At 34.6% G+C, this 72,089-nt stretch overlaps 3 protein-coding genes and 2 pseudogenes across 4 annotated transcripts; 3 read left to right on the top strand and 2 right to left on the bottom strand.

Moving 5' to 3' along the window:
• Positions 1-6,965: 6,965 nt before the first annotated feature.
• Positions 6,966-8,632, top strand: LOC148562981 (uncharacterized; annotated as a pseudogene).
• Positions 8,633-22,488: 13,856 nt separating this feature from the next.
• On the top strand, positions 22,489-23,929 carry LOC107647578 (uncharacterized; annotated as a pseudogene).
• A 20,884-nt stretch (positions 23,930-44,813) lies between these two features.
• Positions 44,814-48,803, top strand: LOC107605258 (RNA-binding (RRM/RBD/RNP motifs) family protein). Its single transcript, XM_016307068.3, has 9 exons — positions 44,814-45,044; positions 46,584-46,703; positions 46,789-46,903; positions 46,997-47,052; positions 47,288-47,335; positions 47,429-47,526; positions 48,043-48,112; positions 48,211-48,321; positions 48,440-48,803. Exons 2-9 carry the CDS (start codon positions 46,599-46,601, stop codon positions 48,485-48,487), a joined length of 651 nt encoding a protein of 216 aa, XP_016162554.1. The 5' UTR covers positions 44,814-45,044; positions 46,584-46,598; the 3' UTR covers positions 48,488-48,803.
• Positions 48,804-54,502: 5,699 nt separating this feature from the next.
• LOC107605259 (Got1/Sft2-like vescicle transport protein family) lies at positions 54,503-58,790 on the bottom strand. 2 transcript variants are annotated; one of them, XM_088492120.1, is made up of 8 exons: positions 58,548-58,790; positions 57,374-57,532; positions 56,960-57,086; positions 56,809-56,862; positions 56,097-56,170; positions 55,871-55,988; positions 55,466-55,524; positions 54,503-54,851 (listed from the first exon to the last, which is right to left on the bottom strand). In XM_088492120.1, the coding sequence occupies exons 3-8, from the start codon at positions 57,050-57,052 to the stop codon at positions 54,773-54,775; spliced, it is 477 nt and encodes a 158-aa protein (XP_088348246.1). In that variant the 5' UTR covers positions 57,053-57,086; positions 57,374-57,532; positions 58,548-58,790; the 3' UTR covers positions 54,503-54,772. The 2 variants fall into 2 exon arrangements, with proteins under 2 accessions (XP_088348246.1, XP_016162557.1); XM_016307071.3 differs by having other exon boundaries at positions 57,458-57,532; positions 58,548-58,776.
• Positions 58,791-60,222: 1,432 nt separating this feature from the next.
• Positions 60,223-69,103, bottom strand: LOC107647579 (histone-lysine N-methyltransferase ATX5-like). Its single transcript, XM_088490219.1, has 23 exons — positions 67,565-69,103; positions 67,410-67,465; positions 67,070-67,283; positions 66,597-66,725; positions 66,400-66,468; positions 66,236-66,304; positions 66,038-66,129; positions 65,762-65,854; positions 64,779-64,914; positions 64,183-64,285; positions 63,979-64,078; positions 63,514-63,638; positions 63,138-63,283; positions 62,891-62,995; positions 62,635-62,699; positions 62,244-62,457; positions 61,862-61,948; positions 61,673-61,729; positions 61,502-61,591; positions 61,296-61,382; positions 61,115-61,189; positions 60,779-60,879; positions 60,223-60,628 (listed from the first exon to the last, which is right to left on the bottom strand). The coding sequence occupies exons 1-23, from the start codon at positions 68,504-68,506 to the stop codon at positions 60,538-60,540; spliced, it is 3,246 nt and encodes a 1,081-aa protein (XP_088346345.1). The 5' UTR covers positions 68,507-69,103; the 3' UTR covers positions 60,223-60,537.
• Positions 69,104-72,089: the final 2,986 nt, after the last annotated feature.

Genomic DNA, 72,089 nt, shown 5'->3' with positions numbered 1-72,089 from the left:
TTTCAACCAAGTGCTCCAAATGATAACAATGAAACCAAACTCAACAATATTCTATTAATTTGACTGCACGATTGACCCCCTGAATCATGTAAACTTACGATCATTCAGCTCTATATCTACCAGTTCGATAAAGCTGTTAACACACTAGCACATTTTCTTTCTTCCAACTGCACAACCTCATTGAAGACACCCATGTAGCAAAGAGGAACCTGACATATTTCCGATAAAAAACTCAACTCTTCCCACACAGCAAGCTTCTCTTCCCTTGTATGCGCACCATACACCAAGCAAACAGCACAAATAAAATTATTGTTTGTCAATTCCCGTTCTATACACAACCATCTCTCCCTTTTGTAACAATTACTCAACCTAAATATCATAACATCCCACATTATTAATAAACCTCCAGAAGCACCTTCCGATCCCACAAATTCCAAACTCACCGCATCATTACCCCAAAATTGTACTACATCAAACCTAGAAATCACCTCCTTCTTTGCCTTTATCAATCCTAATATATTCACATTATTTTTACTCTTAAATTTTTTACCATTTTTCACTTTCCAACACCCCTTAAACCCCTCATATTCCACAAACTAAAATCATTTAAAAGCTTTATTACACACCTTGTTTCGGTTTTTAGGGCAGCACCTTCTTGCTTTCTCTTTCTGTTTTGCTTGCCTTCTTTTTTGTGCCAATACTTCATTCTGAGCTTGAAGAATAGCCATAATGTCCTCATCCTCGTCATATAAAACAGCTCCTGATTCGACAGTCAAGTCCCAAGCAGCCCTATTTTCAGCTATATCTTTATCCCAACTTCCTCCGTGTTCATCTTGATTAGTTTCACCGTCTGCATCCTGCTCTGAGTCCTCCGAATCTTCCAAGTTCCTTACAGCCCTTTCATCATCCAACCCAATTTCCTGCACCACTGTATTCTCATCCTCTAAATCTGAATTTTGCACTGCATCACCCCTCATCAGACCCATATGCCAACATGCTGCTTACCACTCTCGTCCAAACTAGCGTGGATCTCATTAACTACACCTGGTGGAATATTTTTCTCTGCTGTGCTGTTCGAACACTTCTCCGCACCTCTGCCAATCTCTTTTCCGGCTTGATTATGCTCGTCGGGTGTATAAGGGGCTTCACACTCCTCCCTGCCCTCCACGCCATCAAGTTCAGCGCGGACATTATCACCTTCGCTACTAGCAGCTGACTTCCACACTGCTCCCAAATCTTCCTCGTCGGCGCTGTTCACCGTGGCATCAACCCCGCGAACTCTATGACTAGCCATGCCCCTCTCGTCACCATCGCCTGCAGCAGCTAGCAAGGAGGCCATTTTAAAACGTACAATGATGTACTCTCCGTCGCACCACACAGCCACTTCGCTGCCACACCCCACTAACGTATTAGGCCTTATATGCTTCAACTCAGCCCCAACTGAACTTTTGTTCAACACCAGATCAACCCCTTCTTTCCGTTTATCCCCGTATTCCCAAGTCTCTGTTCTTTTAGAGATTGCTTCATTGCTGATTGTTTGAGATCCCATAGATTCTGCACTCACCATAACTGCCGGATACATCAAAGGATTATCCGTTTGCGTTTTCAAAAAACCATCATGCCACTCATCCAACTCCTCAACAGCAAATACCTTTCTATCCTTGTCATGCTCTGGCTCCCGTAGAGTGGCATCATTACCACCGCATCCCATCCCACCTCCAACGGTTCCCTCTGAATTTCTAGTTCTTCACTTCTATGGTGTTCCAAGACAACTCTCTCTTTCTCGTTCACCTAAATATTCTTTTCTTTGATTTTTCTTGTTTTCCATCAGGAGACTCCATGACATCTTCATCGTGTGTAGTGGTTTTTCTCCGGACATCAATCCTCCTCCTGTACTTAGCCTCACCCACAAATATCTCTTTGCTCCTTAATTGCATTCCATTCATCTCATTGATGGCCTTTAATATACCTCCTTTTGTAGTATACCTGATAAAAGCAAACAGATGGATCCGACCATACTTCTCCTTACGTGCCAAATAGATGTCATTTATCCTTCCTATCCACTTGAACATATGAAACAATTCATTCTTCGAAACATTGCCAGGTAAATTATCCACAAAAATTGTGAATGATTCACTCTCCAATCGGAGATACGCTTCCCAATTCCAAATCTGTGGATCTTTTTTCACCATGAAGCTGTCTAACTTTATCCCACCTTACATTAGACATAGATAGATTATAGAGTACCAGGAGTACTTACTCTCATACTTTTATTGAAGCACCATTCTGCCAGTCTTTTTCTCTGATTGTGTCGAGGACGGGGTTGTGTGGTGCGAATGTAGTGACTCTCGGTGGCTGGGACGGCTTTAGGGTTTTCAAAGGTGTTTCCCTTAAATGTTCCTATTGTTGTTGTGTTTTTGCTGTAATTTAAATGTTCTTTTGATTTTTTTTTTCAAATGTCCAATGAGTACTTGATTGATTGATTTTGTTCACTGAATGTATTTGATGATAAATTTTCAATTGATAACTCTATTACGGTTTTATTGTCTGTTTCTATAGTTAAATTTTATTAAAGTTTTTTGAATTTGCAATGTCTATGTTATTGATTCACCGTTACTTCATTGTTTTTTTTTTTTGTTATTAATCATTGTGATGAGCTTTATTAAAGTTGGATTGAAAACTACCAATTTTTCTTCATTTTTCACTATTCTAACTTCTGTTTTTATTAAAAGATTTGCAATTGGTGATCTTTTGATTTATTATATGCTTCATGTTTTTATTATTCTATTTGCATTGTAATTCAATCCATCTATTTTTAATGGAAGTATAATATGTTAATTGTCAATAAATTTGCAGCAAGTTATTGCATATTTTGATGATTAATTACATTTAATTGGTAATATTTTATATAGGATTTTAAATTTGTAAAATATTTATGATGTTTATTTATTATTTTATTATGAAATAATTTTTTCGGTTGAACTACGAATAGATCGATTAGACCAATAAACTAATGAATCAATGACTAAAACGGTTTGATAATCGATCCGATTTTCAGGACTTTGCTAGTTTGCTTCGATCTTTGTTTTTGTTTTAAAAAAAAAAAACAAAAAAGAGTTTTTGTTTTTCTCAAAAAAGGTTTTTCTCTTCCAGAAAAAGAAAAAAAAAATTGCTTTTTTGAATCCAAGGTGAGTAGTACTACTATTAGTATCTTTCTTTTTCAATACATTGAATCATCAATGCTCATCAAGTGAATGTGATACGAACAAATTTTCTCATGTGAATCATCAATGCTCTTAAATCGTTTAACTTTTGTCTGGTTAGTATATGGCGCAATTAATAACCAATTTGAAGTTGATGGACGGTTTTTTAACAGCTATGATAGACTATTAACAATCAATGATATTTGACAAATAAATTTAAAGATAAAAAAATACAGATTAAAAATTTAAATTTAAATTTTTAATCATATTTAAATATTAAAAAATAAATAAATAACTATTTTTAATCAGCAATAACATTTAATTACTTGGAATATACCCAGCACAAACATCCAATTCCATTAGCGGGTTATATAATACAATATATATATATAGCAATAAACATTTTTGAGGTACTTGAATAATAATTATGTAAGCACTGGATGGAAAAGTAAATTCCTTTTTTTAATTACTATATATATAATATATAATAATAGTAATATCTCTCGTACTCATAGGGGATTTTTTAGTTTAATAAATAAATTAAATATAATAATTATTAAAATAAATAATTTAAAAAATATTTACCGAAATAAATATCCTTCTCTCATCTCGTTTATACGGTAAATGAGATATATATAGTTTTTCAATTTTCGTATATCTCGTTTACAGTATAAACGAGATAGATATTATCTCGTTTGCACTGTAAACGAAATATATGTATTTATGAATAATTAAATGTAATTTTTAAAAATAATAAAAAGTATTAATACTTTTAATTTGACCAAACTCTTACAAATGGAATGATAAACTGTCCATTTTAAATAGGAAAGATAAACTATCCATTTAACACGTTTACTTTGAAAGCACATAAGTGCACCATTAAATTGCCCACTATTATTTTTGTCCCAACGTTTGGGATAAGTCTTAAGTTGTCCCTAACGTTTTAAAATTAACTCAATATTGTTCTGTTAGGGATCCGTTAACAGAATTGACGACGAGACAAAATTGAGACGATTTTAAAACGTTAGGGACTTGAATAGGATGAAAACGTTGAGGACAAAAACCATAGATAGAAATAAATTTTAGTTTTATCCTTTAATAATATCAATTTTCTACTGTACATAGTATTCAATTACTTTTTAATCACATCTAAAAAAATTACACTTAGTGCTTGTTTGGGCGCCATTATTTTGATAAAAAAAGATCTTTTTTCAATAAAAAAGATCTTTTTTTATTTTTTAGCGTGTTTGGTAAATTTCTAGTAGTAAAAGTAAAAGCACTAGAAAAATAAAAAAAAATCTTTTTTGAGAAGCTGTAATTTACATCTTTTTTTTAAAAGATATTTTTTTCTTAAAAAAAATATGTTTTTCATTTAATAAATAAACAAAAAAGTACTTTTATATTGTTATACCCAAACATAATTGATAGATAAAAAGATCTTTTTGCATGAGATATCCAAACATAAAATTACTTTTACTTTTCCATAAGATCTTTTAAAAAAAGATAACTCAAAAAAAGATCTTTTCTTAGAAGTTCACCCAAACAAGCTCTTAATCACATTACTTTCATTCTAAATAAGTTTTTTTAGATTTTTATATTAACTTATAACTTAGTGTAAAATTATAAAAATATAAATAAATTTATTTAGAATGAAAGTAACGTGATTAAGTGTAATTTAATTAGATGTGATTAAAAAATTATTGAATATTATGTACGGTAAAAAATTAATATTATTGAAGGATAAAATTAAATTTTATTTTTATGTATCATTTTTGTTCGGTAGGTCGGGTACCGGACGGTTCGGGTTAAGACCCTGAGGTCAGCGTTTCGGATGGTGGAGGGGCTCGTCTGGTCGTGGTTTCCTGGTCCCGAGTGGGCGAGATCCCGAGCACTTTGTACGAAGAAGGGGGTGCCACCTGCAAAGACACTCCGACGCTCTTGTCAGAATATGTGCAGGCGGAAAGGAGGTGGTGTAAGAATGTGACGTACCTTGGGGGGAGAGCCAGTCTCCCCCTTATATACATGTCAGTAGTGGGCCCCTTCAATGGTCAGGCCCATACCCTCAAGGGCGCTGTCCTTCGGCTGTGTGCAAGCCGTACGAGACGCGTGTCCGGGTCGGGTGGAGGGCGCATTACTGGGCCGGCGAGAACTCGGGTCGGGTCGACCCGCGTGAGTTTGGGCCAGGCCGTAACAATTTTCATACCCAACGTGTTCGTTCTATTTAATTCCCTAACGTTTCAAAATCGTCTCGATTTTGTCCCGCCCGTTAATTCTGTTAACGGATCCCTAACGGCAGGGCAACATTGAGCCAATTTTGAAACGTTAGGGACACTTTGGGACTTACTCCAAACATTGGGAACAAACACGATACTTTATTTTAATAGGAATCATCTAACCAATCAATCAATCTCCATTGAGTTCTGTGTTATTTAAATTATATTTCAAATTTTTATGTACTCTCATGTAACAAACGAAATTTTTATGTACTCTCATACAATAAATAAAATTTCAAATTTTTAAACGAAATAATTAAATATAATTTTTGAAATTTCAAATTTCAAATTTACAAAATTTTGTTTGTCGTATGGGAGTACATTAAAATTTCGTTTGTTGCATGAGAGTACATAAAAATTTGAAATATAATTTAGAAAGAACTCAATGGAGATGGATTGATTGGTTGGATTATTCCATTAAGAGTCAATCCAAAATAACCGTGTTAATAGTGGGCAGTTTAACGGTGCACTTATGAACGTGTTAACGTGCTTATTTTAAATGCACAGTCCATCTTCCATTTTATTTAAAATAAACAGCTTACTTTCCTATTATTTGAAACCTTCCATTTTTAAGAATTTGGTCCAATTAAAAGCATTAATATTTTTTATTATTTTTAAAAAGTGATACGTTACCACAAACCTCGGCCGCCCGAAAAGCTCGGCACGTGAGCAGATAAGATCGGCCTCACACCAGCTGCCCGAAAAGTTCGGCCCGAAAGCAGATAACAACGACCTCACCCGTTTGAAAATTAGAAACGTGCTCATCAAGCCTAATCACCAAAACAGAATATCATAACTAACCTACAAACTAGGACTTATCCCCAGTGAAGCGGATAAAACAACTCCTATAAAGCCGAGCTAATATCCTCGGCTAAGGTTCAGGTTTTCATTCTTAGTCTTCAAACTTACTTAATTACTCTCACTCGAGATTATCACTAACTTGAGTGTCGGAGTATCTTTTTGCAGGTATTCCCGCCGCGGTGTTCGATCCAGGCCGACGTATAGCTCTTCCTCTCCGACAGCCACTTGCTCGGAGTCGCTAAGCTCGGCCACCCCAGTGCCAGGACGAATCACTTGGCGCCCACCATGGGGCCCGAAATATATCTGACCTCACCATCCATTTTATTTAGTATCTTACCTTGTTTTGCAGGATTCCCTATCCTCGGACATGGCTGACAATGGAAACCCCCAACCCACACAAGCAGAGCTCTTGGCTCAGATCGCCGAACTCCAGGCGGAGGTGCGGAGGATAGCTGAACTATCCACACAGAACAATGGAAAGCAGGAAGGAGAAAGCTCTAAAAGCTTGGCGCAGGGCCACACAGATCTCCTAAATATCACTCTACCAAAGGAGAAGCTCACCCTCGAGAACCCCTTTTCTGACGAGATCATTAAGTTCCAGATGCCAAAAAATTTTGTATTGCCTACAGCGCTGGAACCGTACAAGGGGTTCAGTGACCCCCAAGCTCATATCAAAAAGTTTCAATCCATGATGTTCTTTAACGGCGCTAACAATGAGCCCGTCCTTTGCCGGGCTTTTCCTACTTATCTTGATGGTGCTGCATTACTGTGGTTTTCTAAATTGTCTGCAGGTTCGATTTCCTCCTTTGAGGAACTGGCGAGATCCTTTATTGACTATTTTGCTACATCAAGAATTTATGTCCATGGATCAGACTACCTAGGCACAATCAAACAAGGCCAACATGAGAGTTTAAAGAACTACATGACCAGGTTTTTCGAGGCTACTATGGAGATCCAAGACTTGGATCCGGCTGTCCACCTTCATGCCCTCAAGGCCGGCCTCCGACAGGCAAATTCCGAGAAACCATTGTGATAACAAAACCAAAAACACTCGAGGAGTTCCGAGAGAGGGCTGCAGGTCAAATGGAGATTGAAGAGCTCCGCGAGGCCCAAAAGTCGGATAGACAACCACAAAGGAGGGATGAGGAAAAAGCTTTCCGATCACCAGGCAACAAGGATACAAAGAAGCCCTTCAAGCTCACACCAAAATACAACACGTATACCAGATTCAATACCAAGAGAGAGAACATCATAAAAGAGATTTTGAATGCCAAAATCGTGAAGCCACCAACTCGGGCAGGAAACTACCAAGACCAAAGGTTCGTGGATAGGAGCAAGCATTGCGCCTTCCATCAGAAGTTCGGCCACACCACGGACGACTGCATTGTCGCGAAAGACCTCTTAGAAAGACTGGCGCGTCAAGGACTTCTCGACAAATACGTCGAGAGCCGGAAAGCCAGAAGAGCAAGCTCGGACAGGGAAGAGAGCAAACAAACAGTAATAGACAAGAACAAAAAAGAACAGACCACCCCTGATCCACCAAGAGGCATCATCAGCCACATATCGGGAGGATACGCAGGCGGAGGTGAAACAAGCTCGGCCAGAAAACGAAGTTATAGGGCGATGCTGGCAATCAAGGGAACACTGCAGCCAAAAAAGGAGGAGGACCTAGATGTCACAATATCTTTCAATCAATCAGACTTCAGATCAACAAGCCCTAACCTCGACGACCCAGTAGTGATCTCCATACAAGTTGGAGAACTGTTGGTAAGAAAAATACTACTGGACCCAGGTAGTAGTACTGATGTTTTGTTTTATTCTACCTTTAAAAAGATGAAACTATCAGAAAAGCTAATACAGCCTTCCTCGGGAGAGCTAATTGGGTTCTCCGGAGAAAGGGTCCCCATCATGGGACATATATGGCTAAGAACTACAATGGGAGAAATCCCTATGTCGAAATCCATTGATATTCAATACCTAATAGTAGATTGTTATAGCCCTTATAATATTATAATTGGGAGACCCGCTTTGAATATATTCAAAGCGGTAGTATCCACATTACACCTGTGTGTCAAGTTTCCAGTGCAGGAAAATAAGGTAGCTACGGTGTACGCCGATCACCAAAAAGCTCGGCAGTGCTACAATGCCTACCTAAAGCAAGCCCATGCAAAGGAGATAGCTCGGCCCCAGGTCCAAGCCATACATAGCTCGGCCGAAGCCACAATGTTAGCTGATCTCGACCCGAGAGAAGACCTCGGCGAAAGACCTCAGCCAATGGACAACCTTCACCAATTAACATTAACAACAAATGAAAAGCAATACACATACATCAGAGAAGCACTCGAAGGAAAATAACGAGCAAGACCCATACACATACTGCGACAGAACGCCGACCTATTCGCATGAACACCAGACGACATGCCGGGAATAAGCCCAGAAGTCATCTGCCATAAATTAGCAATCGACAAAACAGTCCGACCAGTGGCATAGAAGAAAAGAAACCTCGGAGAAGAGAAAAAACAAGCAGCACTTGAAGAAACCAAGAAGCTCCTTAATGCAGGTTTCATCAGAGAAATCCGCTTCACCACATGGCTATCAAACGTGGTAATGGTAAGGAAAAGTTTAGGTAAATGGCGCATGTGCGTCGACTTTACAAATCTAAACAAAGCTTGCCCTAAAGATGCATATCCATTACCTTGCATTGATAAGTTAGTTGATAACGCTTCTTGTTTCAAAGCCTTGAGTTTTATGGATGCATACTCTGGTTATAACCAGATTTTGATGCACCCAGAAGACCAAAGCAAAACAAGCAAAGGTAATAAAAAGTAACCCTGGTAGCCTAAACGGTTACAAAACCATTTGCATTCAATCCTGGTCGTCAAAAAAGAGAAGCATTAATGACCCCGAAATCCAACGGATAAGGGTGCCTGGGAATGCGGGGCATGTTTCACGTCAATCATATCAACTGGCGCGAAAGACAAAGCAACAATTAAACACACAAAACGTTTCAAAATCCACACAGAACCAAGCCGAGCTTGGGGGCTGTAAGGAATATACACGACAAACAACTCAGCGGCCGAGGCTTATGACATCATTTTTTCGAAAGCTCGCCTTAGTTCTGTCCAAACCAAAGCAAGCTTGGGGGCTATGATACGTTACCACAAACCTCGGCCGCCCGAAAAGCTCGGCATGTGAGCAGATAAGATCGGCCTCACACCAGCTGCCCGAAAAGTTCGGCCCGAAAGCAGATAACAACGGCCTCACCCGTTTGAAAATTAGAAATGTGCTCAGCAAGCCTAATCACCAAAACAGAATATCATAACTAACCTACAAACTAGGACTTATCCCCAGTGAAGCGGATAAAACAACTCCTATAAAGCCGAGCTAATATCCTCGGCTAAGGTTCAGGTTTTCATTCTCAGTCTTCATACTTACTTAATTACTCTCACTCGAGATTATCACTAACTTGAGCGTCGGAGTATCTTTTGCAGGTATTTCCGCCGCGGTGTTCGATCCAGGCCGACGTATAGCTCTTCCTCTCCGACAGCCACTTGCTCTGAGTCGCTAAGCTCGGCCACCCTAGTGCCAGGACGAATAAAAAAGTATATTAAATTATTTATAAATACATATATTTTGTTTACCGTCTCTCGTTTACAGTGTAAACGAAATAACATCTATTTCGTTTATACGGTAAATGAGATATACGGAAATTGAAAAATTACATATATCTCGTTTACAGTGTAAACGAGATAAGAGAAGTATATTTATTTCGGTAAATATTTTTTAAATTATTTATTTCGATAATTATTATATTTGATTTATTTATTAAAATAAAAAATTCCAATCATTTGTGTGCATAATTAATTTGCATATCTACATAAGCGTGCTATTGATGGTCTAATTTTTGTACTTTAAATTTGTGTACTCCAAATTTTTTACACAAATAGTAAAAGAAGCACGAGTGGTCAGTGGTAGAATAGTCACAAAAAAAAATAGTAATATCTTTCGCAACCATTTGTGTTACATAATTAATTTGTGTATTCTAAATTTGTTATACAAATAGAACGGTTTGATTTGTGTATTCTAAATTTTTTAAACACAAATTGGAGGATCCAATTTTTATACTTTTTGTAGTTTTAAAAAATATAAAAAAAATTATAATATTAAAATATATCATTCATTCTACTTCCATCTTTAAATTTTTTAATCCATAAAACAGAAGTGTTGCAAAAGCCTGAGACAAAAAAAATCGCTTTTTAAATCCATAGTACTACTATTAGAATTTTTTTTTGTCTTTTCAATACGATTTGTGAGTGAAATATTGAATCATCAATGCTCATAAAGTAACTGTGATACAAAAAAATTTTCTCATGTGATACACGAATGAGGCTAATTTTTTTTATATGGTTAAATATATGTGTAATACATTGTTATTGGAAAATTAAGTGTTTTTTTTCATATGATGTTTTATTCAAATCGGACAGTCCGATTTATTTGATGAAAAAAATAAATTACAATTCGGAAGGTCCGATTTGTTTAAAGAAAAAATTAAACTCTAAATCGGATGATACGATTTGTATTTTTTATTTTTTTTATTTGTTAAAATAAAAATCGGACAGTCCGATTTTAACATTAAATTTTTTTTTTATTTTCGAAATCACAAATCGGACGGTCCGATTTGTGATTGTTTGTTTAAAAAACAAAACAATGCAAACAAATCGGTACCTCCAATTTGTGTCATTCCATAGCCAAATAAAACACTTCTCTGTTCACACCATATTGATATACACCTTTCTCTCTCCCGCACCAAAAATCAAAAGGGCACGAATGACTTTGATGAATACTTTTGACTTTATTATTTGTCTGACTAATACTTTTGAAATGCAAATACATCAGCATCTGGTTGCGTCGTATACGACACACGTTTGTGACCAAAATTTTCTTGGGTGCAATGATCTACTGTGGCATCATTTTTTGAATCTTGATTTCCAAAATTTTGAGCGCTACCTTTTGTAACCGGCAAATGTATATCATTATCATCGCGATGTCCCATTTTGGTTTCTATTTGTTCTTTGTGCTTTTCCCATAGAATAGAGTATAAGCCTATTACAATCAAGATGAACCAATCACACTACATTCATAAAATAAATGTGCTTAATTTTTAAATTTTTAAATATATTTTTTTTAAATTATTAGATATTTAATTTTTAATATTATTGTGCTAATTTAAAGAATTATTTATAAATTATTTGCTTAAAAAGTTACTTTTAAATTTTTAAATTATAGTTATATTTTACTTTAATTATAATAATATTACTCTTTTATTTAAAGAAAAACTAATAAATTAATATTTTCAAAAAAATTAAGTTCACTTAATAACTAGTAGCAATAAATAAGTTCACGTAATTATTGTAGTTACTTTATATTCTTTTTTATATTCAAGTCAAACTTAAATTTATTTTTTAAATTTAAATTATACTTAAATTAAATGTTGATAAGTTAATGAAATTTAAATATAATATATTTTTTGTAACCATACTAAATTATAATTCTAATATCTATTTTCTCTAAAAGAATAATTAATTAATTAATATTTTAAAGTTTTAAAATTTAAAATAAAATTTGATATCAACACATCATTGTGAAATAATTAAGTAACTATCACATTTCAAAATATTTTTAATTATTAACATGGAGCTAATTTTTTAATTTTATTTGATATAATAAAATTAAATTTTAAATTCTACCTATATTTTTGTAAAATTTAAATAGATTTACCTATGTTTTTACAAAAATCTTCAAGTGTTCAAGTTGTAGCTATCTCCTTCAAAAGATTTTTTTTTTGTTTTCATAAAGTTGAAGTCTAATTTTATTTAAAAAATATTATTGAGTTAAAATAAAATATGAAAATGATGTCTTTTATTTAACGTAGTATTTTGTACAGAATTTATTACTTGAATTCTCCAATGAGATTGCGGACAATGGTGGATCTTAAGTGTTGAAAAATGCTATTACACCAACCAAGCAACTATTCTTGGAGTCCGAAGATTCGGGAGCGGAAGGAGATACCTCAACTTGCAAGATGATAAAGATTGAGAATAAAAATTGAGAATTTGAATGGCATATTTTAGAATCCCCTTTTTAAGCCTATCTAATAGAATAATGTCAAATATATATTTGTTTTGGTGAAAATATTATTTGTTCTTAAATTGTTTTTTTTTTTTTTGAATTTTTATGTTTGAAATTTAAAATTTTTTTAAATATAAATTAATGTTATTTGGTTATTACTTGTGATTTTTTTTTTCAATTCATACCGTTGATATTTTGTTAATTTCTAATTTAGTATTTGATATCATAAAGTTTTATATTTCTAATATGAAATATTGTTGATATAATTAAGTTAGTTATTAATTTTTAATGTATAATTATTTAAAAAAAATCTAATTCTAATTTATAATTGCTAATTAAAACACTTTGTTTAAACTTTTTAATTTAAAATATTTTTTTTAATTCTTAAGTAAGCAAATGTCTTTAAAAATATCTTTTTTATCTACATCATTTATAAGCAAATTTGCTAACTACAAAATATTAGATTAAATTGAATGAAATTACTTATTTTCTTAAAATGTGAGTTTATTTATACTATTTTAAAAAAAATTAATATATATTTTTTCCATACTTAATCTTTTTTTTATCGTTCCTAAAAAATTGAACTAATTTAGTAGTTCGAAAAAAATGGAGAATTTTTTGCTATGTGACACTAATACATTAAGTTTGGAAATTATTTGCTTAGGTGTCGTTATTAGAAATTTTTAAAATTTTATTTATAAATTATAAGTTATTTGCTTAGGTTGTTATCTTTTGAATTTTAAATTATTTGCTTAAATTGTTTTGCTTAAGTTGTTATTTTTTAAAATTTAAGTTATCTGCTTAGGTGGTTAGTTTTTAAATTTTTAAATATACTTTCTTAAGTTGTTAGCTTTAGATATTTACATAATTTATAAGGTTATTAATTTTTAAATTGTAATTAATTTTTTGTTTTTATTGACAAATAATAGAATAGATACAATTTATGATAAAACTAAAACAATTATTTTTAATTTCTATTTTTTATTAGATTAAAGGAGTTTTATATTTTAAAACAATATTAAATTTCAATTTTTCTCGTGCCATTATTTTGAAAAGAGCATAAAATAAAAATATTAATTAATTAATTTAATGATAAAATCAGGAGTGATATATACAAGGGTTTGGAATTCAAGATATAGATGTTAGGGATAAAATCCGTACTTTCAGAGCAGATAAATGTCTCATTCTAGCTATCCGCGTCTTTCACAGGTAGCATGAGATACATGTTTAATAATTATCAAGATACTCTAGCAATTTGTAAGAAATATATGGATATCTAGATATTTTCACCACAATGACATGTAACTCGAGTTGGCAAGAGATTGGTAGAGTTAATAATCCAAAGAACTTAAAGGTTGAAGACGGATCAAATATATTATGTAGAATGTTCAAAATTAAGCTTGACATGATAATCTCCGGTCTTAAGCAAGAAATTCCATTCGAAGTGCTAGATGCAGGTATTGCTCATCATTTAACCCTATTTTTAGGAAAAATTTCCATTAAATTATTTGCACAGTTATATATTTATCAAAGCATATATATAAAATAGATAGTTTATTTATAACATATTATTTTTTATCTTTTTATTATAATGATGTATATGGTAAAATTCTAAAAGAGAGGTCAACCACATATTCATATTCTTTTGTGGTTGAGTGGAGACCACAAGATAACAAACACAACTTAAATTGACCAGTTAATATTGTATGTTAGGATTGTCCGATCCTGTTCGATACCCAAAATTATTTAGAGCTGTGTCTACATATATGACTCATGGACCATTTAATTTGCTCAACATCTCCCTAAATGAAAAATGGATACTACACCAAATATTATCCTAAAACATTCAATAACACCACAGTTATTAATGATAGTGGATACCCATCATATAGAAGATAAGACACAAGAGTAGTTACTGAAAGGAAGGTATTTTATATGGATAATAGGAATGTAATTTCTTACAACGCATATCTGCTAATGTCTTATCAAGCGCATGTTAACGTAGAGTACTACAACTAGGGGTGTTCAAAATCGAGCCGGACCAACCTAAACCGACCAACCGAACCGAAAAACCGAAAATAAAAAAATCGAATACCGAATAAACCGAAAAAAATACATTTTTCTATTTTTGTTGCGGTTCGGTTTGGTTTTCGATTTTGATTATGAAAACCCCAACCAAACTGAACTAAACCAGTATATTAAAAACCTTAAAAAACCAAACCCCCCACCCCACCCCCAAAACGTGCGTGACCTAATCCCCCCACCCCCAAATCCCCAATCATCCCAAATGGCAAATGTAAAACCTAGCTCTATTCTCTCAGTCTCGCACTCTCGCACTCTCAGTCTCAAGCTCGAAGCCCTTCCTCCCACCACCTAGCAGCGCCGTAGAAGCCTTCTTCCCAGCGCCACCGAAGCCTTCTTCACAGCGCCGCCGAACCTTTCCTCCTCGCGGACACCACCATCGATCCCCAGCCAGCACCACCCTCGCGGAGTCACGGTCATCGACACACACCGGCGCTACCCCCAGCACCGTTTCTGGCCACCCGCAGCACCGAGTCACCCAGCACAGCACCACCGAGACATGGAGCCCGAGCCTCCGAGTTAGGTATGTAATTATTTAAATATTTATCATACCGCTCTCTAGTCTCTGAACTAACTTCATCTTTGTTAGATTCTTCTATTAACTAGAAAAGGAATTTAAAGGTTCAACATAAAAAAAAAGGGTAGAGAGCCAACAGAGGGTAGTTGTTTATGGTGAACAAGAACAAAGAAAAGTTATTGTCATCAACATAATAATCCTGTGATTTAGGTGTTATTTGATCCAAACTCATAATGCATAATTATAAGAACAAATAAGTAGTTGATATAGATTAGACAGTTATTGAGCACAACGGAACATCCATCCATCCTGTTCTAGTTTCAAAGATATTACAACAATAATACATGAATTAAGTAATTTGTTTGATTATTTTAGTTGTTATTGATTCATTGATTTCATTGTTGCTGGTTGTATTTTTATTGCTGGTTCAGTTCATTGTTTTATTTGTTTTTCATTATTTAGGAAAATTCATTGTTTTATTGCTTTACTTGTTATTGATTCATTGTTCTGATTGCTGGTTCACTGATCATTGTTCATTTTATTTGTTGTTCTATTTTTATTTTATTTGTTGTTGTGTTTTTGCTCTTGATTTTGTACTATTGCTATATTATTATTATTATTTGTTGCTCTTTATTTGTTGTTGTGTTTTTGCTCTTGATCATTGTTTAATTTATTTGTGGTTGGCTTGTTCTTGATTCTATGGTTGAGTTGTTGATTCTGATTTAGTTTTTTAATTTTGAAATTTTTGTTCTATTTTGATTTAGAAAAATTCTGGTTTAGGGTTGATTCTGAACTTTTTAGTTTAGAGGAAGACTTTGGAAGAGTTAAGGTAAAAATGGGGCTGACTTTCACGAAGTTGTTCACCATTATATGATTGATGAGAAGCTCCTGAAATTGAACAAGGATGGCCTAAGATTGATGAGAAGGTGTAAAAGATTCACCATTATATGATTCCGACCATTTATTTTATACTTTTTCATAACCTCTGTTGCATATAATATGTTTGAAACCATTTTATGTAATTCTTGGGTTTACTTGTGCTGCAGGCGGATATGTACAGCTTACGTGAAAGAGGAAGAATTTGTGGAATTGGTGCACCACATGAACATTTTTGGAATTAGTTTGATTGTATTTTTTACTTAGTTTGGTTCTATTTCTTGATTCAGTTTGGAATTGGTGCACCATTTTTGCAAAATTTTTGGAATTAATTTGGTTGTATTTCTTGATTTTCTTGATTCAGCTCAGGTTGATTATTGTTCTATCTGTTTCTGCTGTTTTTGTAACAAAATTGTTAATGATTTTAATTTATAGTACTTCTGCTAATTTGTTAGTGATTTATAAGTTGATCATTGTTCCATCTACATCTACTGATTTTGTAAAATTGTTAATTATTTTAGTACCCTAGATATGATTTGATGATTAGAATAGGAAGGGTTTTCAAAACAATTAAAAACCGAACAAACCGAACCGAACCAAACCAAATTTAATTGGTTTGATTTGGTTCGGATAGGCTTAATAAAAAAATGAACCAAACCGAACCGCACTATTAATATAACATTGGATCGGATGATTTTTCATTAAAAAACCGAACCAAACCGCATCGCGAACACCCCTAACTACAACAAGTCAAATACTATGAAATATTTGTTCAAGTACATGAATAAAGGTTAAAGACAATGTGGCAGTTGAGGTTTTAAAGGAAGCTTTCAATGGAGAGTGTTAAAAAGGGGAGAGGGAGCAATAGGAAAAATATTTGTGAGTATTCAAGTTGTTTGGAATGATACAATATAAAAGGGTATTTATGGGTACTAAGAGAATCGTAATAATAAATACGTAATTTTCTATAATAAATATTTAGATATACTATATAATACTAATTGATTCTAATTATATTCTAACATCTCCCATCAAACTCAAGTGACAACTTGAGTTTGAAACTTATTTAAAACAACGAAATAAAGAGAAAAACTGCATAAACTAATAAAACGGGTGCAGACAGAACTGCTGGAAAGAAGCGCAGATGGAACTGCCACTTGTCTGAAGGAAGCGCAGATGGAACTGCCGCTTGTCTGGAGGAAGCGCGGACGGAACTGCCGCTTGTCTGGAGGAAGCGCGGATGGAATTGCCGCTAGTCTGAAGGAAGCGCAGACGGAACTGCCGCTTGTCTGAAGGAAGCGCAGACGGAACTACCGTTGTCTGAAAGAAGTGTAGACGGAACTGCCGAAAAGAACCGCAGTCGGAACTGCCACAAGAGAACATAAACAGAACTGCCACGAGAGAACGCAGATGGAACTGCCACGAGAGAACGCAGACGGAACTGTCGAAAGAGAGCGAAAACTATATGATTTCTTCATGAGAATAAGTAAGCAGCGGATGACAATGGTGTTTGATCATTCGACTCAAAATAACACAAGACAGAGAAAATAGGCTAGTCGGTAAGGTGAAAAAGCATCAAAGGAGTGACAAAAGAGAAAGAAGAATGTCATAGAAAAAAGTGCAAAAACTACGGTGATTTCACCGCAAGAAAAACAACCTATCCTCTTCAAGAAGGATACCATGGCTCTAATACCATGTTAGAAAGGGGAGAGGGAGCAATAGGAAAAATATTTGTGAGTATTCAAGTTGTCTACTCAAGTTGTCTGGAATGATACAATATAAAAGGCTATTTATAGGTACTAAGAGAATCGTAATAATAAAGACGTAATCTCCTATACTAAATATTCAGATATACTAAATAATACTAATTGATCCTAATTATATTCTAACAGAGAGGATGCTCAGATTATTATGAGATCAAACAATTTTATAATTGTGCGTATTTATCTACACGTGAGGTTGTGTGGAGAACTTTGACTTATGATATTCATCAGAGATGGCCTTCAGTGATGAGATTAACCTTTCATTTGTCTGGAAAGCAAAATATCATCTTTAAAGACAATGACAATCTTGAGAAAATCATGGAATAAGAGAAAGGAAAAGGTATGATACTCTTAGCATGGATGGAGGCCAACAAAAAATTTAAAGCAAGTCAAACTTTAACGTATGTTGAGTTTCTAAATCAATTTGTTTATGATAGAGAAAAAAGGGAATGACATTCATGCAAGAGAGGGTATTCTATTGTGAGGTTAAACTATGTTTCATCGGGTACAAGTGATATCTATTATATGAGAATTTTGTTAACGGTTTAGAAAGGTTGCACAACATATGAGTTTATTAGGACAGTTAATAGAATTACATATCCTAACTTCTAAAATACTTTTAATTCATTGGGACTACTGTATAACGATAGAAATTTATTACAGCTATTAATGAGGTTTGGTCATCAATTGAGAAAACTATTTGTGATGTTATTGATATCTAATAATGTTAGCAAATCAAATTGTATTTAGAATGCAACTTGGCCATTATTAGCTAACAGGATACTATATAAGAGGAGAAATATATTAAAAAACCAAGGTATTTCATTATGTGGTAAATCATTATTACATATAGGACTTTGCTTGCCAAAATCAATATTCACCTATGGACAACTTTATGTTGTTTTGTCAAGAGTTAAGAGTCGCATGACTTGAACATTCTAATTTTAGGCTAAGATAGTAATCCAAAGTCATCAACAACAAATGTCGTGTTTAAAGAACTTTTTAATAATATTTAGGTAAAAAAATTAGTATTTTCATTTTAGTAACATGTTATGATTTATACTTTTGTACGAATATTTGTCGTAAATTTAACTAATTTATCTATAACTATACTTTCAAACTTGAAATGAAATGTGTAACATAGAGCATAACATCACATGGCAATTTTTTTTATCTAATGATGTTAGTAAAATATCATATTGTGGATAAACTTTTGTTAGTTTTTTTATATAAAGTTTAATGTAAAATTGATATGCTACCAATACAGGGTGTGTTTGTGAAACACGTTGGAGAGGATAAAAGTGTGTTTAAGTGCTTTGAACGCTGTTCTTTGATGTTTGGTAACTTTTCTTCCTTAAACGCCAACGTGATTTTGCATCCCAAAAGCTCGTTCACTAGAAGCAAGAAATTATAACTTCTGCGTTTACTCAACGTACGTTTAGTTTGTTGCTAGTTATTATTAGTTTTTTCCATAATTTTTTCTAAATAAAAAATACTGAGAGTGTTAAAATAATTATTCTAATTTTTGTGCACCATTTACTATTTTAATTTTTTATAATATGTATTATTGTTCCTATTAAAAATGATAAATTAAGTAAAAAATTAATTATAAATAATAATAAAAACATAACTAGCAAAAAATTAGAACTTAAAATAATAATAAAAATAAGATTATTAAAAGTACTTAAAAAGAGTACTAAAATATGTTATTTTATATATTATTTTTAATTTAATAAATAAATATTAATTTTTACTGTAAAAAAATACTTAAAAAGTTGGCAATTTTTATATGTTATTTTTAATTTCATAAATAAATATTAATTTTTATTATAATAATAAAAAATTATAATATACTAAAATAGAGTACTATAAAAAAATACTATATGAAAAATACTAAAAAAATATAAAAAAATTAAATATAAATAATATTATAATTTAATATTATATTTTTTAATAATTAATTAATTATTTATCTAGAAGTGATTTTATCTAATATTATCCAAACAATATTTATTTTATCAAAATCAATTTTAGTAAAAATTGCCAAACATAAATCATGTTGGCACAAACTCACTTCTAGCCAAAATCAATTCTACAAAATCATTTTCATTCAAACTCCAATTTGACCAATGTGAATCCAAACACACACAGTAGTTATATATATTCTTATCTTTTCAGGTCTCTTTTCTTATGATTCAAGAATATTATAGATTTCAAACTGTTCTATTCGCATTTTATTTTAAATAAATATAAAATAACATATTCAATACACTTATTATATAATGACGATGATAGTATTATACTAAAGTTAAAAAATTTATCGTTATAAAATACTATTTTTAATTTATCATGTCAAATTAAAATATAAGCTCGTGCATCGCACAGGTTTAACATTAGTAGTAATATAAATGGGGGGCTCTTATACTGACGTGGCGCTCATATATTGAGTTTGAAAATTTATTTGCTTAGGTATCGTCACTAAAAATTTTTTGAATTTTATTTATCTTTATCTTTATAGTAATACAAATGGGGAGCTCTTATGCTGACGTGACGCTCATACGTTGAGTTTGAAAATTTATTTGTTTAGATGTCATCACTATAAATTTTTAGAATTTTATTTATAAATTATAAATTATTATTTATTTAGGTTGTTACTTTTTAAATTTTAAATTATGCTTTCATAAGTTGTTAGGTATTTAGTTTTTAATATTGTTGAACTAATTATTTGCTTAAGTGTTGTCATTAGAAATTTTTAAAAATTATAAATAATTATTTGCTTAAGTTATTATTTTTTAAAATTTTAAGTTATTTGTTTAGGTTGTTATTTTTTAATTTTAAGTTATTTGCATATTAATCTTTTGAATTTTTAAAATTTTATTTATGAATTATAGATTATTATTTGCTTAGGTTGTATGTTACTTTTTTAATTTAAGTTATTTGCTTAAGTTGTTATTTTTTAAATTTTAAGTTGTTTTGTTTAAGGTGGTTGTTTTTTAAATTTAAAGTTATTTTACTTAGGTAGTTATTTTTTAAATTTTAAGTTATTTGTTTAGGTTGTTACTTTTTAAATTTTAAGTTATTTGCAGATTACTCTTTTAAATTATAAATTATTATTATTTGCTTAGGTTATTATTTTTTAATCTTAACTTATTTGCTCATAAATTAAAATTTTTGAAAAAACTAATTTAAATTTATTTTAATTCAAATTTATTCCTAAACTAATAAGTTCATGTAATTATTGTATGAGTCAACACGAATCAATTCAAATTTATTCCTAAGCTAATAACGATAATAATTAATAATTATTTAATTAGTGTACAATTTTTTAAAATTCTTACAAAGATATGATTATATATTATATTTTTGTATTTAAATATTGATTTATTGTAATTCTTATTATTTGATTACTGTGTATATAAAACTTAAACCTTGATCTTGGTACAATAAAATTGTATTATATGATCTCATCTTTTTAATCCATAGATTACAGCTATCGATAATTTTTTATAGGTATTATTTTTATACTTCACATGGTGAAAAAAAAAGTATTTTTTATATAAAGTATTTGTTGTAGATATAACTGAAACAGAATTTACTATCTTAGTGATTATTAGATGTGATAGACATCGGTGACTCAAATTTTTTTTGTCGACAATGCGATGCTATGATGTGGTATGAAGAGAGACAGAGTCCAAAACAAGATCCAATATTGAGTTCTCAATATGTTGTATGCGAGGGAAGGTACAATTGTCATTTTTGCAATGTCTACCTCAGCTCTTACAAGATTTAATATCTGGAGCAAACCAAAAAATACAAGAAAGAAAGTCGAGTATGCAACCATTGTCAATGGTGGAAGACTATTTCAACAGTTCTTAGTTGATTGTTTTTCCATGATTGAAGCATAAAGGCTGACCTACTATCGAAACAACCAAGTTAAGGTGAGGAGTAATATATACAAGGGAATTCAAGATGCTACTCGGGTCTTTCATTGGGGGCATGAGATACATGTTTAATAATTGTCAAGGTGCTATGGCAATTTTTAAGAAATATAAATATCCAGACCTCTTCATCACAATGACATGTAACTTGAGTTGGCAAGAGATTGGCAGAGTTAACAATCTAAAAAACTTAAAGGTTGAAGACCAACCAGATATATCGTATATTAGGACAGTTAATGGTACAGGTGATATCTACTATATGAGAATTTTGTTAACTTTTCAGGGAAGTTACACAACATACGAGTCTATTAGGACAGTTAATGGGATTACATATTCTAGGTTTCAAGATGTTTGCTATTCCATGGGACAACTGTGTGACGATAGAAAATTCATTGCAGCTAATGAGGTATGAACTTGCATTTAGTCATCAATTGAGAAAACTATTTGTGATGCTACTGATATCTAATAATGTTAGCAAACCAGATCGTGTTTAGAATGTAACTTGGACATTATTAGCTGACGGGATACTATATAAGAGAAGAAAAGCATTGAAAAATCAAGGTATTTTACTATGTCTTTTTTTATATCAAGATTGTATTCTCTTATTACTTTTACTTTTACTTTTATTAATAGTATTAATAAATTTTATTTTAGAATTACTTATTAAATATTCATAAAATCATCATGTGCTTTTGCTAGGACATGACTGATGACGAATTAAAAAATCTCTGTCTTATTGAGATTGAGAAGATACTCAATAGCAATGCGAGATTTTTAAGAGACTATCAATCAATACCATATCATGAGCTGTCTGATGTTCGCTTTTTTCAAAATAAGCTAATAGAGGAGGAGTTAGCATATGACACAAATTAGTTGACTCATATAAAGTTATATACGGAACAAAAGATGACTAATGAGCAAAGGTTAATATTCGATGAGATATTCAATGCTGTTATTACAGACTATGGTGGTTTTTACTTCATTTATGAGCATGGTGGGTATGGTAAGACATTTATTTGGAATGAACTTTCTTCTGCTATTTGGTCTAGAGAAAAGATTGTTTTAAATGTCGCATCCAATAGAATTGCATCTTTACTCATACCTGGTGGCAGAATGGTTCATTCTAGATTTTCAATACCCATTATAATTACTGATAAATATACTTACAACATCAAGAATGGCAGTTTGAAGGCTAAGCTGCTCATCCAAAGTAGTTTAATAATTTGGGGTAAAGTTCCAATGCTCAATAAAATATGTTTTGAAGCACTTGATCGGACGCTCAGGGATCTTATGTCAATTACTAATCAGCATAAGATACATCAACCATTTAGTGGTAAGGTTGTAGTTCTAGGAGGTGATTTCAAAAAGATACTTCTGGTGATTCCGAAAGGGAGTAGACATGATATATTATCATTAGCTATTAACTCATCCCATCTGTGATTGTTCTGTAAGGTTATTAAGTTGTATACGAACATGAGATTTCTAATGTCTTATTTGGGTCAACATGATGGTGAAATGAAGTGATTTTCTAATTGAATATTCGATGTTGGAAATGAAAATATTGGTTCTGCTATTGCTGATGAGTCAGAAATTGAAATTCTAGATAATCTACTGATTATAACTACTGATGACCCTCTCTCTCATTTGGTAAACTTTGCATATTCAAATTTGTTGCAAAATATGTCAGATTATAGATATTTTCAAAGTAGAGAAATTCTTGCACCCACGTTTGAGAGTGTCGAGAAGGTAAACGATTTCGTCTTGACAATCTTTTCAGAGATGGAAAATGAGTATTTAAGTTCTGACACAATATGTGAAGCTGATGGAAATGAAGATATACAACAAGAGTGGTTCATATTAGAGTTCATAAATGACATTAAATGTTCGGGACTACCCAACTATAAGTTTACTTTGAAGCCAGGAGGATGTAATGCTACTGCGAAACATAGACGATACTTCAAGTTTATGCAATGAGACAAGGTTAACATTTAACGAACTTGGCAACAACGTAATTGGAGCGACGGTAATGACCGGTAGAAATATTGGCGACAAAGTGTACATTTCAAGAATGAACTTGATCCCTTCAGGTTTAGGATTGCCATTTAAGTTCCAACGGAGATAATTTCCATTAACAGTGTACTTCGCAATGACCATCAACAAGAGTCAGGGTCAATCATTATCACATGTAGGGCTTTACTTGTCAAAATCAGTATTCACCCATAGACAACTTTACGTTGCTTTGTCAAGAGTTAAGAATGGCCTCAAGGTTCTAATTCTGGACAAAGATGGCAATCCAAAGTCATCAATAATAAATGTCATGTTTAAAGAAGTTTTTAATAATATTTAGGTAAGAAAAATAGTATTTTGATTTTAATAACATGTTATGATTACACTTTTGTACAAATATTTGCTGTAAATATAACTAATTTATCTATAACTCTACTTTCAAACTTGAAATGAAATGTGTAACAGGGAGCACAACATTATATGCCAATTGCTTTTCTAATGAGGTTAGTAAAATACTAAGTTGTCAATAAATTTTTATTAGCCTTTTAATATAAAGTTTAGTGTAAAACTGACATACTACTATTACAGTTATATACATTCTTATTTTTTCAGGTCTCTTTTCTTATGGTTCAAGAATATTATAGACTTCAAACTCTTCTATTTGCATTTTACTTTGAATAAAGATAAAATAACATATTCAGTACGTTTATTATATAATGACGATGATAGTGTTATACTAAACTGGAAAAATTTATGATTATAAAATATTATTTTTGATTTAACACTAATTTTTTAAATGTACTCCATATTAATTAATTGTGATTAATTAGTGATTATTAAATTTTATTTTTAAAAAAATACAAAATTAATAATTATTAATTGTAATTGTTTAAAATTGGCTTAATAAGAGTTGTTTATCATACTTTTTCTTTGTTAATCGGTGTTCGTGAATCGTCAATCGTCACCATTTCGGCTGCATGTTGCTATGTGCATACTATATTGTAAGGGAAAAAAAACGTTATATGATTAATAAAATTTACTATATTTTATTAATTTTTGTTATTTTAAAATTTAAATATTAAATTTTAAATTCTAATAGTATAAAAATATTAACGAATATTAATAAAATATTAACTTCTAATATTTCTTAAAAATAAATATTAAGGTAGTGTTTAAAAGAAAGACAGAGATTAGGAGATAGAAACTGAGAGATAGAAACAAAGAGATATAGACTAAATTAAGTCAGTATATTATATTCAATGTAAAATATATAAAACTTAATTATGTCTTAGTGTCTTGATTGATTTAAGATAAAAATAAAATTTTAAATAAATAAAATTACTAAAATACTCTCATTCAGCCACCTTTTATTTTCCTGATTTTCTCTCTCTCTCTCTCTCTCTCTCTCTTTCTCTCTCTCTCTCTTTCTCTCTCTCACACACACACACACACACACACACACACATCTCTGTCATTCTCTTTTTCTGGCAGCACCTAACAACAACATTGTGTCTACTGTCGTGTTCAAATTTTAGTCCAGCGACGATATTGTGCTGCCGAGTGTCGTCATGTTCGAGTGCCAATTCCGTGCCATGTCTGCCGTTGTGTTCAAATTTTAGTCCAACAACGATATTGTGCTACCGAGTGTCATCATGTTCGAGTGCCAATTCTATGCCGTGCCGCCTCTATTCGTGCCGCCTCTGTTTGTGCCGCCGTGTTCGGGTCTGTCGTGTCGCCTCTGTTTCCTGGAGTGTTTACCACGTTATCTCTATTCTTCTCTTTTATATTTTGATTTTAAAATTCTCTTGTGTTATGATATTGTCGAATCTAATTTTGACTATGTTTTGAGATTGTTGTTGTTTTTGGTAATATTATTATTATTGGTGGGGTGGAATTTGATGACTGTAGAGGTGTAGTGAGAGGTGGGGTGGGGTTGGGGTGAGAGGTGAGGACTATAAAAGTATTGGCAGTGTGAAGGATAAATTTAGAATATAAAATTTTTAATAACATTTAAAAAAAAGTTATTAAAATTTTAGTCCTTGTCTTCAAAAATTTCAGTCTCCTGTGTTCTAACTTTTTAGAAGTATTGAAAGACTGAAATTTTGTATCTCAAAATTAAAATTTTAGTTCTAGTCTCTAGCCACTAAATATAATACTGAATCACAATTTTTTTAGTCTCAAATCTAATATCTCGTACCATTATATCGGGCCTGCTACACATACAAGCAAATAAGGCTTACAAGCCTTACAAGTTGCCTAGCCCAGACTTCTATCCACGCGCACTCACTCCCTTTAAATGGGCGTCATTTACACGCGCGTCACTCAACGGTTACGCTTTGCAAAAAGCGCTCGTTATGGCGCACTCTTCAACTTCTCATTCGAAGAAAACACAAACCGTCAATTTTCGAGCAATATTCCAAACTGAAGAGATAGAACTCGTCGCGAAGATTAGCAGAAACTATCAACACAAGATAGAACTCTCCATCAACAATCTCCATAAAAAACGAAGATATATTACTCAAGGTACGTTACTATTTTACTCATCTTGTAGATTTTCCACATTTCAAAATTGAAGAACTAGGTTTTACTGTTCTTCTACGTTCTTATAGGTTTTACTGTTCTTCTTGTTCTAGCTCTCATTTTACTATTTTTAATATTCTTCTTGTTCTAGGTTTTACTATTCTTCTTGGTTCTAGGTTTTACTGTTCTTCTTGTCTAGTTCTTCTCGTAACTGATTTTTGGGAGTATATTGCGTAATTTGGTGGTGTATATGGAGTAATTTGTTGGGTGTATATGGCATAATTTGTTGGGTGTATATTTCTAAACTGATATACTGTAATATAATCAACCGTTGTAACTATTCTAATATTGCTTGTCCTTGGGTGTATATTGCTTGACCTTGTAATGTTGCTTGACCTTGTATATTTATGCATGTTTGAGTGAATTGAAACATCATTTTGAACTGATCTAATTAAATACTTATGAGAAACCGTATATGTGTATGTGGCTGATTGACAAACCCCATTTGTAGGGTTTATCTTGTATTGATTTTTGGGGATTTTATCACCTTTTACCCATATTTATTCAAGAAATAGCATGGTTTTGTATATTCTCCTTTAATTGTGCTTGAATGTGAAAACATGCTTTTTAGGACTCAAAATAGCTAAATTTAATTCACCTTGATTCTATTAGATGCCTTGATGTGTTTATTAAGTGATTTAAGGTTTAGGAGGCAAAGATTGGATCAAGGGAATGAAGAAAGAAAGCATGAAAAGTTGGAGAACTCATGAAGAAATGGAAGAACCGGAAAGCTGTCAAGCCGACCTCTTCGCACTTAATCGGCCATAACTTGAGCTACAGAGGTCCAAATGATGCGGTTCCAATTGGGTTGGAAAGCTAACATCCGGGGCTTCGAAACGATATAAGATTTGCTATGGTTGAACCGTGCATGGTGACGCGTACGCGCATAGTACGCGCACACACCGTTGCTGCCACCTGGTTCACTTAAAACAAAACGTGGCCAGCGAATTCTAAAGCCTTGTGGGCCCAATCCAACTCATTTCTGATGCTATTTAAGCCAAGGATTGAAGGGGAATCAACATACTTTTCATACTTTAGAAGTTAGTTACCATTAGTTTAGTTTTAGCTTAGTTTAATAGTGAGAGTTAGTTCTAGAGAGAGAAGCTCTCACTTCTCTCTAGAATTAGGATTAGGTTTAGTTCAATAACCTTAGATCTAGATTTTAATTCATGCTTTCATCTCCTTCTACCTTTCAATTCCTTGATTGTTACATTCATTCTTCTTCTATTCTTTTGTTGTAATTTCCTTTATGTTGTTCTTATGTTTTGTTGTAGATCTACTCTTGCTCCTTCTATTTTCTTTCCATTCAATTAGAGGTAATTCATAATAATTGTGTTCCTTTTGATTGTTGTTGTTAATTCTTTACATTTGATTGTAGTTAGAATTAATTCTTGTTATTGATTTACTATGTTTTCCTTTTGTGCCTTCCAAGTGTTTGATGAAATGCTTGGTTGGATTTTAGAGTAGAGTTTTATGTTCTTGGCTTGGGAAGGTAACTTAGGAACTCTTGAGTTACTAATGTCCAAGTAATTGATGATTGGGATCCATTGACTCTAGTTCTCACTAATTGAATTAGTGGAGAGTTAGGACTTATGGACTAGGATTGATATAGCTCATTTGACTTTCCTTTACTACTAGTTAGAGGATGATTTAATGAGATTAATCCTTGCCAATTCTCATATTGTGGTTAGTGATTAGGATAGAGATCTTTGACCACCAACCCTTGCCAAGACCTTTTTAGCCATTAGTTTACTTTCTTACCATTTATCTTTCATGCTTCATATCAAAACCCCAAATATAACTCACAACCGATAACAAGACACTTCATTACAATTCCTAGGGAGAACGACCCGAGGTTTGAATACTTCGGTTTATAAATTTTAGGGGTTTGTTTTAGTGACAAACAACTTTTTGTATGAAAGGATTAGTGATTGGTTTAGAAGCTATACTTGCAACGAGAATTCATTTGTGAAATTCTAAACCGTCAAAAATCCATTCGTCAAAATGGCGCCGTTGCCGGGGAATTGCAATGGTGTTATGTTATTGGTTATTGTATATATGTAAATAGTGTGAATATGTTTGCTTTTGTTAGCTCTTGCTAGTTTTAGGATTTAATTTTCTTGCTTCTTATTTGATTTTGTTTTCATTTTTTCCTTGCTATCATGAATTCTCATTTTGGCTATGAGTGTGATTACAACTATGTTGTAGGTGATGAGGTCTATAATAGAGATGTGTATCAAGGATGGGACAATCAAAGGTGGGAAGAGCCATATGGTTATGATCAATCATCATGGCAACAACCCCCACCAATGCACTATGAGGAAGAGCCATTCTTTGATGCATATCAATCAAATGGCTATGGTGGATCTCCTTGTGATTTCCAAGAACCACCACTATATGCCTATGAGTCATATCCTCAACATGACCCTCAACCACACTCACAAGCTATTTTCAACAAACACCTCCATATGACCATGATCCTTACCCACCATACCAACCTCCTTTTGAACCATATGAGCCATACATGGAACCACAATTCCAAGATTACTACTCCCAAGAACCACCTCAATACACACCACCACCTTACCAAGAAGAACCACCTTCCTATAATGAACCCTTTCTCCAAGACAATGAACCCTCTTATCCACCCCAATCCTCAATGGATGAAACCCTCGGTGTTCTTCTTCAAGGACAAGAGGAGATGACAAGGGATGTGCAACAATTCATGACCGCCTTGGATGAGGTGGTAAACCGGTTAGCATCCCAATGCTTGAACACTCAAGGGACTCCCATGGCTACATGTGGAGAAACAAATGAAGAGCATAACATGAAGGAGAGATTGGTGGAGAACAAGGGAAGTTGCTTTGTATTGGAACAATTGGAGGAAGCTATAATTGTTGAAGAAGAGGAAGAATTGGTTGAAGACTTAGGAGATGCGGAGCTTCCATGGGAACATAGAGTTGAAGAAAACCCCTCCAAGATAATTGAAATTGATGCTAGGGAGGAAAGTGCACACCTTCCAAGGCATATCCCATATGAAGACTTGAATGGGATAGAGAAAGAATTGAGTTCCCTTGGTGATGAAGATCAAGCATCAAGTCTTAGTGGTGAAGAATCCTTTAAGCATGAAGAACCTTCTCCGGTTGGATTTGAAAGCGTTGAGGAGGTAAATTTTTCTCACCCTCCCTATTATGATTTGAGTAAAGGAAAAGGTTTAGATAAAATTGTTGAACAAAAGATTGAGATTAAGAGATCTTGTGAAGAGGTGGAAGTCCCTAGAAATAGAAGAACGAGGGTTGGTTATGCTTTGTCAAGATCTTTGGAAGCATCTTTGCCTAGGTTGTCATCTACCCCTTCACTTGAGTGGGTAAAATTCATTTCTATTAGCTTTATTGTTCCACTTGAGTATGGCTTGCTTGAAACGGATGGTCAACTTAGGATGCTTTGTGGGATGAAGCGTAAGCGAAAGATGTTTCGTGGTTGGCGTTGCAAATCAAGGCTCATTTTGGTTGATACTTCAAGAGTTGAATACAAAGGTGGGAGTAGTGCTCAAATAGATGGGTCCAGGAGGATTGTTGGCCACTATATAGAGAATTCACCTCACTCGCCACCCGGTTGGACTAATAATGATGATCAACCTCAAGACGGGTGTGGAAACAAAGTGTGGGATCCCGGATTACAAGAAGAGGATCAACTTTGGGAGCCCCAAGCTTGTGAAGAACTCCATCAAGACTTGGCTCAATCCATGAAGAATCTACTTGGGGCACAATGGAGAACCAAGCATTGGTGGGAGTTCCAAGATGAATACAAGCACAAGCCACCTTGATGAGGAGCTCCCCATAAGTCCAACTTAAGGACAATAAACAAAAGTGCTAGGTGGGAGACAACCCACCATGGTAAAATCCTTTCATTTTCTCTTTTGTACATATTGATAGAATTAGTTTAATTTCATGTTTTGTTTAGATAGTTGAGTTTAATTGGTAGTTTAGTATGTTAAATAAGGTTTTAGGGTGTTTTGGTAGCTGTTTGGAGGTTTAGAATGCTTGGATTGGTGCAAAAACATAGAAAAAAAATTTTGAAAAACAGAGCACCATCCACGCGTATGCGCACCGTGCGCGTACGCGTGCATCAAGTGTTTTCGACCATCCACGCGCGTGCGCCATGTACGCGTACACGTGGATTGCAAAATTTCATTCCTCCATACATTGACCCGAGAGTTGTGCCTCAGTTGCGCTAGCACTGTGCCTTTCGCACAAACCAACTCGCGCGTACGCGCACATGACGCGTACGCGTCACTCTCGAAATAAGCCATCGATGCCGACGCACCATGTACGCATACGCGTCGCATCCATTGCACCACCATCCGTGCGCGCGCGCGCCATGCGTGCGTACGCGCCGATGACCTTCCTTCAACACATTTCTTTTCTTCTCCTCTTTCTATTTCTTTACTTCCCCTTTCTTCTTCCCTCCTCCTACCCCTCATCCAACACTTCCAAACACCATTGACAACCATTTATTTTAGTTAACAAATTAGTTAGTTAGTTAGTTGATTAGTTAGTTTTAGTTTAGTTTTCATTTTATTTTCTCTCTTTTCATCATAAGTGTTGGAGTATTGACTTTGTTTACTATACATTGCTATATCCCTTATTACCTAAATGCTATTTTAGCATGAATGTTTTTAGATAATCTTTGTTGGATTCTATGGTTGAGGTTATATTTTGTTACTTGGTTTTGAGTTCTTCATGCTTACCTTTTGAAAAAATACCAAGTGATGAGAATTGTCTTCGAGCTTATAACTCTTTTGAATTGCATGTTGTAGCTAGCCACCATGTGATTTGGATCCTTTTCCCTCGATTAGGCAACCTCTTGATGGATGATGTTGTGCATTTACCTTAATGCATTGTGTTCATGATTATATCCATCCATATGTTTGACTTGAATGCTTTCATGCTTCTCTAATGCTTGTCTTACCTTACAAGCTTACTTAAAGCATCTCAAGCACACTAGGATAAGTGAAGTGCATGCTTCTTTTGTGACATAGCTTTTATGCTAATGTGTATTCTAAACCGCGCAATTTAGAATTCACACACCTAATATTTCTTAATGTCACACTAATTCACTCACCTCATTCTAGTGATTTACCTCATTCCAACAATGTATGCTTCCTTACTTTTATATCTTATCATCTTATGGTGTTATATTTTTGTTTTTCATAACGAATGCACCACAAGCAACCATGGAAGCGGAAGAAAGAACACATAGCAATCCGGAGAGTCGCCGTACCCCCTTGCTCATCTTTGAGTGCACCGAGGACGGTGCAAACTTTTAAGTGTGGGGAGGTCGTCCGACCGGTCGGCGATTTTGGGTGACAAATTTCTAATCCCAACACTTTTGCATTTCATTTTAGGATTTTAGGATTTTTACTTGCATTTTCTTATTTTTGCATATGTATACACAATAAGCTTAGTCAAAATAATGAGAATTTTTCAAGATTTCTATCTATAGGGCATGTCAATTGATTTGAGTGAAAACTTTTCATAGAACTTACTTGAATTATATATATTGTGGAACATGTTTTAAGCTAAGAACACAAGCTTGTGAGATTTGAGCCTAACGGTGTGGTTACATCTTATAACCACTTATTTTTCCTTCTTGTGTGCATTATTCTCTTTCTATGATTGTAATCCTTGATTTGTTTGATTTTTTATGTCCATTATTTTGTGTATTCATGCATTTATATGATTGAGGCCATCATTTCATTAGCTCACTTACCAAAATGGCCTTACCTTCTATCTTCCTTTGTTAGCCAAATTTGAGCCTACGCTTAACCCACTTATTCTTATTTTAGCACATTACAAGCCTTAAAGCGAAAAACAATAATTGTCCCTTAATTTGGATCTTTGATTAGCTTAGGCTAGTGTGTGTGAGTATCATTCAAGTGTGGGAACCTTGGGACATTGGGTGAATAAAAGGGTATTTTGTATTGTTATTGAAAATATTGGGAATTGGGTACATACTCATGTATTGATCAAATGTAAAACCTTATGCATTGATGCTCTTGTATATAGAAAGAAAAAAAATGAGAAAAAGAAAAGAAAAATAATATGGAAAAGGAAAAAAAATAGAAAAAAAAGAAGAAAAAAATAATAAAAAGGGGACAAAATGCCCCAAGGCAAGGTCCAATAAAATCAATGCATAAGTGTTGTGAAATGAAAAAGAAAATGCATGAGTATGTGAAAAAGTGAAGAATGGGTAGCTAGATTAGAACTTAATTGTATAGGATGTCATAGGTTAGGTGGGAAGTTTAAGCTTATCAAAGATTCAAATTTCAAGCTCACTTGACCAAATATGCATCCTACCTTGACCCTAGCCCCATTACAACTAATGAAAAGACCTCATGATACTTGTATGCATGCATGAAATAAATGTTGATTGTTAGAAGAAAAACAAATCTTGAAAAGCATGAAATAGAGGAGAATTGAGTGAATTAACCCTAAACACTTGAGTGAATAGAGTGCAAACACTACCGGTGAGGGTTTGATGCTCAATTACATGTTTTCACCTATGATCATAATTTTCATGCAAGCTTGTAAAAATATTTAATAACTCAATTCAACTGTGGATTAGACTTGCTAGTCCTTAGCCCTTGTGCATATATGTTTCTTGGGAATTGATTTATTTTGACCAAGCACTTGCATTCATTTAGATAGTTGCATATAGGTAGATTGCATTTAGTTAGTTTCCATTGAATAAATGCCATACCCTTACTTCATTCTTGGTTTAAGCATGAGGACATGCTTGGTTTAAGTGTGGGGAGGTTGACAAACCCCATTTGTAGGATTTATCTTGTATTGATTTTTGGGGATTTTATCACCTTTTACCCATATTTATTCAAGAAATAGCATGGTTTTGTATATTCTCCTTTAATTGTGCTTGAATGTGAAAACATGCTTTTTAGGACTCAAAATAGCTAAATTTAATTCACCTTGATTCTATTAGATGCCTTGATGTGTTTATTAAGTGATTTAAGGTTTAGGAGGCAAAGATTGGATCAAGGGAATGAAGAAAGAAAGCATGAAAAGTTGGAGAACTCATGAAGAAATGGAAGAACCGGAAAGTTGTCAAGCCGACCTCTTCGCACTTAATCGGCCATAACTTGAGCTACAGAGGTCCAAATGATGCGGTTCCAGTTAGGTTGGAAAGCTAACATCCGGGTCTTCGAAACGATATAAGATTTGCTATGGTTGAACCGCGCATGATGACGCGTACGCGCACACGCCGTTGCTGCCACCTGGTTCACTTAAAACAAAACGTGGCCAGCGAATTCTAAAGCCTTGTGGGCCCAATCCAACTCATTTCTGATGCTATTTAAGCCAAGGATTGAAGGGGAATCAACATACTTTTCATACTTTAGAAGTTAGTTACCATTAGTTTAGTTTTAGCTTAGTTTAATAGTGAGAGTTAGTTTCTAGAGAGAGAAGCTCTCACTTCTCTCTAGAATTAGGATTAGGTTTAGTTCAATAACCTTAGATCTAGATTTTAATTCATGCTTTCATCTCCTTCTACCTTTCAATTCCTTGATTGTTACATTCATTCTTCTTCTATTCTTTTGTTGTAATTTCCTTTATGTTGTTCTTATGTTTTGTTGTAGATCTACTCTTGCTCCTTCTATTTTCTTTCCATTCAATTAGAGGTAATTCATAATAATTGTGTTCCTTTTGATTGTTGTTGTTAATTCTTTACATTTGATTGTAGTTAGAATTAATTCTTGTTATTGATTTACTATGTTTTCCTTTTGTGCCTTCCAAGTGTTTGATGAAATGCTTGGTTGGATTTTAGAGTAGAGTTTTATGTTCTTGGCTTGGGAAGGTAACTTAGGAACTCTTGAGTTACTAATGTCCAAGTAATTGATGATTGGGATCCATTGACTCTAGTTCTCACTAATTGAATTAGTGGAGAGTTAGGACTTATGGACTAGGATTGATATAGCTCATTTGACTTTCCTTTACTACTAGTTAGAGGATGATTTAATGAGATTAATCCTTGCCAATTCTCATATTGTGGTTAGTGATTAGGATAGAGATCTTTGACCACCAACCCTTGCCAAGACCTTTTTAGCCATTAGTTTACTTTCTTACCATTTATCTTTCATGCTTCATATCAAAACCCCAAATATAACTCACAACCGATAACAAGACACTTCATTACAATTCCTAGGGAGAACGACCCGAGGTTTGAATACTTCGGTTTATAAATTTTAGGGGTTTGTTTTAGTGACAAATAACTTTTTGTATGAAAGGATTAGTGATTGGTTTAGAAGCTATACTTGCAACGAGAATTCATTTGTGAAATTCTAAACCGTCGAAAATCCATTCGTCACTGATCTATGGGTGTATCTGACTGATATCTATGGGTGTATTTTTCATTTCAGAAAAAATGGCAGGAAGAAACCAAGCTGGAAAAAATGTAAGAACAAATATATGTCTTAGATCAAATTAGTTTTTCATAATAGAAATATATCTAACTTTAATTTTGCTTTGTTAACAGCAAACCAAAGACCTTAAGTGTGCAACCCATTTGTTGAGTGAGAAATTCAGAAATATGAGCGAGGAGAAGAAAGCAATTGTTAGGGATTTGGGATTTGGTGGCCTGGTGCACATCCCGCCGCTAAGGGTGCATCACCAAATATTAAAGAAGTTGGCTAAGTCCTTTAAATTAGGGGAAAACAAACTCGAAACTGGCTACGGTTCGTTTAAAGTAAAACAAAAAACAATAGAGGCTGCGCTTGGCATCAACGCGTCAGGTAACTCGCTACAAACATAGGTGTATATGAGCCATATTCAGGTGTATTTCAAGTGATGCTTAGGTGTATTTCAACTGATTTTCATACAATGTTGTTTCCCTTTTTGTAGGAGATCTACTGCCTTAGAAAGTCAATTATAAGGATCTTTCTGAAGACGACAAACAAATTTTTAGAAGATTCCAGGGGAAGACCCTCAAAAATCTGACAGATGAGATGATGGCTATTGGTGTTGATAATGAACAGGATCGCCTCATGTTCAAGAGGATTTTCATCCTCTATATACAGATGGCGTTCCTGTTACCAACGACAATAAACAAAATCTCCCATGTGCACCTGGCACCAATTTTCAAGATGGACACAATAACTGAGCGGAACTGGGGAGCACATGTTTTGAATTTTATCATCAAGGGCATAACAGATTACAATCTGAAAAAGAAAAAGGCAATTGACGGCTGCCTGTTTGCCCTGATGATAGTTTACTTTCATCTATCAAAAAATAAAGACAAGAAGGGGGCAGAAAGACCTCCAGAACCCTGGATTGCCAACTGGACTAGAGAGCAGTTGGTTGAAAGAATGAGGGCAGAAATGGAGGAACATATGGTAAGTGAACAAAATATCTTGGGTGTATTTTATTTACCTGACTGCTGCTAACTAAAATTTCTAATATTTAAGGAAATTGTAAATATGGCCGAAACAAAGGAGAAAATGAAAGAAATAAAGAAAAAAGAAAAAACCAAAAAAACAAAAAAACAAAAAAAAAAAGAAGGCAAGTTCATCATCATCATCTGAAACTGAAACAACTGAAAGTGAGGTCCATTCTACCTCTGAGTCTGAGACTGAAGAAGACTCAGAGGATTCAACAAGGAAACAACCCACCCAAAAAGCCAAAAAGTAAGTAACATACTTGGATGTATTTTGTTTATCTAGTTGGGTGTATTTTGTGCATTTATTTGGGTGTATTGTGTGCATTCATTTGGGTGTATTTTATCCTTTTTAGTATGTTTTTAAATAATGATTGTTTACCTTCCATAATGGAGTCCAAAAAAAGAAAGAAGATTCAGGAGGATTCTGATTCAGAATCTGAATCAAGTGATGAGTAATGTTCTGAAATTATTACTGCTTTCCTTTGGGTTTATTATCAAGATTTCATGTATTAACAGAGCGTCTCTTATTAACTTTTAGAAGCGAAGAATCATCACCAGTAGAGAAGCAAAAAACAAAGAAAAAGACTCAGAGAACACCACAAAAGTAAGCACTTCTTCGGATAGTATTTTGTGATCAAATTAATTTTGTATTTTTGATTCATACTTGTTTTTTCCCCCCAGGACACAATCCAAAAAGAAAAAGGTCATTGTTGAGGATTCATCTCCTGAGCAAGCTCAATCCTATCATGGGTACAGTACTTTGTAAGCTATATTACCATCTATCATCAAAATTATATTTGCTAACATGTTCTTTTATGCATGTACTGTCAGATCTGAAATTGGAACTGAAGAATTAGATGAATTCTTAAGGGAAAACAATGAAAAATCTGCTGCATAGGGGTATGTCTTGTTGGGGTGTATATTTCAGATTTTAAGGTGTTTTCTTTGCTAATAATTGTTTCTTGTTTGGCAGGGAGAAGGAAGCTGACCTGCGATCGACGGAAGGTCACTATGTCTCATCTGAAACGTAAGAAGCTTTATTTAATAAAATCTTGTTATCCTGATTTAACAGTATGGTATTTTTTGTGAATAACATGTACTCTATTATGTTTAGAATACCAGACATAAACTTAGGAAGTGATGATCCTTTCTCTCAAGGACACACAGACCAAAGTAGCGTAAATAAACCGGCAGAGAACATGTAATTTCTCTTTCAAATAACCGTTGCTTTTATTCTTTTATTACCTTCTACTTCTAATTCTGTATATATTTTTTTAGAAAAAAAGCCCTTTAATGTTTTATTCGAGAAAAAAAAAGGCAGGAAAAAAAAAAACAAAAACTGCAAGTATGTAAGTTCTCAAAAAACAAAGCCTGTCTTTCTTTTGAATGCTTCGAGTGTATTTTTGACTTTCTTAGGGTGTATTTTAGGGTGAGTCTAGTTGTAGAGTCAGCCAGTGAGCCAGCTGAAGAGAACATGATGGTTGTGAGGGAAGAGACACAGTCCGAAGCGCTTGCAATGTGAGTTTTTCAAGAAAATTTCAACCTTATAACCTTTTTATTTTCGGAGGCTTTGTTAAGCTTTTATTTTTCTTTTTGTTTAGAGTTCTGATTCAAGTTTGTCTACCACTGTCCCAAACAACCACTGTGCCGGAAATTGAACAAACACCTGTGACAGAAAATGAACCAACCCCTGTGCTACAAATTGAAGGAACTACAAAACGGTAAGAAATAGTCTTGGGGTGTATTTGGTTATAGTTTAGGTGTATATTGTCCCTGTTGGGGTGTATATGATCTTTTTTGGGGTGTATATTTTCACGATTGATCCCTGACTAGTTTTTTTATAACGTGATTAATTTTATGTAACCCTGCAGCACTCCAGAACCACCACAAAAACCTGAAGAAAGCACACCCGCGCTTCCACCAGCTCCATCTAAAATGTAAGTTCATCAGAGTAAAATCAATGATTCGTTATCATTTGTATATTCTTATTCTTAATATACGTTATACATGATCACGCAGTAATCCAGCCCCATAAGACGCAGCTGCGCTGATGATGATGGCACGGACAGCATCGTATGTTCCTAAAACAGATCCGATGCCATCATTCAGCCTTGGCTTGACTGATTCAAGCCAAGAAGAAGCAGCAACGCAGGAGGGGGTGTCAACACAAGATGGAGAGAGGGTAAAAACTCCTGAAACCCCAAAATTGCTAGAACAATTAGGGGATCTGGTAGAAAAAATTGCAAGTGGTGGGGTGACAACAAAAGAAAAAAGTCCACAGATTCGAAAGGAGAGTGGTAGAGAGAATTTCGAGAAGTTTGAAACTCCTGCGAGGACGAATGAAGATACTTCTGACATGAAAGAAAAATGCTACCTCTGGGCCATACGAGTGAAGACATACGCAAATGGTCTAACTAATGAGTTTGACACCGTGTGCACACTCCAAGCCCAAGATAGATACATTTTGTCAAAACTCCACCTTGCATCACTCGCAGCTGAAACGCATATAGAAGCTGAGGTAATATTACAATAACATTAATGTTTTTATCACCAAAATTAACTGCAATGCTGATTGATGTAAATTGATTTCGGTATCTTTTTCTAGATTGTCTCTGCCATGTGCCTCATTCTAAACCAACAAAAGATTAAAAGGTTTCAAGAAGAAGTATACTGTCTCCCTCCTGATATTGTGGTAAGGGTTGCTTCAACAAAATTTGGGTGTATTTTCTGCATTCCTTCGGGTGTATTTTTTGTCTTAAATTGGGTGTATTTTATGTGTTCATTTGGGTGTATTTACTGTGTTCAATTGGGTGTAAGTTGTGTATTCATTTGGGTGTATTTTCTGCATTCGTTTGGGTGTATTTTCTGTATTCATTTTGTGGTTCACAATTTTTGCAGAACATGGCCATTGGAAATCATCCACAAGGGGTATTCTTACAACCTAAATCCAATAAGCCATTCAGGATGTAAGACTACCCAATGTTTATACCCTTCTTGGACCTTAAAAGATTAGCATCGCATCGTTATGTAAGTTTTCATTTCTAAAAGTTCTTATTACCATTTTTTACTTATGTGTCAAATAAACTAAAACAGTGTTCAATCTGAACATATTTCAGATTTTTGCACCTGTTTGCCATTCACAACATTGGTGGTTATGGTTGGCTGATACAAGAAAGCGGAAATTTTATATAGTTGACCCATATCACAAGAAATCTCCGTCCGATGAGAGAACAGCCCTAAATACATTCATTGTAAGTTGGTTCTTTGTCCTGTATTTTAATAGTTGGGTGTATTTCTGTTCAATATAAGGTGTAAGTTTTGTGCTCCTTTGGGTGTATTCCTTTATTAAATTTATTCATGTATTACTGATTTGTTTTGTATTTTAAGGGATATGTAATTTTACGAATTAAAGTATATGCTGGGGGGCACCTCTGAAGACAAGGAACAAGGACAAAGAAATTGAACCACCATACCTTAACATCTCAGGCCAAAAGACAAGGTATAAATCTTTCACTCTAAAAATTAAACTTTCCTATATGTAATTTGTAATTTATTTTCTTGATTTTCAGCTATAACTGTGCTATTTACGTAATGAAGTGACTTGAGATAATTCAGCCTGAAAACATTAAAAGGTTGAAGTATGAGTGGGACAATTGGACCCAGGTAAATGTGTTTAAAACTAAATAACTCTGTATTATTTTACTCAATTAACATGGTTGATTAAACAGAATATTCTTTTTAATTAACTGTAGGATGAGGTGGACCACTTTAGAGTAAAATATGCTTCCCGGATTCTATTCCATGAAATGAATCAAGACAAAGCTGAAGCCATTAGAGGAAGTAATGCAATAAGACTGTCCAAGCCATCCTCATTGTTATTGAGTCCATATTGTCAGATAGATTCTAATGATATTAACACTGATTAATGTAACTGTTATATAGTCTTGTAACAAATTGAACACATGCTGTAAAGAAGATCACTTTTACCTCGTTTAAAGCTTTCGTTTTCTTCTTCTTTGAAGCATTTGCAATCTATTTGTCCAACTTTGAACGTAGCCTATTTTTTGGACGTCCTCTTGTTCGAATCCTTTGAGGGCTTTGAAGCTCATTAACGGATTCCAAGTTGGCATCTTCGTGAGATAAAGAAGATGTCCCCTTCCTTTTGGCTTTCAATGATTCCATCTCAACCATGATGTTATCGTACGCAAGGTGCAGAATTGCAGTCAGCTCCTCCGATTCTGATGCAAATTTGCAAATATTTTGCAAACGAAAAACCAATTCGTCAAACCTCTTGCTTCTTGGTTCCAACAATGGCTCCTTGTGGCTGCTCTTGATGTGTGTGTGTCGCCTCTTTACCTTCTTGCTCCATCGTTCCAGTATATATCTAGGTGACACTTGGCTTACTCGTTCAAAGCTTAACAAGCTTAGTGCGTGACGGCACAATATCCTTCTTGACTCAAATAATAAGCATTGACATTTTACCTCGGCTGCTACTAAGTCGTAAGTAACCACAAACTTGTTGAATATTGAGCTGGAAACTTATTCTCCAACTTCGTATACTGAATAGCCTAGAGCGGAATTCGTTAATTTAGTGATGCAATTCGCCTTTCCTCTAAATTGTGCTTGGACTTTCCTAAACTTTTGATGAGTGTACACATCTTGAAACTGAGCTTCAATGGAGGATTTGGTTGCACACGGTATGACCGTATGAAAATCTGCAGCATCTGATTCTCTCTCTGCTTGCTCCCTGCTTCCGAGTCAATTATCGTATTGTTTGACAAATTGAATAAGCGAGCTGTTCCGGGTAATAAACTTGTTAAAAAATGAATGTATGCTCTCGCTCCTTTGTGTGCTTCTCATCCCTGCCTAGAAGTGGTGATCCAGATAGATTGGAACCCATATATGACGGTCTTCATAGAGATCTGCAGAATACACCCAAAAACAGACTATAAATACACCCGAAAAAGATGCAATTTACACCTCTGCTACAGATTTTAAACAACATTACCTGACAGCCACTTGTTGTCCACAAGACCAAAATTCAGCAGAAAATCATTCTAATTCCTATCAAATGAGTCTTTACTATGAGAGTTCCAAACAACTTGGCTCATTTCTTGTTCAATTTCTGCATGTCCCTTGTACCCGTTTAATTTTCTTGGAATCTTCTTCATGATGTGCCAAATATAACAACGGTGAATTGTTGTTGGCATACAAGCCTCTAAAGCCCTTTTCATTGATGCGCATTGATCGGTGAGAAACCCTTTCGGAGCATTTCCTCCCATGCAACGAAGCCAACATTGAAATAACCATTTGAATAATTCAATTTCTTCGTTTTTCATCAAAGAGCATCCAAGAAGTGTTGACTGACCGTGGTGATTCACCCCGACAAAAGAACCACAAACCAAATTATACCTGAAATAAATTACCATAGTGCAGAATGAAAAATCATTACGTACACCCCAAAAATGATTTTATACACCCAAAAAACCCAATATACACCTCTGTGGCAGATTCATAAAACAACATTAATTTAGCATCATAAATATGGACAGTTTATTACCTGTTTGTATTGTAGGCGGTGTCAAATGAAAAAAGAAATTATGATTCTTCTTTTTCATTCTTAACAAATATTTTCCGAATTCCTTTGCATCTTCTTGTTCAGAAACATTTCACACTTCTCTCGTAATGTAATTCCTCACATCCTTTTCAATAAAATTTAACTCGCAGTGACCCCCGACTGCCGCAACAAATGATTGGTAAGTTTTGCTTGGTTTAATACCAGCCTCCTCGTTATTCTCTATTGTACGACGAATGGACATACTTAGTTTCCTGTGCTGTTTGAGCATCTCTGCTTTACTTGGACAACAAGAGTGTGAATGATGCAGCACAACCTTTGAAATGATCCAAGCACCAACATCCTTCAATGTGTGTATATAAATTCTTGCAGGATAGTTTAAACCGGCTGTGGGATTTGTCTTCTCGGTCGGAGATATTTTAGATTTCTATTTTCCCTCTCTGGTACATGTAATCAATTGATTCTTAATCTCGTTTCCTTTCCTATTTGTGCTCCGAACTCTTGTAGAAAAACCTGCAGCCTTGGCGTAGTCCCTGTAAAATTTTCTAGCATCTTCAAGGGTGGTAAAGGTCATTTCAACCTTGGGAACAAACTGATCATCAACAACACAGAGAGGCTGCAGAATACACCATGTCAAAAACTAAAAATACACCCAATAATGTTTGATCTACACCCGAATGAAAACAACTCAACTTAAATTAAAAAAAAAGCCATAATTGTAAATACACCCACACTTCCCCTAAAATACACCCAAAAAATTCTAATCTACACCCAAGCGTCTGCTATAAATTACAGATAATTAATCAAAACTAATACATTAGATTCAATCCACAGATTTATATTCACGCATTAATTTCACAGTCAATGTTCACGAATTATTCAGCTAGACAATCATAAACCAATAACTGCATCAAATTCAGAGTAATCGTAATAAGCTGAATGTAAATCAAACCTCACAAACTTCGTTAGATTCAAATTCAAAATCCACTTCGCCCTGATTCAACTGACAATTTGAGGTTGAATAATCCATTATCTTCAAAACGAGTTCAAAATTTGATTTCAGAAACTAGAAAATCGAAAAAAACAAACTAGAGCTACAGAAAGAGAAACTCACGTCAATAACAAAGAACAAACGAGTGATAAAACGCAGGGAAAAGAACGATCGAAAAGGCAAGGGAAGACGCACGAGAAGGAGAACGAAGAAATTTGGCAAGAAGGAGAACGAAGAAAGAAACGAAATCTTTTAAAAAATTGGAAGTTATATATTCGCGCGTTCTGTTATATAGCGCGTGAAACCTATGTAACATTAGGAGCGCGTTTTGAACGTTAGTTGTTAATTGGACTTGTAAGGCTTGTAAGCCTTAATCGCTTGTATGCGAAGATTTTCTGTCATTATATATTCAATTGAAACAAAAAGTGAGATACAAATGAAGGTGTAAGAAAGAGTAACAAAAACAAAATATTTGTCAATTTTTATACAATTTGGCACAGTAAAACACAAAGACAAGGCCACATAGAGTAAAGTTTAGATGATGTTAAAGCTTCTATTGATTACTCAAACACCAAAGTACCTTACTAGCTAAGAGGAAAAAAAAAATCAAGAGTCAGAAAAGGAGGGAAAAAAAAAGAAAGGAACATTTAGAAGATTTGGAAGCATTAGAGTTAAATTGAGGAAGAGGGACTAAATTGAATCCAAATTGCAATATGGTCAGTTTAGCTAGCTGTTGCACACTTCAATATGGCAACGTGATGCTACATCAGTGCTTCCATAATTGAGTCATCACTAAAAAGGTGTCTAATGACCACTATAATGTCTTAAGCTCTATCTGGAGACTACAGTTATAAAATTAAAATTTTAAGGACTATATTAGGTAAAAGCATGAATCTCAGAGATTATTATAAGAATTTACTCAGTGATAATATAAGTTGTTAATTATCATTAAATTTTAATTATCATATGACAATGTAAGTGATTAATTATCATTAAATTTGTAATTTCTATCATATGTAAGTCTTATTATTTTAATTTAAGGATGATTAAATTCTTATTTTTTTACTTGTATCAACTTCTTCACGTTAAGAGTTTGATCTTCTTCTACATAACATTAACAATTGTAATTATAATTATTGTAGTAGTAATTGTTGTGATTTTTTTTTTTACCAAAGATAAGAGACTCGAACTCACAACCTCTTAATTGAATATGGAAAAACTATGTTATTTGAGCTATAACTCATTGGCAGTAATTATTGTGATTTGATATTAAAATAATAAAATAAAATAAAATATTCGTTATAAAAGTTGTATATGAAATTAAAATTTAACTTAAATATTAAAAATTAAAACAATGTATGCATAACTTTTTTTTTTGTTATTTACTCTTTGATATATTATTTTTTTTAAAACCCGATTCCAAATTTTTCTCTAACAAATCATACCACTTTGGGTCAAAATTTAAATTTATGGTGAAGTGGATTTGAATTCTTATCTTATGGGAACATTAAACATTAATGATTTTAAATACTTGATGTATAGAAATTTTGTTGCACATACGAGAGATAAATGGATCGAAATCTGCCAGATTGACCTACTTAACTCATAAAAAAAATGGAAGACATACTAAAACTTTAAGATTATCATAATAAAAAATTAGTTTAATTATTTTATTAGTCTCTATAATTTTATCAAATTTTTAATTAAATTTTTATATTTTTTTTAATTAAATTTTTATATTATTTTTAATTTTATAATTAAATCATTTTCATATAAAAAACATTAAAATTAATAAAATATATTTTGCAGTCAAATCTAATTAGATTTTTAATTATAAATATCTTTTATTTGTGAAAAAATATTTATTTAATTTTAACATTTTTTATACTAGAAATTATCTAATTATAAAATTAAAAACAGTATGAAAATTAAATTAAAAAAATATAAAAATATAATTAAAAATTTGATAAAATTATAAATACCAACAGAATAATTAAACTTAAAAAATTTTGCCTAACTCCTACCGTTTGAGCTACAGGCTTGGTTGGGATGAGCTTGTCCGATGGGCACGCCATTTTGTTTTTTAGGCCTAAAACAAACTAAAAAAAAAAAAAAAAATCCAAACTCATAATTCACTCTAACTTAAACTTAATTTAGTAGAAATTTTACTTTTTAAAAATTAGAACATCTAGAGATAAATTTTTAAATGGAAATCAAAAAAGTTATAGCACTATGTTTAGTAAATTAAATTAAACTAAATTAAATTAAAAATTACTTTCCATAAACACAAATACAACAAATGCATTTAATAAAATAATTTTTAAATTTTAAAAATATTATATTAAATATTAATATAAAAATTAAATTTAAATATTAATTAATATATAAAATTATATTAAATTTTTTAATTTTGATAACAAGTTATCTTTAAAAATCTTAACCTTAGGTTTTTTAAAAACCACTCTTATCTTTTAAAAATTATAAATACAAACGCACAAGTTTTTTAACCAAATCAAGCCTTACGATAAAACCTACACGGTGGCGCTAAAAGCCCGGAGGGCCTAACACTTTGTTTTTTGGAAAAAAAATAAAAAATAAAAAACAAAAAACAAAAAACATACCCAGACCCATAACCCGACCCGATTTGCAAGAAACCCTACTCGGTGGCGCTAAATGCCCTAACAGGCTAACACACACAATAGCAGCCTCCACACCTGCGAGCACTCTCGCTCTCTTCTCCGACGCTGTCGCACCTCTCCCTCCATTCCTCTGTGGCTGCGTTCCTAGCTTCTAATCCGCCGCTCTCGCGTTCCCCCATTCCTCTGCTTCGTGCCTTCGCCGCCGTCCCTCACTCGTCTAAAGGTCTCATTCGTGTTCCGTTTCTGTTAGTGATTGTATTTTTGTTTCTGCTATTATTTTGTTCTTAGTTTTTGCATTTCTGTCGACAGTGATTGATTTTTTTAGTACAAGCAAGTTGGCCATGTACCTATTCTTGACTATTTTCAATTTAAGTCATTAGTTTGTTCCCAATTATCTTTTTAATATTTTATTGTTTGGTTTCTATATAGACGTTCTGCAATATTTTATGTTCATATGTTAGTGGTGTAATCTTAATTCCATTATGTTCCTCATTTCTTTTGAGACCTATATAAGTCATTATCACCTTTTCATTTGTGTTCTGTTTCTGTTAGTGTTTGAATTTTGTTCTGGCTGTTAGTCTTTTCTTAGGTCTGGTATTTCTCTCGAAACTGTTTGATTTTTTTACTATAAGCAAATTTCCAATGCACCTCTTATTGACTAACATCAATTGAAGCCTTTAGTTTCTGCTCGATTATGGTTTTTTTTTTTATATCTTGGTTTGTTCTTTTTGTGTTTGGACTTACTGCAATATAAATTGGTAGTTATGATGTTCTTTTGATTTTTTTGGTTCTGCACTCATTTTAGTCACCCATTTTTTTTGAAGACTTATACCAGTAATTATTTCCCTGTCAATAGTGTTATGTTTATGTTAGTGATTGATTTTTTTCCAATTATCTACAATACTTTCTACCATCTAAAAGTCTACAACACTACTTGCAGTTGTTTTCTTTACCCCATTTTGAAATATTAGCCTTTAATGATTAATTAGATTTTCAAATCAATGAGCTTTACTGGCTTAGGGTTTAAAAACTAAGTCAGATTTTTGTTAAAAAATGATGCAGTTTTTTTTTTGCTTTGAGCTTTGCTGGTTTAGGGTTTAACTAAGTCAGATTTCTTTATTGAAATCTTTGTGAAATTATATGATTTTTTCAATATTTAATGGATTTAGTAAATTTCTTTCTTAAAAAAAAAGAAACCGGAGGGCTAAGACTGCCAGCCAACTGTTAGGTAGGGCAGGGTAGAGGTATATGACCGCCCCAATAGGCGGTGGGAGACGGCCTGCTTGCTTGCTTGCATACCAACAGCCAATTAAACTTAAAAAGAAATTTTCAGGGCTCTTTTGCAATTTTAAGGAAATAGGTGATGGGTACACTCCATAAATGTTTTTGACAGGTCCATCGATGCCCTTTCTCTGAGAGGAAACTATATAAACAAAATTAAGAATCCAAAACCTAACCCCTTCCATTTATCAGTGGCTTCTCATCCCTCTCCTTAGCTTGTCCACCCTTCGCCCTTCATTTTTGTTGTGCTGTTGTTGATTTCTGGTAATTTATGTTCTGCTTTTTTTCTCTCCCCCTTTTTTGGTGTGTACTCCAGCTATGGTTTTTGGCTCTGTTCGGTTCTTTGGAAAGAGTCTTTATATTTTTATCTTTTGGAGGGGAAAAAAAACTGTTCAACAAGTAGCAAACTTGTTACTATTTAAAATTTGCCGGTATTTTTTTCTATTAAGTGTCTGAAAGTGTCAACTTTTCTCGCTCTTAGGATTCGGTAAGAGAGATGGGGGCCAAGGCAAAGAAAGCTATGAAGAAGAGTTTGAAGAAGGCTACTTCTACCAAGCCATCATCTTCTTCCATCAACAAATCAGAGGCTCCTGATTATTTGGTATGAATGAATGTGAATGAATGTTGACATCGCTTCTAATTTTGTTCTTTTTTGGTTATTTTGTTTTATTTTATTTTTGCTTTAGCCCTTGGAAGGTGGTCCTGCTCGCAAGCTCCCTGAACAGAAGCCTTTGGAGAGTGCCGCAACAGTGTTGTATATTGGCCGCATTCCACATGGGTTTTATGAGGAGGAGATGCAAGGTGCAACTCTTGTTTCATCATTTCCTTTTCCATATTATATAATTTTTTTTCCAGCCTAGATATGTGTTTGTAATGAAGCTTAATTAATTGTAGGTTTTTTTGGACAATTTGGAACGGTCAAGAGATTGAGAATTGCAAGAAATAAGAAAGTATGATTCCCTAAACTTGTTTTCATGTGTTTGTGTTTGTTCACACTTGTATTAGTCTATCTATGGTGTTAGTCTTAAATTGTTATTATAGTTCTTATTTTTTTATTTGTTATTTTTTAGAATGATCTCATAGTTAGTGCGTGTATGAGTTGCTCAGCATTGAAAATATTTTGATAATTTTATTTTTAATTATTGTTGATTGATACTAACCATATCTATTTCTTATATTTTATAGACAGGAAAATCAAGGCATTTTGGGTTCATCGAATTTCAGTCTCCTGAGGTAGTAGATCTTTCATGTGATCCGTGTTCTGACTTGAGTTTTTCAACATGTCATAGATTTCTATTTCTGTGGTAATATTGCCTTGATATGTAGGTAGCTAAAGTTGTAGCTGAAACTATGCACAATTATCTGCTTTTCGAACACCTTCTCCAAGTCCACTTGATACCCCCTGAGGAAGTTCATCCACGATTGTAAGTTATTCTTTCTCTTCCACTTCTATTTCCTTTTGAGGTTTCATCACATGTTATCTTAGCATTAGTATTTGTTTTCTTTATTTCCTTCTTTAGAAAGCAAACATTTTATTAGGAGCACCAAAATAAAATGAAAAACATTCAATTCACGTTGAAATGTGAAGAAAATTGGCTAGAAACCCTTGTGAGATATTTATTGCTCTATCTTCTTCCAAGGTCTTACTCCAAAAATGACAATAAATAGAAGAAAAAAGTGAAAGGCCTCTGAATACAAGGTTTTAGCTAGAAACAGAGCTAAACACATGCATATTTGCCTCCTTTCTTACCAATGCTAATAAAATGGCATACTTTGTCATATTTGATTGAACTAATTCAGTAATATCAATATGTATTAGCATAAGTGCAGAATAAAATTAAAAAAAAAATGGAAAAACTAAATTTTGAAAGAAAAAAAAAAGGTTTCTTATTTTGAATACCAAGAAGATAATTTGAAGACGTGGGGATTTTAATTTGTAGATGGAGAGGTTTCAATTACAAGCACAAACCAATTGATTCAGTACAACTTGAACGAGGGCGACATGACAAGGTAACTAATTGAGGAAAAGTATATGTTTCTGAGGGTTTTCAATGTGATTCTCAGTATTATAGCAAGTGTATAATGTTCTTTGGCAACATTTTATTCAGGAAAGAACATTGGAAGAGTACAATAAGTTGGTAGAAAAGATTGTGAAGCGTGACAATAAACGACGAAAAAGGTTGGAGGCTGCTGGCATTGATTACGAGTGCCCTGCGATTGTGAGCTTTTTACCTGCTTACCTCCATTAATCTGTGTTGCTTAGATACTTTCTTTTTTCAGTCATAGGAAGTTTTGCGTCTGGATTTTCACTCATGATATATATTATTGTTCTTCCAGGTTGGTAACATCCATCCCGCACCAAAGAAAATAAAGTTTGAAGACTAAGGAGGAATGGATCTTGCAGCATGCTGGTCTTGATGTTTGTCAGGGTGTATATTTTCTATATACCATAATGAAAAATATGATTTTGCTGAGTGTACTGAAGAGTTGGTAGAGGAAGAATGCTGTTCTACTAGGGTTGACGTGAGAATTGCCGTTTTAGGAATTTGTTTATCTTTGGTAGTGAATTATTGAATTGTTATCTTTTCTATAGTATTAGAGCCTACAAACATACTTAACCATGTATTCTCAGAAGTTAGGATTTTAGTATAGAATTATGCTGTGGAGATTCTGAAAGGACCAGCAATAGCAGAATGATCAAGTTTTATTGATACAGCGGGACGGCCAATTAGCTATCCTTAGAAGGTTCTACACAGCTGGAACTACCAGCTTAGAGAGAGAGAGATTCTCTCTAACATCTAACAGAATTCACAACTGAAAAACTATCCTCTCTAAACTAATTATAACCTAGTTATTTATAGGCAATGAGTAATAGGGTCTAACAACCTATAAGCCAACTGGATATGCCGACAACTCCTAAAACATTTCTACTTGACCTCTACTTATCCCTCCTTTTGTAACACAGTCCAAACCTGTTAGTAGTAGGCGCCTCTCTATCAATACTCTCTTCTCAGACAACCACCTTGTCCTAAAGGTGGAACTCCGGAAAGGTGGCTCGCAATGTCGCCGCTCGCTCCCAACTATCCTCACAAGGAAAGAGGCCCATCCAGCGCACCAAATACTCCAAATTCCCATCCTCTGTGGTTCGCGGTGCCACAATCTGGGATGGCTGCACCACTAGCTCACCATCCTCAGCCAGTTCCACTGGAAGTGTCTGTACCTGCTGCGGCGGGATAGCCTTTTTCAACTTGCTAATATGGAAGGCCGGGTGAAGTCTGCACCCTTGAGGCATGGCTAACCTGTATGCCATTGCCCCTATCCTCTCAACCACTTCAAACGGTCCATAGTACCGAGGGCTTAGCTTTTCATTGACCCTCTGCGCTAGTGTCCGCATCCGGTAAGGTTGCATTTTCAAAAAAACCCACTCACCCGGCTTGAACTTGACATCCCTTCGATGCCTATCTGCTGCTTGTTTCATTCGCTGCTGAGCCTGCACCAAGTGCATCTTCAACTCTGCTAACACTGCATCCCTGGCTGCGGTCAATGCTGCCACCTCCTCAACATGCGATGGAAACATCTCTCCCCGGAAAAGAATAGGTGCCGGCACCCCATAAAGTTCTTGAAATGGAGTTGTTTGGACTGAGGCATTGTAGGAGGTATTAAACCAAAACTCCGCCCATGGTAGCCACTCCAACCATTTCTTCGGGTAGCCCCCCACAAAGCACCGCAAATAAGTCTCCAAACAGCGATTCACCACCTCGGTTTGGCCATCGGTTTGCGAATGAAATGCCGTGCTGTACTTCAATTTTGTCCCTACTGCTTGGAATAGTTTGGACCAAAACTTACTCATGAACACCCTATCCCTATGCGATATGATTGACTTGGGGAACCCGTGTAGTTTAATTACCTCTTTAATAAAGGCTAGTGCCACCTCCTTGGCTGAAAATAGATGAGCTAGGGGGATAAAGTGAGCATATTTAGTTAACCGATCGACCATTACTAGGATAGTGTCCATGCCTTTGAATTTTGGCAATGCCGCCACAAAATCCATTGTAACGTGCTCCCAAACTCGCTCCGGAACTGGTAATGGCTGCAACAGCCCCGCCGGTTTCATCGCTGCATGCTTGTTTTGCTAGCAAGTATGGCAGCCTGCAATATAATCTTTGATTCGTTGCCTCATGCCGCGCCAATGAACCGTTGCTGCCAGCCGCTTATAGGTTCGAAAGAAGCCTGAATGTCCACCCGCCCCGCTGTCATGGGACTCAGCCAGCAAAAGTGAGATCTGAGAAGAATTTGCAGGAAACACTGCTTTCCCTTGGTAAAACAGTCGACCCTTGTGTAGGGAATACCCCGGATAGTCATCCAGCCCCTGCTGCAGGGCGACCACAATCTTTTGTAGCTCTTGGTCGTGAGCCACTTCCTCTTCCACCATTTCCCAGAGGTTCATATGTACTATTGAAATCACCCTTGCCATCATTTGCCGTGACAACGCATCTGCTGCCTTATTCTCAAGGCCTGGCCAGTATCGAATCTCAAAATCCAAGCCTAACAATTTAGTGGTCCACTTCAAGTAAGTTGGGTCCATGAGTCGCTGGTCCGTGAGGAACTTCAGACTTCGCTGATCTGTGAGAAGAATAAAATGGCGACCCAACAAGTAATGCCGCCACTTTTGGACAGCGAAGACAATGGCCATCAACTCCCTCTCATACGCAGATTTTTGTCGGGCCCTTGGAGATAGTGCTTGGCTTAGGAATGCTATTGGTCTGCCTTGCTGGGACAGCACCGCACCCAACCCCTCACTCGATGCATCAGTTTTCAAAACAAAGTCTTGATTGAAATCCGGGACTGCTAGAGTCGGTAGGTCTGCCATCAGCCTCTTCAATCTCTCGAAAGCCTCCTGTGCCTTGTCATTCCATTCAAACGCATTTCGCTTTATCAACTCCGTTAACGACTTGGCGATCACCCCATATCCTTGCACAAACCACCTGCAATAGCCGGTAAGGCCCAAGAATCCCTGTAAAGCTCGCTGGTCCATAGGCACCGGCCACTCTAGCATCGGTGTGGTTTTGTTAGGATCCGCCGAGACCCCTTGTGCCGAGACAATGTGGCCCAAGTATTCCACTGAACTCACTGCGAATGTGCATTTCTTCTCATTCAACACCAGCTGGTTCTCCTTTAAAATCTGGAAAACTTCTTGAAGATTAAGGGCATGGCTAGCCATATCCTGACTGTAGATGAGGATATCATCGAAAAAGACTAAGACGAATTTTCGCAATAGAGGCTTAAGAATGTCATTGATCAAGGATTGGAAGGAGCTAGGGGCGTTTGTCAAGCCAAAGGGCATGACTAGAAACTCATAATGGCCCTCATGAGTGCGGAAGGCGGTCTTGTGGATGTCTTGATCCCTCATCCGAATTTGGTGGAACCCTGATTTTATATCCAGCTTAGAGAAAACTGCAGCTCCCGTCGAGTAGCTCATCAATGACGGGAATAGGAAATTTATCCGGCACCATAATACCATTTAACACCCTATAATCGACACAAAATCTCCAGCTGTCGTCCTTTTTCTTCACCAACAATATCGGGCTCGCGTAGGGGCTGGAGCTTGGCCGAATTATCCCTGAGGCCAGCATTTCTCGTACCATTAGTTCAATTACTGCTTTCTGATGGTGCGGGTAATGATAAGGTCTTATATTCGGAACTGAAGCTCCTTCTATCAATGGAATGGCATGATCATGGCAACGATGTGGCGGCAGCTCTGGTAGTGTTTGAAACACCTTAGCATGAGAAGCTAACACCGATTTGATTACCTGCGGCACCTTCGATACCGTAGCCGCTTGCAAAGTCATGGGCCACAGCTGGACCATAAATCCTTCTCCCCCTTCTTGAATGGACAAAATTGCAGATTGAAGGTGCATGCCTCCATAGCACAGCTCCGGGTCCCCCTGCAATGTAACCATGCTATCCCCATTCCGAAATCAAAGGCATGATTTTTTGAAGTTTACGAGAATGTCTCCCAACTTATCTAGCCACGCCAGCCCCAAGACAAATTCCGCTTCGTCGGTTGGGAAGATGAATAAGTCTTCCTTGATTGCCAATTCCTTGAATTGGAGCGTGACACCCAAACACCTTCCCTGCACCTTCCATGTCCCCCTTTATTGCTATTGTTCGTTACCCTAACCTGGAACTTAGGGGTGTTTTCAATTCTTAGGCCCAACTCGGTGACAATCTCCGGTGTTGCGAAGTTGTCCGAAGCTCCACAATCTATGAGAACGCGTACACGGCGGCCATTTACCTCTGCTCAGGCTTTGATTGACTTGTGATGTCCACTCAAGCTCATGAATTTGAGCTCCAATTGTCCCTGCTCCCTTGTTTCCGGAACTGCCTCATGCTGTAACCAATCCGCTTCAAAGTCTGGCTCCATGATTAAAAGCTTGAACTCCCTATTCTTGCAATTGTGATCTGTGGTGTATGGTTCATCACAGAGGAAGCATTCTCCCTTGGCCCGCTTAGCTCTATATTCCTCGTTGTTGAGATGTCTCAATCCGCGCCGTCGCAAGGGATCCGTCGTCGACTCCACACTGTTGCTTGCTGCAGAGTTGGACGCTGTAGCGGGGTGCACCGCTTTGGTGGCGGTTGAATTGGCAACGGCGAAGTTGGGAACCAATGATTTACCGCGTCCCGATACCCCTCGCAAGGCAGCGTTGCGGTTTTCGACCTTCTGTGCCAGTTCCATTAACTCGTCCACTGACTAGTATGGGAACAGTTTATATTCTTCCCCCACTTCTGGTTTCAGCCCATTTAAGAAGAGGTCCATCAACAATTCCGGCACAATTCCGCGGAGGGGCCGCGTGTGAAGCACGAACTGGTCAACGTAGTCCCGCACTGAATTCGTCTGTTTCAGCTTCAGCAGCGCTTGATAAGGGCTCTGTAGCTGTTCCGGTTGAAAATGCCGTAGCAGCGCCGCACTGAAGAACCACCACTGCAGCACCGGTGCCGTCGCCTCCCACCACCTGAACCACGTGAATGCCCTTCCTTCCATTGCAAAGGTGGCGACCGTGAGCCATTCTTACTCTGGCACTGTGCGCAGCAAGAAGAATTGCTCCATGCGTTCAACCCAAACCACCGCGTTGTCTCCACGAAAGATCGGAAGTTCTAGCTTTCGCCATTGCTCCGGCGCGCCGCGGCTTCCAGCCAATGAGCCTGGGGCCAAGTGCGATCTCGGTGAACCACACTCATTCCGATTAGGCGTGCGATTTTTGAACGCATCCATTCGGGAATCGAAGCACTGTAGCGTCTCCTGCATCAATCGGAACATCTCCTCCATGCGCGATTCAATTGTGTCAAATCGTGACTCCATTTTCCTCGATCTCGATTGCACCATTCAGCGTCGGGATCCTCAAGCTCTGATACCAGTTGATAGAACCAGCAATAGCAGAATGATCAAGCTTTATTGATACACCGGGATGGCCAATTAGCTCTCCTTATAAGGTTCTACACAACTGGAACTACCAGCTCAGAGAGAGAGATTTTTTCTAACTTCTAACAGAATTCACAACAGAAAAACTATCCTCTTTAAACCAACTATAACCTAGCTATTTATAGGCAATGAGTAATAGGATCTAACAACCTATCAGCCAGTTGGATATGCCAACAACTCCTAAAACACTCCTACTTGACCTCTATTTACCCCTACTTTTGTAACACAGTCCAAACCTGTTAGTAGTAGGCACCTCTCTATCAGATTCACACATTTTCACCCGACTTTTATGTTGGCAAATTCAAGTTATCTTTTAATGAACCGAACATCACCAAGATCAAGTGCACCAAAATTGGATTCATGTAACATCACCCTCAATTCCTCATCATATAACCAACCTTGATTCATGCAAACGTGGAAGTGCAACCAAAATATTGGATCTCCCTAATTATGTTATCTGGGGGATAATAATGGATTATAAATTTCACCCGCATTTTCAATAAAGAATGAGAAAAACAACTAATGGCATGAGGAGTACTTTTCTTGTTTATGTTTAAAGGAGTGGTATCAATTTCATTCAAAAGATGAATTCATACTGGACTAGATCATCAAGCGTTTATAGAAATGGGTAATATATTGCAATTGGTAAATTTGATAATTTGGTTTTTGAATATTTGAACAGGTACCTAGAAACAAAAGGGAGTACCAAATATCTAATTTGCAATCTATTTAAAAAAAAGAAGGCTTTCACAAAACCAATTCTCCAGGTACTTGTATAATTAAAGTTTATACCAACCACCTTTTGTCCTAATGCCAATGGAGGCTCCCATTGGGTGTTTAATTGGTTACGATTAGAGACTTACTGTCCAGAGTTCAGTTTTTGGAATTAAACCCTGCAAGTGGTTTGTTTCAGACTTACCTTGCAAAAAAATAAAATAAAATTTGATTTACATCACATTCTTATATTGTTTCTAGTGAATGTAGATGATTTGGGGAAAATAATTGCAACACTCGTCATTGCTCAAAATGACGTTTCATAAGCACAAACTAATGAAACTATGTTATAAGAAACTTATGAAGCTCACAATCAATCAATAATTTTAATTGAATTACAAATTAATCTATATATTAGAACAAACAACCAAATCCACAGCATCAGCATCAGTTGCATTTTTCTTTTCTTTCTTTTTTCAAAGTTCTGTGTCGCATAATCTAATCATCAACTCAGAAACCATTCTACGAGCAAAAGGTATGTAGCTTAAGCTGTACCTGTGATAACTTGGAATAATTAATGATCTTAAACGTAAGTAAAACATGACCATGCTTTAATTAAAGTTCCTCTTAAAATGCTTCATCTGTGAAATAGTTTTCAAGACAACTTTATGTCTAGGTCTATTTGGTTTTTGTTTTGCGTTTTCAGTATTTTCAAAGTTTTAGGATTTGCGAAGGAAGAAACAAAAACAATAAAATCCTGTTTATTTTAATTTTCTTTTTCATTATAGGGTAAAGTATGCTTTTTGTCCCTAACGTTTGCATCTTTTTTTAAAAATACCCTTAACGTTTAGTTTTATTCAATTTTGTCCTTAACGTTTTAGATTTGTGTCAAAATTACTCCTGAACGTTATTTCCATGTAAAACTTTAGGGACAAAATTGAAAACTTTCAAGGGTAGTTTTGACACAAATTAAAAACATTAGGGACAAAATTGAATAAATCGAAAACATTCGGGATATTTTTGAAAAATATTGCAAACGTTAGAGACAAAAAGTATACTTTACCCTTCATTATATCATTCATAAAATTATAAAACTCAGAGGCACTAAAATAAAAACAGAATATAGAAACAAAACCCAAATAGACCCTTATTGTCCAAGGTAAACTTACCAAATAAGAGCACCAATCTCAATTATGATAGCAATTATAGTCAACAACTTGTCATGAATCTACAAAAAGAAAGAAGGATATCAATTGTTATGAAAAACAATATGAATTGATCAGACTCCACTATCAAATTGGGCAAATAGACAACAGCAAAAAGGTTGCTGACGATTATTCAACATGAGAAATATTACCTTGTCACCATAGGATGGAGTGTGGTCCAGACTTAAAATGGGTCACATTCAATCCTAAGTGATGACGCGGTAAGACTAAGCGAGTATACAAAGAATTAGTCATTAAATCTCTTCCTTTTACCCGTTTCTATTGTTCAATACTCAAGAAAATTAAGGTTTGCAAAATTATCAGCATATTAGAGAAATGACTCTGTATTATCAATGGTGTATGACTTACCCAGAGCGCACATATGAGTGCTATAACCACACATCCAATGTATATGGCTGTTGCAAAAACACGAGCATTATCAAGCATCATTCCGAGTTGTTGTGCAGGTCCAAGAAGAAAGGCTGTGCTGCCAGATACACAACACAGAAGTTGGTAGGTGCATTGAATTGAATCCAGTCTAGGGGAAAAAATTAACTCTAATACAACCAGAAGTCCGAGGACCAATCGAATCTACCTTCCCACTGCTAATACGTTTCCAAAGGTGAATAATAATGCAAATTTGATGGGTTTGGCAAAAACAATCATTGACTGCAAAATAGAAAAAAAATAATAATAATAAAAAATGAAATATCATGTGTTCAGTTCTCAACATTTGACTTGCGGTTCGTATTGTACAGAAATTGAAGAAAAGAAAGCTAAAAACCATTGATCACACGGGAATAGAAAATTTATCACTTAAAAAATATCACTATTTTTACATTAAGTTATGCACAAGCTTCAATGAAAAATAAATACACCATTGATCCTTGGCTCTGGTTCGTGATGTTCCTAAGATCAATTAATGGGTATTCATTGCTATAGAGTCCTGGGTTAGAGTAACACAAAAACAAGAAGAAAAACATTCCTTGAGGGTGGTCAAGAGATCCTTATTCTCAGATACAGATGCTTTCTGATAAACGAAAAACACCATGAAAATAACTAGAATAGCAACGAAATAACAAAATATAATATCAAAAGCCGTTGTGCTTCCAATAGTTTGAAAAAGCTTTGCACTTTAACTATTTTGTTTCTAATGTCCTAAATTGGACAAACGTTATTTATATACTTTCTCTTCAGTAAATTTATACTTGGTGAAATAGAAATATACAAACAAGGCAAGTAAAACACATAAATACCGCAGAAGCAGAACAAATATAAAAGTAGCACAGTTTCTCTTATGGTCTTACCAGTAACATGCAAGCAAGACCAGCAATCAAACAAGCTGCAAATCCGTAAATTCTCTGCTTCGTCAAGACATAAAAACAGCAAAAATGTTTAGAGCGAAAAGATCAAAATAAGTTTAGCCAGCAAGGCTTGTTTGAAGAGTTTTGGAAGTACCTGTGTTGGAGAGAGGGAGCAGAGGCCACCTGAATCCTCACCCAACAAGCTCTCCCCTTGCTCTTCATCATCTCCAACTAAAGACTTCCACATTTTTTACACGAGAATTTCTTGCTCACTATTCACACTACAGAAACCAGGAGGGGGAAAAAACTCATATAACCTAGTGTAGAAATGAAGCAACTTTATGGTTATAGGGATATATAGAACAAATTAAACCAGATACAATGCAACACTTCAATTTTATTCTATCATATAGCCAACGTTTTAAGGCTTCAGAAGAAGCATGCAGCAACTGACGCTTCAGCATATGGCTTAGAAGAATTATACTAAATTTGTATTGTGTCTAATCTTTCCATCCAAATATCAAACAAAAGAACAAGTATCGGAGGCACCACCAAGGAATAGCCTTACCCACAAGGAGATTTTGGAATGGGAAATCTCAACCTTCTGGTAATGTCTATCTGGATATAACTCAATATAATGATTTAGTCACACCTTTAGTTTTGACACTAGAAAATAAGTTGTTTTGTCACTGTTGACTTGTTGAGCATTCCATGCATCCAAAAACACCTGAAAAATCACATTTTAAGATGTTATCTGCCAACATTTTCAACAAGAAAACTTTTAACACATTTCGAACATCTTTCCCTTAATAAGCGACCTCATGCACTACCATTGAACTCTAAATGTGACCAATACACAAACTCACCTACCTTTGCTGAAATGCGGCAGCATAGGTACCATAATCTAAACCACTTGGTGATGAAAAGTAAATACTTTAATAGAATGATTTCATGGATCACTTCTATCAAAAGCTGAAGTGGTTGAGTAGAGACAAATGAGTGACTTAAAATGGTTTTCTGTCTTTCACTTAAACTTTGGGATTAATGCCCAGAAATAAAACTAAGCTACAATGTCTCAAGTCTCAACACAAGAAAAAGGTCCTACTAACTCTACCAGAAGCCTAATTAAACTTCCACATTACAATTATTTTGGTTTTCAAAGGGTATCCATTGCTGGATAGACTAATCCCTTTCAATGCCGAAGATGAGATTCGAACACCCAACCCCAGGTTAAGAGACTAGATAATGACCCACCATAACACATCCACAAGGTTTTTCTCCATTACAGATAAAAATTTATACCAGACTCCAGTACCATTTTCTTGATACCAAACTCGAAACCTATAAACAAAAGCTCAGGAACAATGATGGAACAAGCTACTATTAAAGTTTTATACTAGTTAACCAACATCAAAACAAAAAGAGAATGAATGAAACACGTTATTATTATTATTATAGAAGCTTACGCTTTTCAGTTAGGATTTTGTTTAGGTGAAGACTCACATAAGCGAAGTTAATAGTTGAAAATCCTTAGAAGATTTGACATATTTGATTAAATTATCATCTGGCCATAATTGTTAACTATTAATTTTACATGAAAACAACTAAGTTTCTACCTGTATTTACTTGTCCCTGAAAGTAAGAGTTTGGGAAAAAACTCGCAACAAATCTTGCAAAATTCGATATATAGAAGAGTTTAATTTGGTCATTCTATGAAAGTGGAGATTGGAAAAAGTAGTTACCGGAAATGGCATCAATGCGTTGGTGTTGGAGGAGTGACAAATTCAGTGGAGTAAGCGTAGCCCAAATCTTAGTCTGAAGGAAAATTTATCGCAACTTTTTGGCTTCTCTTTTTCCTGAAATCCACCTCAACTGACTCACCGTACTCCAAAGCTCTGCAAATGTGTGTTCAAGAGGAAAGCGTTGAACATCCTAAGGCCTCGTTTGGCAAAGGAAAGAAGTGGAAAGCACAAAGGAAATTTAATTTCTACAATGTTTTGTTTAAATTAAGAAATTTGAAAATTCTTTATTTAAATTTTAATTAAATATATTATTTATCAGTCACCGTCATTCAATATAATTATTTTGATAAAAATAATTTCATACTCAAATCTACAATACATGCATTCACAAATAAACACCAAAATTATCAAAGAGACATCTTGTATTCTTAATTGAAAAAACATACATTATAAAATACTAAAATATATTTCTAATAATTTTGTGTATCTATTAAATTAATACTATTTTAAATATAAACACACTTATGGAAAAAGATAAACACGCAGCAAATTACTATATATTAAACAAATTTTAATTGAATTTGTCAAAATGAATACAACCTAAAATAAAATTTACAGAAACAAAATGAAATGCGTATAAAAATTTTGTATTGTTTTAGTTGAGTTCACAAAATATTGAGAATTAAATATATTGATTAGAGATATGTTGATATCTAACTAGTTATTTTTTATTTGTTTATATCCTGATCCATGATAAGGGTTTAAATTTAAAATGATTAAGACTTAATTCATAATTTACAGAATAAGAGTCTAGATCTATACCACCTAACTTATCTGGTCTCATAGAGGTCTACCACAATGGAGACAGTTCAATTTGACTTGTTCGAATAAGATGAATTTCAATTAATCCCTACAATCTCTATTACTAATTTAAAAAGGAAATCACAACAACTTTTTTAAACAAAAAAGAGAAACCACCTACTATTAAAGATGGAACAATTTCAGAAGTGTTGACTAGCTCATAAGGTACTTCTATAAATATCCTAACACATTGAAGTGTTTTGGAACCCTAACTCATAAAAATTTGCCTAAACTTTTACTAATTAAAGTATTGGAGTCACTTGCATATACTACTCATCAACCTCGCCGAAGAACTCACAATTTCACCTCGCTAGAGAAGACATCAAAACATCTCAGAAAAAAGAGTTTGGATCTCACGTTCATACCCAAATGATATTGATTTCGGATAAGTCTTGAAACACTACTTAATAATTATATATCAACTAGAGCCATATAATTTAATTAAGGTTTTGACACTCAAAATGAATAATTAAAATAACAAAAAGAAAAAAAACTTGCAGATTAAATAGAAAAAGTTGCATTGAGTGAGCTTCAATGGGTTCACAGCATGAAATTTCTTGAATGGTTAATCTCACCTCACTTGCGAACACAAACAAATAATAATCTAACTTCGCTAACTTGCTTAACACACTCATTGACTTGTTTAGCAAGCAACCAAAATTAGGGAGCTGTAAGCTTAATTCTAATAAGAAGTATCCAACAATTCAAGTTTTTTTTTTTTTAGTTTTATTTTTCACGTAAACGGTCTAACAATTTTCTTCTAACGATATAATCGAAGCTTTTCCTTGCAATTTGGTTGGTAAGAGAAGATACATATGAAATATACTGAGGCTTGCACTAGCTTTTATAGAACGAAGCAATATTATGAGTCCCATTTACAAAACGCCAAGAGCCTAAAGCCACTACGGCTTTTATTCAGCGCCATAATTCCAAGAAAACCAAACACTAAGAAATGGGAAAAATTAAAAGAAAAAAAAAATTTTTTTCCACTTTTTGTTTCTTTCCTGTACCTATGGTTTGATTAAAATTACAGCTTAGGTTAACTATGAGGTTCCCACTAATGAAGGGGATGGGTTAGGCTCCTTGTGGAGAAACAATAATGTCATCCTGATCTGTGTATATTATAGTCCTAATTCATGAACTTGCGGCAGTTCGGAGCTTTGCATAAACAAGGGACTTTAAATTCATCTGGCTCATCAGGATCAAACAAGTAGTCATACCTGCCAGATACATTCAAGATTAAGTTAATTTGACCAAACAAAATGTATGCTGAAGTTGCAACAGAAGCACAAGCACATTGCATGAACATGGCAGCACAAGCATGAAAACATGCAAACATGAAAAGATCTTAGAGAGAGAGAGAGAGATACGTTAGCTCATCGCCAGCCGTTACATCAGTCTTGGCAATGAGTGCGATCCGGCTCTCATCATCACCTACACTCATGATCCTTGCATAGCAATTTGGCATACACTGTGTTACATGATCGAAGATCCGGTAAGATGGGAGTATTAATAATCAATGGTAAGGGTACAGGGGGAACAATAATGTACAAAACCAATAAATATCAGCCATGATTGGCCTCTCCAACAGGTACATATTCAGCTTCAAGGATTTCATATTCATACACATGAAATGATTTCACAATCACAAGTTTCAACAAAATAGGTTGACTAGTTTGATGTTGTTTTAAGTTAGGTTGACTTACAGAATGGTTAATTAGCCTTGCTATATTTCCTTTATCAGTGGCATCTACTACCACTTCTTCACTTATCTTAAATAGCTGCCAAGAGAGAGAAAACAACCCAATTTAGTGTTACAGAACATGAACAATGAACAAGAACAAGAAATATGAATCTAGAGGCCACAAACACAAAGGATTAACTCACATAGCAGTCTTTCCCTTCTAATCTATAGCGTGCCTCCCTGAGATCCGCAATGCTACGTCTCACTTGTTCACCACGATATTCAAGAACCTGTTTTGAATTAAATCATGCTAATTATCAAGGGTTGTGTTCTGATTTACTGTGAAATTTAAAATACATAATGCACCAATGGGAGTTCAGAATCTTTTCATATTTGAGCATGACAATACCATTTCTCCTTCTTGAATATTTCTACGTGCAAAAAGTCCCCATCCATGAATGCCTGATCTACCAAAGCAAACCCTTTCATTTTCGGTTCTCTGGAATCATGCAAGTTGTACCCACAACATAATCAGAAATTGAGTACAAGGGCCAATAAAAGACTTAAGAGATTATTTTACCTGTAAGTGGTAAAGGCGCTCTCTGAAAGAAGAAAATGCCTGAGGCTCCTGTACCACCTGCTTGAGGGAAAGAGATAAGAAAGAAAGCAAAAGATGAATCCTTTATGTACCCAGGAAAAAAAAAGGAAAAGAAAAAAAACGTGAATCTTTCATTTCTTGAGAAAATATAGGAGAAGAAAGAGTATTTACTTTGGGAGCATTCAAACTCTGTATTGCATCTAAAGGATGATGGTAGGGACCCCTCACATGATGAGGAACGGCATCAGCTGCTGATTTCTAGCAAGTGGAAATCCCAAAAATGAGTGAAGGGGCATAGTTTATGAGGAGAGATAACAGTGCCATGGACATACTAGAGAGATGAAGATAGTGTACAGAGAAGTGAACAATTCAAAGAAAAGTTCATAAACCATGGTATTTCACTGATAAATTCCATTAATTTATGATCGAAAAAACAATTTAACTTGAAGTATGAATTGCACCGAAAATGTAAAGAAGTATCAAGAGTAAATGTTACATTGACTAAGCATTATGTTACAGATTTTGCAAATGAAAATAAATCTCTGCATCTTACCTTTTTAGTGTAGTTTGTTCTTTGAAAGATTCGACATCTAGCGGCAGAGAATGGCTCATGTTCAGTATCATCTGCTTGAGGGGTTTCTTCTACCTTTGTTCTTCTAGAGGAAATTAGCCTGGAACCCGTTTTTTTCTTAGTTTGTAGAAGACTTTTAGTTGAAATGACCCCAAGGGGGGTTTGCATAATCAAAACAGTGTCTGGATTGGGAGCCCTGCAAGTAATATTAAAACAAAAAGCTGACAGTAAGATTCAAATGAATCTTAAATTCATACTTGAGGAATTCAAAAAAGAGTAAAAATTGTGGCAAAAGCAAACTCTGAAAAGGAAACCGTAAAAAGGGACAAAGAAGAAAGTATTGTCTCTTTTGTTGTAATTGAAGATTCTATACCTGTGATAAGCACAATAGGAAACCATTTTTGTTGTCTGTTTACCATTTTTCTCCGAAATGTGCAACTGCATTTAAGCAGGAAAATTTAGAGAAAAAAAAGAGTCTCTAAATTATCTATAAGAAAATGCAACATGTCAACTAAACATTAGTCATGATGCATAACTGAACTGAAATCCAAATTGTAAGAGGTTAACAACAATTCGCAAATGGAAGCCCGAAATAATAAATAAAAAATAAAAACCAGAGTTGATCCGACCTCCATTCGGTAGCCAGCCCTTGATGCACACATGGCATGGAAATAAGTAGAACACTTGCAACATTGTGTGCATGAACCATGAATTTGCTTACAAATAACACAAATCTGAAATTCAACAAACACAATTTAGATTAACATAGGCATAAAGAAGGAACAAGAGACGTCAAATGAAAACCATTTAGGAAACCTGTAGTCTATATCATTTTACAATTGCGTTTTCTAAACAAACTGGGTATTGATATCTCACCTTAACAAAAGAACTTGACGGAATACTAAGAATACCCAAAGCAGGCTCCATCTTCTCATCACTAGCAAAAGCCACTTCAGGCCGAAACCAAGCACAAGTGACATGAACCCATAATGTGTCAATATCTGTTGGCTTTAGAGCACCACCTAAGGAACAATAACACATTAACATAGTGAGGATAAAACAACTTTACCAAAGCTTCAAGATACTATAATATAATTTTATAGCAATACATAAAAGAGAGGAGGAAGAATAACACATTTATATGAATTTACAAGGTTGAAAGAATCAAGTCGGCAAATGGGAAATCCAGAAAATATAATTCACAAGGAAGAACTATGTGTATAATGCATTTTAAACATTGAGGAATACCCACCTTTTACGGGACAAAGACAACACTCCCGTTTAATTTCAGGTGTTTCACAAGCTTTACACACCCATGATGTGAAGTCTCTAACATTTCTTGCACCGTAGCATTCTTGATGAACAGCTATTTGACATCTGTAAAATGTAATGCATTGCAATGCAATTCAATAGATAGTGATGATGACGGAATCAACTGTAAGGATGTAGCAAGTTTGATACTATATCAAGTACCAATTCTCCCAAAAGCTAAAACCATAAAGAGACACATCAAGGTTTCTTATATTAAGATATTTAAAGTTACAGATATAACTACTCATGATTTATTTTTCTAGAACATCTATGATCTCACTACATTTATCAGCTACAAAATGTTTACACCACACAGCAGCTTCTTCTGATCCTTGTATCTTGATGGTTTGACTATTTAAAAAATATATATATACAAACAGATATTAAACTGAAGATGCTGTTTTACCTGTTGCAAATGATAATTTTGTTGTAGTCCCAATCTTCAACCCATCTGCAAACAGCACATCGTTCTGTAGTCCACTTAGCACAAACCGGTTCATACTTCTCTGTCATAGAAAACAGTCTTCAGCAACATTATCACTCTCAGGAATTCTTCTAGGAAAATCATGATATTATGAATTTGTACAACAAAGAACTATGATTAATGTACCTTGCAAAAATGTAAGCAACTTCTGCTTCCTTTCTTTTAAGGAAGGTTTTTTGGGTTTGATAGAAACTACGGCATTAGAATGAAACTCAGCCAATTGCAGCATCTGAGAAATTAAAATGGGTTTTATTAGTTACAAATTAAGTCATGTCTTAAGTTAAAATCTTGGCCCCATAAATCTAATCTGCAACCTGAATCTTTCTTCCTCTAGGCGTGCCATATGCTAAATCGTAAAGAGACTAATATTATAAGTTTGCAGAGCTTCTCAAGAGGTCAGCATTATTGGCATTCACTGAAGACTTCATAATTCAAATAAATTATTGATATTGGTGAATAGTTGTATTATTAAATTTTAGACCTAAATCACAAGATGCAGAAAACTTAAATTAATAATAGTATTTGTAAACTATAACATGACACTAATATATAGCCAGACTATGAGTACATTGACCAAATTATGACTCCAGAAAGAGAATGATTAGACTCTTAACAGTCAACTATACTACAGGAACCAATTAGTATCACATTTTCAGAAAAAAAAAAAAAAAGTATATGGGGACATTATGCACCAAAATCAAACAATACAGATTTGTACAAACCCATTGTTCCAGTGATAGCATGGAGCCTTTCACCCGAACACTTGTTCTCCAATTTCTCAATTTGGAACCTGTGTGGCGTTCCCATTCGCTAAGCGATTGCTTTTCTGTCTCACAAAAACCACACTTGCAAACAACTCTGTAAGAGAACATGAAAAACAAACCATTAACAAACAATTCTTCCTATCATAGCCAAAAGGAAGAAATGAATCCTTCAGAAGTCAGACAACATCGTCCAATTTATGATTAGCATCAATTAATTTCAAAAAATATAATTGGATACCAGATAACCATCTTATATGATTTATTGCAGTCATGAATCTGGATTTCATATAAATGCCAAATCATAATAAATTAGGATATAAGAAAATTATATTTTAGAGAAACCTGGAAATAGTGCGCTGTTTAGGTGAGCTTAGTTTTAGCTTATTTATGCCCCTACATTATTTTCACCTTAATATTTCATGACTAACAAATTGAGCTATCAGAATAAGGCCTTAGTAATAGGTTGATACCCTAAACAACATGTAGCTATGTTAGCCCCCCCCCCCCCCCCCCTCCTCTCTTTCCCCAAAAAAAAAAAAAGGGAACTCTTTTTATAACCACATTATTTTTGAAGTAACTATCCAGAAGCTATCATTTTCTACTTTAAACAATTTTCTTATGACAGTAGAGCTTATCTAAGAAGTAAGAAGTTCTTTTGCAATACGGAACTAGTTTGGGTGTTTACACAAAGAAGAACTAAGACTAAACTAAAGTTTCCTCAACATTGCCGGGGACAAGTATTGGCGCAAATTTGGTTAACTTACAAATTGCTAAAACTAGAATCATTCATCTGAAGCAACAGAGGACACACAACCATTTAACTGTTAAGGAACATAAGATCTACCACCAAAAAGTAATAAATAAGCATAGAATCAAAAGTGATGATGATAGTGATAAACCTAAAATAGAATAGGAAACGAATTCTGTAAAAAAATACTTACAAGTGAAGGCTTGGATGATAGATTCCTTCCACACCATTGCATAGAACATTGACCCTTTTTGGAAGCACTAGCTGCCCATTGTTTTTGCTCCATCTAGAACATAAGCTTCCACCATAGTCAGAAATCCAAATAATAATTGTAAAATGACATATTTTCTAAAAGAGCTAAAATATATATATAATAAATCAGTAGATGAACACCACTCCAAACAAGGCAGATACTTCCAAGGAATATTAAGAAAAAATGGGTAAAAAGGTAAGAACTGTATACACTTACTTGACTTTTGGCTGTGATTTTTCGGAATCAGATAACTCAAAATTAAACTTCACTTTGCAACTAGGGCAGAAATAATCAGTGCCTCCAAGATTCTTCACAAAACAGAATATATTGATCAGAATAAAACAAATTGTCTCTTTATGAGCTTCAGATGCTGAAAAGATAAATACTCAGATATATCAAGAGTAGCAGATAAACCTTGAAAAGGTTGCCGGAAATTTTGTCACATTCTGCATGCACCCACACTTTACATCCATCACAACGTACCTAAAAAGTGGAAAGAAATTAGTACCCAAAAAAACAGGTATTGCATTGAAGACACCAAAGTGCCTTAAATAGCTAACAGAATTCAACTATCTCACCCAGCTTCCACTGTCTGAATGATTCCAAATTTTCTTGCATATGCCACAATAATGCTTAGATTTTGTTAACTGTCCAAGAGAAATATATTTCAAACATTATAAAAGATGGAATTTCAATAATAAAAAATAGTTAAATTATAATGTTTCTGTACAGACTCAAACTAAATGGCTAGAAGAAAAAGGCAAGTTATACATACCCCAACACATGTTTTGCATAGGAGTTGGCGAATAGGAGTTGAATTCTTTGTTTTTTTCGACATTTTGAAAGGAAGGTTCACTCCACATGCTTCACAAGGCCGTGTGTCTATTTTCTTATTGATTAAATCCTACATAAGGAATTGAAATCAATAAACCTTTACTTAAACATGATCAGATGTCAGTAAACTTTCCAACTCCTGATTCTACAATAACATATAAGAAAAAGGGACTGACAAGGGCATAAGCAATCTGAAGGAATTGGTATATGCCAAATCTACAAGTCAGTATTTGACTATTAGGGCCTTTTACTCAGAAAGAACCAAGCAGTGCCACAGTAAACTCAGTTACAAATTTGAATTGAATTCACAATTTCTCATCCATCCTTAAAATCCTCAAAATTTAATGCATGAGCTGGTAAAAGGCCTTCTGGATACACCAAATGAATAAATATTCCGTGCTGCTGATGACTTACCAGATTTAGAAAGCGTTGCTCAGCATGCTGGTTTGCATGAGTAACCTCCTTCAATCTCTTTACACCCGAATCACTGTAGGTAGTGTTGATAGCTGATGAATTAATATCTGCTATCAACTTCTCTGTAAATCCCTGATCCGCCAAAAACGCCTCCTCTATTGCAGTTTGAAATTCAGATGGATTACAGTAACTCAACTCAGACTGCCCCTGAAACCTAGATCAAGTATAATACTAAGCCAGTAAGCACAAATTCTTGAAGCAAGAAAAAAAAATCAAAGAATCAAAATTTTAGTTCTAGAAAACAAATGTGAGTAAGCAGACAACTAAACAAACTGCTCACCTGTCTACATAATCCATAAATGGAAATATCATCCCATACTTCACCCATGCATAATCCTGCTTAAATATCATCATCAAAACACAATAAATGGCCATTATTTCAACAAATAGACGTTGCTAAAAAATTATTTCATTTTTTTTAAAGATGGTCAATACCCTTTCATTTTCTTTCCCTGAGTATCCAAGAAACATGACACAAGCCGTATCAGCTATGCATGTCCTCAAGACAAGTTCAGGTGCCTGAGTGGTAGGATCAATGACAATGGCAGGCCAAAACGGTTCCTTCTTTCTCGCTTTTGCCCACACGATATCACCTGCATAAAAATCTTCTGGTCCATACAACCCTTCTTCCTTATTCTTCCTCTTCTTCTTCTCTTCTTCTTCCTCTTCTTCTTCTTCCTCTTCCACCTTCAGAACTCCCTCGTTCCTTGTTATGTCAACTTCCTCCACCTCCACAAATCCAACATCCTCAAGATACACCTCACGCTTCCTCAATGCCATCGAGCCGCGCGAATTCGAGTTCAAACACAATGTGGCATAGCTCTTACTCTTCTGCCCATTCCTTTCCCCATTTCTTCTCTTGCAAGAAGCCTTTGGTGCCTCTTCCACACTCTCAAATTCACTCGTACCATCCTTCCTCCAATCATCCATAACCGAATCGTTGAAGCGCGAAGGCAGCACCTGAACTCGCCCCCGCGAAGTCCGCACAAGCGGCGGCCGAGACACATTACTATCCTTCTTCCCTCTAACCGCCACTGCAACTTCCTCTTCTTCAATTTCATTCAAATCATTCGAATTCGAATTCGAATTTACCTCCACTTTGCCCCGAGAATAAGATATCTCCGTGGTGCACACATTAGAAAACGTCTTCTCCGGTGGTAACACAGCAGCTGCAGCGCCGAGTAACCCGCGAAAACTCGCGGGAATTACGCCGGCGGCGAAGCCACAGAGGATGTTAATTGGATAATACCCGTTGGTAGTTTTCTTCTTCTTCTTACGAGTGGACGCGGCTGACTCGTCCCCTTCACCCGCCGAGTCACCGAGTCTCTTCCGTTTCAGACTCGGCATTTGGAATTTCAGGTTCCGCTTGATTATCATTGTTTAAAGAAAATATTTAACGGTTTAACGAACAATCACCGCAGCTGCATTGAGTAAATTAAACCCCGAAGCTCCGATTCGAGAGAATTTTACAGTTTCTCTAAAACCCGAGGGATTCGGCTCCCTTGGGAGGAAATATAAACCCTAATCTGGAATTTGTGAATTCCGATAAAACAGAGCAATAAAGGAAAATCGGAAAACGAAGGATGTGTTGAATGTTGATTGAGAAAGAGTTACAGAGAAGAAAGAACTGGTTTCGCGGAGAAAGAGAAACTGAGTTACGAGAATGTCGCGGGATTTTGATCCACGAGATCGAACGAACCAGCAACTCTGACAATGAAAAAAGAGGGATCTGTTTTCGGCCAAACTCGAAGACAAACTCAGAAGAGAGAAAAAATATATATATAACAAATAATTTAATATTTAATATATAAAATAATATTGTGTTACGTAAATCCGAGAAAAAAAATTGTAATGTGAATTGATTTGATGAAATTTTCTAAACGATTTTATTTTATTTTATTTTATTTTATATATTTTGGAAGAGAGAAGGTAGGAGGAGAAGAAGGATATAGAGAGAGAAAATAGTTTGGGCGTTAAGTTGGAGTGCGTCAATGTTGTAATTTACGTGAGATGTGAATGTGAATTTGCATTAAGTGATGGAGTAGCGAAACTTGGGCGTCACGTGTTGCCAAATTCGTCATCGTAATTTTCTTTCTCCTCGCAATGGATTCGGAGTAGTGAAAATGTGAATAATAGTGAAGACGTGATGAGCCAGATCCTCTGCTGAATGCAGTAATGTGCTTCATAGTGTTACGTACAGGCACAAGGGGAAAAAAATGAATGAAAGATTTCCGAGAAATTCGGAACCCTAATAATAACAATTTAACAATTACATTTATGAATGTAGAAAAAATGTGTATGTGTGTGTTTATATATGATTTTGATATATCTATAGCAAGTTTTGTATTTTCCGGCGACGAATATAAGATTCTCTCTCTTTTTTTTTTTTTGGCCTTTCTGGTAAACTATTGGTTCTGTTATGTTGAATCCTTCTAGTTCGCACAACAATTAGAGCTACGGAAAATTACTAATGAGTTGGTTTTCTTTTCTTTTTCTTTTTTTCAGATAAAGGAGGATGACGTGAAACAGTGCATAAGGAGCACCGGCAGGTTCCGAGGAAAATAATTTTGTTGTGAGTTTTTAAATTTCTTTTTTGGGTTGAATTCATTTTTGTAATGGAATAATAATTTGGTTAATATATGTGAATTGAATAAATCGTTGGTAACGGTTATTGGTCCGCGGAAAACATGAGCTTCCCCACCCACCCACCAATATGTTGGTCGATGGACACGAAGAAGTTTTGTTTTGTTTTTTATTTTTTATTTTTTTCTCATGATAAGTGGTGGCTGAATCTTCATATAAATTGATTCGATTACGCCCAATTTTGCCCTAATTTCGAATATCAAATTATTGGTTGTTTTAATATTTATTTATTCATGTAATATTTGAAAAAAAAAAAAAAAACTCTAGGTTTTGCTGCAGATCGTCAACCACCACCATCCACCACCACTGCCCTGTCGAGAATCCATTCCCCTGTATTACAGTTTTTTTTTTTTTTATGTAGTTAAATTTGATTTCTAACAAAATAGAATTTTTTTTTTTAAGTCTGTTGTTCAATCATTTGAAGAAGAAAGCAATGGTGGCATGGAAGTTTGTACAAGACTACAAGTACAGTTGCCATTTGCAAGGTTAACATGATATATTGATATACCTTTTTCTTTTTTATAGAATTCTGGGCTAATAGATTACGTTATTTATACTTACAAAAACATAAATAACGACAACAGAGGTTGTTCAGTTAGAAATATCTAAACGATTATTGCTGAAAAAAGAAGCTGTTTGTTTGAAGGCTGAGATGCAACATGACTATTGCTGAAATGGGAAATTGTTTGAAGACTGAGATACAACAAGTTAAGGCAGTAAAGAAAAAGAACGTTTATAGGTTTATTGTATTAATAATTTTATGTTCAATTTTAAAGGTAGAAAATAGAAATAGATAGTGACCGGGGTGTGTGGGATGTATTCATTTGTTGATTTCAGGATCCGATCCCTATGGTAATTTTGAATATCACTATTTGAAACTCACAAGTTCTTAGATTGGTAAATCTTTATCTAAGTTATATAAATACAATGGGGTGCATATCACTTCCCTTCCCTTTTTACATGGCCGGATTCTAAATCCACACTAAGATGCTAGCAGTAGCCTTTAGAATGTAGCATATGGGGTGGTTCCAAATCCATGATGATATTTATCATTATTATTATTAGGGAAAATATGAGGAGCCAAATAGAATATTTATACAATGTGTACAATGGAAGTTTAGAGAATATTAGAGATATAATCATTAGTGTTACCCTTTCCTATCAACTGAAACTTTTGGGATGAGCGGTATCATGCATGGTATTAGAACGCTATGTCCGAAAGGTCAAGAGTTCGATTCTTGGTGAACCCCAAAATTATTGAAAGATAAAGAAAAGAAAGTAATTTTAAATATTTATTTTGTACTTAAATTTTATTCGAATAAATAATATATAGATCAGATCTAAATACCTGTGTACGCTAGTAAAAATCACTTTCTCCTTCGATAGTACGAAAGTGCTATGCGTATCCACACTGAGACAAATATTTGCTGTCAATTCCTTGACCAATAAACATCTGATCTAAATTGAAAATTTTTTTACAACTCTTTGCACTCCATAAAATTCTTCTCCAAGAATATTTGTGTAGAGATAAAGAAATAAAACTCTTAGCATATATATAGTATGAGACTTGTTACTGACTTTAAATTTGAATCTCAATTCAAATTTAAATTATATCTTATTATTTTAAACTTGAATCTTTCAAATTTATTAATCATATCGTAATTCAATTTGAAACAGAATCAATTAGGATCTCATCCAAATTTAGAATTCAAATTTTGAAATAGAATAACTAATTATTCTCAAATCTCATTTAACATTCTCAATTATCATATTATTATTATATTCTTGGTGCTAGCAAAGAATATAATAATATTTCATTTGAATTAATATAATTATTTATTTGATCAAATCAAAATAATAATTTAATAATTTAACAGCAAAGATTAAAACACTCGTTAATGTGTGACCCCATAGGTTCAATACTAAGCAGGTAGTAAATTAGTCATACTAAATTTACTAATCAATGTTGGTATCAATACTCTTTAACGACCCGATAGTATAAAGTAATATATTTTTACTAAGAACCTAAGAAGAATAAAATATAATTCTTTCCATCTTTTCAACTCTTGGTTAACCCTTAGAGTATGGTTTAATTGTCAAACTCTAACTTGTTACCATTATTATAATGAACTATGAATGACCTAAAAAACTCATTTCTTCAATCATTCAATCTCCTTGGCCAATGTTTTATTCATCTCAGTCATTATAATCATAAAGTTTAAACTCTTTACCGAGAATTGACGAATTTCTTATAGACTAATCATTAATTCTACAAGTATTTAAATCATACCCAATATCCATTCAACTAGCACCCTAG

This window comes from Arachis ipaensis, chromosome B6, assembly GCF_059453495.1.
Source record: "Arachis ipaensis isolate K30076 ecotype BB chromosome B6, ASM5945349v1, whole genome shotgun sequence".
Taxonomy (NCBI): Eukaryota; Viridiplantae; Streptophyta; class Magnoliopsida; order Fabales; family Fabaceae; genus Arachis; species Arachis ipaensis.
This window is presented reverse-complemented; position numbering and strand designations above follow the sequence as displayed.

Excerpts from the sequence above, each read along its gene's own strand:
- LOC107605258 (XM_016307068.3), top strand. The coding sequence starts at position 46,599 with ATGGGGGCCAAGGCAAAGAAAGCTATGAAGAAGAGTTTGAAGAAGGCT. Across the intron at positions 47,053-47,287 it reads GAATTGCAAGAAATAAGAAA|ACAGGAAAATCAAGGCATTT; the intron begins GTATGATTCCCT and ends TATATTTTATAG. Across the intron at positions 47,336-47,428 it reads TCGAATTTCAGTCTCCTGAG|GTAGCTAAAGTTGTAGCTGA; the intron begins GTAGTAGATCTT and ends CTTGATATGTAG.
- LOC107605259 (XM_088492120.1), bottom strand. The coding sequence starts at position 57,052 with ATGTGGAAGTCTTTAGTTGGAGATGATGAAGAGCAAGGGGAGAGCTTG. Across the intron at positions 55,525-55,870 it reads CACTCATATGTGCGCTCTGG|ATTCATGACAAGTTGTTGAC; the intron begins GTAAGTCATACA and ends TTCTTTTTGTAG. Across the intron at positions 54,852-55,465 it reads GAGATTGGTGCTCTTATTTG|GTACAGCTTAAGCTACATAC; the intron begins GTAAGTTTACCT and ends AAGTTATCACAG.
- LOC107647579 (XM_088490219.1), bottom strand. The coding sequence starts at position 68,506 with ATGATAATCAAGCGGAACCTGAAATTCCAAATGCCGAGTCTGAAACGG. Across the intron at positions 64,915-65,761 it reads TATCATCCAAGCCTTCACTT|AGTTGTTTGCAAGTGTGGTT; the intron begins GTAAGTATTTTT and ends GTTCTCTTACAG. Across the intron at positions 64,286-64,778 it reads TGCTATCACTGGAACAATGG|ATGCTGCAATTGGCTGAGTT; the intron begins GTTTGTACAAAT and ends TTAATTTCTCAG.